The sequence below is a fragment of the Spermophilus citellus genome (genome assembly GCF_964194105.1).
Source record: "Spermophilus citellus genome assembly, chromosome: 1".
NCBI lineage: Eukaryota > Metazoa > Chordata > Mammalia > Rodentia > Sciuridae > Spermophilus > Spermophilus citellus.
In genome coordinates this window covers 143,620,948-143,681,895 of record NC_138182.1, presented here as the reverse complement: position 1 = coordinate 143,681,895, position 60,948 = coordinate 143,620,948, and the positions used below count along the sequence as shown (strand labels likewise).

The window sequence follows — 60,948 nt, the reverse complement described above, 5'->3', positions numbered from 1 at the left end:
CCTCCTGAGTCATTGGGATTACAGGAGTGTACCACCACCACTGGCCATATTCTTCTTTTAATTTGAGTTTGACTTTTTGACTTTAAACCTCCTGACACGGCATTTCTAAGCCAGTAGTGACCATCATGATGCAGTATCCAGAGATAAGGGCTGATCTCAGAGCCCTGCTAAGCCATGCCCCCTGCTAAGCCATGGCCCCTACCCATCCCCTCTTCTCCTCCCTGCCCCATGACTTCTCTTCCACCTGATTTTCCCCATCCAGTATATTTTGGATAGAAGAGGAAGATCCTTTGATTGGCCAAAAGAACCAAAGAATTCTGCTCACCACTGGGCTGACAGATTTATTTTTTTTAATTGGTTGTTCACAACATTACAAAGCTCTTGACATCATATTTCATACATTAGATTCAAGTGGGTTATGAACTCCCAATTTTACCCCAAATGCAGATTGCAGAATCACGTCGGTTACACATCCACAATTTTACATGATGCCCTATTAGTAATTGTTGTATTCTGCTACCTTTCTGACAGATTTAAACAGCAGAATTTTTCTAGTGTCGGCATCAACCTGAGAATCTGTCATTTCTGCCTTCTTGTACTTTCCTCTCTTCCGGTTGAGCCTTGCCAGATTATTCTGAAACTTTCTATTGTTGGAACACTGGGCCTTGAAATGTCATGGGTCCCACTTCTGTGCCCCTTTCTACAGGGGTCTGCCCAGTCTTACTCTTGGTTGCCTCTCCTTATCTGAGTCCACAAATGACGGAGGGTTTAAGAGTATGGGCTCAGGAATTGGGAAGCCTGGGTGTGAATCCAAGCCTTATCACAATCTGGCTGTACATTTGGACAAATTCCACAGCCTCTCTGACCTTCCTCATCCTGCTGCAGGTACTAGATAAGCTTCTCACTATGTCTTCATTTAGTCCTGGGAAGGTAGAGTTCCTGGGCTAGTTTGAAGGCTGTCATTAGCTAACCCTGTCTATGTGGTTCTTGTTGTTGTTGTTTACTGTGAGGTTGTTGATTATGATATTAGAAGATTTTTTTGTTCGTTTGGGTTATTATTTGGGAAAGGACCACATATCATTCATTTGGACTGTGTATAAAGTGTCAGGAAAAGGTCAGAAGTCATTGCCTTCTTGATTAGGGGACTTTATGTTCTCAAGGATAAATCTTTGGGAACTGTTTTAAAATTAGGCCCAGAAGAGAAAACAGCTTTCCATCCCTGCTCCTAACATGGTTCTGTCTCCTCCAGGCACCTGAAATTGATATTAGTTCCCTGCGCTAGTTTCCTCCGCCCTTTTCTTTGGGCAGACCCCACTCCCCTGTTGACAGGTAGGGCACTTCATTCTGTTGCTTTGAGTACCAATGTTTAAACCCAGCACAAGCCCCTGGAGTGGCTGAGGGAAACAAAAAGATAGAAGCTGAGTCAGCTGGTAAAACAAATGTTCCCTCAGCACCTCAGATGTGCTGCTCAGTCTTTGGGGAACTAGAAATAGAAAGGCAAAGAAAACAGTATCTATTTCCACACAGAGACCATCTTTTCCTGGAAGACATACATATGAAAAAGCACTTTTAAAATATCCAAGTAAGGGCTATAAAAGAGGTGTGTACACCCAGCTCCTGAGATCTAGGTGTGCAGCCCGAACATTCAGACAGGGCTTCTTGGAAGATCTAGGTCTAAGCTGAATTGTCCCCCTCACCTGAAGATGCACCTGAATCAAAACTCTCTCCCTGCTGTCTGACCAGGATTTGTGAGCAGGTGTCTCTATAGTTAGGATCATTTGACTGGTTTGTCTGGAAGTCTGGGAAAAAATATCCTTGGTGCTTCAGGATCAGCTTTTATTGAGAAAATCACACAGACCTTGAAAACCAAAGCCAGCTTCTTCCTGTGGGTCACCTCTGGGACTTTAGTCTGTAAATGTTCCTCACCTGTCCAGGATTAAATATTTTCTAAGAGTGGCATTCCTTTTTAGCCATCTTTTCTGACCACTTCCTATGAGAAACTTTCTTCTTCTAACAGGTACACAGGCACAAATTGGTGTTGCTCTGTGCATGCAAACTTACTTCATACATCTGCGCTTGCCACCTGGGTTCCCGTCTTACCTGCCTGTCTGCTCAAGTCCTTCCCCCCAAAGGGGCAGGTGACCGCTGTTCCGCTATGATGGGTCTCTCATTCTCACACCACATCCTTGATTATAATGGATGAGAAGGTAACTATCCTCCCCACTTTCTGGTATTGAATATCTAAGATCTGCACATTTATTTCACTTCAACTTCATGGGAATTTGAGAATAAAGCTTTGGAGCCTGACGAGACAGGAAATTGTGGAGAGATTCTTGAGCTATGTATGATGGGCAATGCCGGAGGGCCTCACAGGCACGCCATGCATGGGCTGCAAGGGTCTCTGTTGAATCAAAATCTCAAGGGTTGAGATCCCAGAATTTGTTTATTTTAGAATGTTCCAGAAGCTCTATTTTAAAAGTTTTAATTTTATTCACTTTATTTTTTTTCCCAACTTGTCAATACAAGTTGGGGTTCAGTGTAATATTTCAACACATGCAAACAGCATGCACTGATCAGATCAGGGTATTTAGCATTTCCCTGTCCTTACCATTTCTTTATGTTTGGAGTCTTTGAGCTCCTCTCTTCTAGATCTTCATAAAATATGTAACAGGGTACTCTGTAGTCATCTCTCAGTGCTGCAGAGCAACAGAACTGACTCTTTCTATCTACTGGTGCTCTGGTCCTGTTGTCCAACCTCCCTTCGTCCACTTTCCCCAATCTCCAGTAACATTCTCCTATGATCAGATGACTTTTTTTTTTGATACTGGGGATTGAACCCTGGGGTGCTTTACCATTGAGCTACATCACCAGCCCATTTTTAGTTTTGAGACAGAGTCTTGCCAAGTTCCTAGACTGCCCTCCAACTTGAGATCCTCCTGCCTCAGCCTCCCAAATCTAATTAATTAATGAATTAACCTGGTATAGCAGCTTCTATCACATGGTAGACAGTAGTGGAAAGAGAAGAAGGAAGAGGAAGGCAAGGGCTGCAGCATCACCTGGAGAACATTTCCCCTTTGCACAGCACCTCTACTTTCTTTTACTCCTTATGTTGTCAGTCTCTCAATTGAGGAGTAAAGATTCAGAAACATTGTTGTCACTTTCTTCTCTAGACTGGGACTAATTTTTTACTCTTAAAATAATTATTTAACTTTTTTTTATACTGGGGATTGAACCCAGGGACGCTTTACCATTGAGCTACATTGCCAGCCCATTTTCATTTTTATTTTGAAACAGAGTCTCGCTAAGTTCCCAGACTACCCTCAAACTTGAGATCCTCCTGCCTCAGCCTCCCAATCACTGGGATTATAGGCATGTGTCACTGCTTAATTTTTAAGTCAAATTTTTAAATAAGCAATGAGGAAAAATAAATCTCCGGATTCTTTCCTGAGATTCTTTCTCTACCCAAAACTGCATTAAATAACATGCATTAGTGGGAATGATGTTGGCCAAGTTATTTTTTTTACATTGTGTGCATGTATGAATATGGAACAACAAATTCCCATTATATAAAATCATAATGCATCAATAAAAATATGGAGAAAAATGAAATAAACATATGATGAGAAAAAAATTCTTATTATATTAAAAAGATACTATCACACTGCTTTTAAGATTTCTTCCTTCAAAGTTATAGCAAGCTTAGACCTGCACTTTTGTGGGTGATAAGCTCCAGAGAGTTTTGCCTTGGTGACTGCTTCAGAAGAGAAGGCTTTCTGACTCATTCCTATTCACTCTAGTAAACAAAGATGAATTGGGGGAGAGAAAGGGAGAGAGAAGGGAAAGCATATGGAAATGGTAGGAGACCTTCAATGATACATAAAATTATAAGAGGTTATGAGGGGCAAGGGGGAGGGAAAAAAAGGGAGAGAATTGAACAACAGCAGAGGAGGTAGAGAGGGAAGATGGGAGGGGAGGGGAGGGGAGGGGGGATAGTAGGGGATAGGAAAGGTAGCAGAATACAACAGTCACTAATATGCCATTATGTAAAAATGTGAATATGTAACAGATGTGATTCTGCAATCTGTATTTGGGGTGAAAATGGGAGTTCAAAACACAACTTGAGTCAAATGTATGAAAGATGATATATCATGAGCTATGTAATGTTTTAAATAATCAATAAAAAAAGGAAAAAAAAAGATTAGCAACATTGAAATTCTATTATACTCCTTTCCCCAATCCGAAGTTGGTACAATCTGAAGATCCTCCTCTGATCTTTTGATAACAGGATCACTCCTTGAAATAAAAGGATTGGTTTGGACCAGGAGTTTTCTTACAGGAATTTTTTGAGCCTGACTTGTTCTACTTGTTGCAACATAAGCTTATAGTTTGGAAAGTGACCCAAGTGGCTGCTTTATTGGTGCAATGGACAATAATCACAATTTGTAAATTTTATTTTTCCAAGATAAAGTAGGAAAAAATTAATTACAAACTGAGTGAATGATGTTTTAGGCTTCTTTAAATGTCACGCCAGGGTTGTGGCTCAGTGGCAGAGCGCTTGCCTAGTACATGTGAGGCACTGGGTTCAATCCTTAGCACCACATACAAAAATTTTAAAAATAAAATAAAATCTTGAAAACTGTCATGCTTTCTGAATGGTTTGGTCCTAGGTACAGATTATCCATAGCCAAAACTTGCATCTCATTTTCTCCAGCATGAACACTGTGCGAAAAGACGGGTGGTACAGATATGTGGTGCGGGTTCCCTTGTGCACTGATTAGGTGCCAAGTTCTCCCAGTCCCCCCTGCTGCAATGGATATCTGGGAGTAATTTTGTTCACCACTAACAATTACATGGACTAGAGGTAGTAGGTATAATAGGGCCAACACTAACTATAGTTCACTTTCTTTGCCTTCTGCATATGGCCTCAGTGCTGCTTGCCATATTCTTAGAACTGCTGCAGCATCTGTTATTTTTCTGTGTTATTCGTGATTCCATGGAAAGAGCAGGGCATTTGGTGCTGAAAACCAGGTTTTTGAGGTTGAGTCAGCTAGAAGCAGGAAACATATATTTGGCATATTATTTCCTTTAGGTGTTTTTGTTCCCATTGGCTCATTGATAACCTATCCCTAACTTCCAGTCTAGTTTTGTTAGTTTTTTTAACACAGTCATGTAGTGACTTGGCACTTACAATGTTCTAGATATCTGAATAGATTGCAATGACTTAACCATCAAAGTTTCTGCCTTTGTGAAGATTAAATTCCAGTGTTAGAATTGAATAATAAATAAAAATTTTAAATCAATAAATAAAATTAATGCATGTTTTGAAAGTTTTATGAAGGTATTAATTTGAATGGTATAAGGGAGAATATCTGTGATGGAGAAGAAAAAAAGAGGGAAAACCCTCTTTTAAGATAGTGACATTTGGATGATAATGAATCAACTGTGAGAAAGACCTGTTTGGGTATCCAAGGAAAGAAGAATATCAGGTGCAAAGGCTCTGAGACAAGGGAAAACTTAACCAAAAATATTTTGAAGTATGCTTTTCTATTTTAGCCACCATTCTTCCAGATTTGCAGGAATCTAATATCAGATAATCCCTGTCTCCCAACCTTTGGTTATGGGGTAGTGGTTTCAAAGTTCCAGAGAGATTTGAAAAATAACAAGAGCACTGGGGTGTGCTCATTTGTACCTGATTCATTGTTTTGTTGCCAATAGCTCACCTCTGAGGGGTCCATTCATGTGTCAGGCTTGCACTTTTGCTGGAGTAAGTGGTATGGCAGGCTGGCCCATACCTTCATCCTTAAAGAGCCCTGTTTACCATGGTCATGTGAAGTCCTGGCTAATCTACTTAACTTTAGAATTTGGCAGGGAGTTCTAAGAAACCCTGATCCCCCAATGGATCACCCAAGTGCCATATTCTTCTCTGTCTGTATTATGCAAGAGCAACACTGCCTTCTCTTGAAGGGTTGATGACCCTTGCCAGTACAGTGCCTCCTTTTATTCCTTGCCTGGTCTATTGGCATGAGGAGCTCAAAGTGACAGTGCAGCAACCGTAGCTCTGGAAACTCTCTGGAGAACCATTGGCAGAGTCAACTTTGGAAGAGTGAAGAAACAAGAGTCCTATATCCTCAGATGATCGCAGCAGCAATCAATAACCCATTCAAGAAGAATAGAGCTTGCATCCTGCTGCTTCCTTGTTCTTCCAACTTTTATTCCATCCAAGCCATCATTCTATTGGTGATTGGGATGGTGCTGCCCATGCCCATGACACATCCATAAGCTTCTTAATCCTCAGCATATCTTAATCCAATTCAAATTAACCATTACATGGTCCATAGCAGGAAAGCATCTCAAAGTAAACTGAAGCTATGATGCAAGAAATTCTGCCACTTGGGCGGTACAACCAAGAATACCCCACCAGAGTGTTGGGGGTAAGGTGTGATTGCAGAGGATGCCACGTGGAATATATGGCAATATTTGTGTCTGATTAAGGCCACAAACTCTGTAGCATCCCCATTTTAAAAACAACAACAACTATCTGCCATTCAAAAAGCAGCTCACAGCATGCTACTGGATGCTGGTAGAAAGGGAGTGTTTGACTATGGAATATCAAGCAAGTAGGATGGATAGTTCCTATGTCCACTCTCAGGTTCCCAGATCCATCAAAGTTCCCCTAATCGTGAGTTACAGTCTTTTAGATCTACCAAGTCATAAAATAAGGCAGCCCCAGCATCAGTTCTCATAAGAGGCAAGTGGCTCATCCAGGATTACACAGAGCAGGGCCAGAGAGTATAAGAAAGCTACATGTGCCAGTAGTCCCATTCCCCCATGAGATGCTCCACAGTTGTAGTGATACCCTGCACTCAGCTCACACCCATGACCACATGTGCAATCTTTTGTGACCAGCAGATAGAGAAGGAAAGTGGGGCTGGGGATGTGGCTCAAGCAGTAGCGTGCTCGCCTGGCATGCGTGCGGCCCGGGTTCGATCCTCAGCACCACATACAAACAAAGATGTTGTGTCCGCCGAGAACTAAAAAATAAATATTAAAATTCTCTCTCTCTCTCTGTCTCTCTCTCTCTCTTTAAAAAAAAAAAAAAAAAGAGAAGGAAAGTGGCCAAGCTTGATTCATGGATGGGTTAACTCAAAATAGAAAAGCAAGCTGAAAATGTACTGCTTCAGAACATAGCCTTGGAAGGTGATGCTGGAATCCCCCTAGTGGTCAGGATTCTGGGTGGCCCACATTGTATGAAAAGAAGTTTGGCCCAAGGTAAGAATAAAGACAGATTCTTGCCAATTTTACCTGTCACAAGGCATCCCCGCTTGAACCATCACCCTCAGGATCCTGAGCCAATAAAATTCTGGATCCTTGTGGAACATGTTGTACATGTACATCCTGTAACTTCTTTAATGTACAGTTTTTTTTTTCTCTTTCTCTCTCTTATCAGGTCCAGCATTTCCTCAGGAGGGTTACATTGTAACTTAACCATAGTTACTGGGATAGTGACCAGAGGAACAATCAGAGTAGATCCTCAGAGGTTTACATACAGCCTTACAATGTCGAAACCTCTGCATCATCTTTAAGAATGAGGTGAAAGGTCTCTATAATGAAAACTTCATTACTGTTTTATGCCTCAGTAATATGCTGCTGTGTGGATATGCTACATTTTGTTTCTCCATTCATCAGTTGATGGACATTTTGTTTCCAGGTTTTTCTACTGTGAATAGTGGTGGTAAGAACATTCATGTCTAAATTTTTGTGTGAACATGTTTTAAATTCTTTTGGAATATACCTTAGGAGTTGAATTACTGCTCCTGTGGTGACTAACTTTTTAAGGAAATGCTAGTTTTGTGTAATGGCTATCCCCTTTTGGATACCCATCATAATGTCTGAGTGTTCAAATGCTTACCAGCACTTAGTGTTTTCTGCTTATTATTATTATTACCACCATCTTATTGTAGATAAAGTGGTATCTCATGTGGTTTAGACTTACAATCCCCTAATGATTAATAACTCATTAATAATGAGCATCATTTTATGTGCTTATTGGTCATTGTATGTCTTTGGGGAAATGTCTTTTCAACTTTTCAACTCTTTGCTTATTTTTAAACTGTTATACAATATAAGTGGTTTCTGAATATATATTCTGGATACTAAACCTACTAGGTCCTTTTCACATATTTAATTCACATATTTCTCCCATTCTTTCCTTTCTCCTCCCACCCCATACTGGCAATGAACCTAGAACCTCACACATGCCTGCAAGTACTCACCACTGAATTACATCTCCAGGTGCACTCTGTTCACTTTCTTGATGGTGTCCTGTAACACATAAAGTTTTTTAATATTGATGAAGCCAAATTAATTTTATCTTTGATTGCTTATATTTTAACTGTCATATATTTAAGAAGCATTGTCTAATCTAATATCACAAAAATTTACACCCACATTTTTCTCTAAAAGTTTTATAGTTTTAGCTCCTCCATTTAAGTCTCTGATACATTTTCAGTCTTTTTTTTTAATGTAAGGACCTGAGCTAAGTATCTGACTTCATTTTGTTACATTTTTATGAATATCTGGGTGTCCCAGTCATATTTATTGAAAAAAAATATTTCCCTATTGAATTGTCTTGGCACCCTTGTCGAAAATCAATTGACCATAGATCTTTGAGTTTATTTCTGGAGTCAGTTTTGTTCTGTTGCTCTACGTCCACCCTTATGCTTATACTGTTTTATTTGTTTGAGTTTTTCTCTCATTTAAAACAGTTTTAAATTGACATATAGTAATTATACTTATATATGGAGTACAGAGTTATAATTCAGTCTGTCACACTGTTTTGATTAGTGTGGCTTTGTAGTAAGTTTTGACATTGACAAGGATGACACCTTCTAACTTTGTCTTTCCTTGTCATGATTTTCTTCATGACTATTTCAGGTCCCTTGCATTTCCATACGAATTTTAGGAGCAGCTTTTCTGTTTATGAAAAAAAAGGTAATTGGAAGTTCAATAGGGTTTACACTGAATTTGTAGACCAATTTGGGGAGTATTGCCACATTAATGATATTATTTTCCAAACCATTAACATGGTATGTTTTTCCAATTTATTTAGGTCTTGCAAATTGTCTTTGAGCAAAGCTTTTTCAGTGTACAAGTATTGCATCTCCTTGATTAAACTTATTCCTAAGGACCTTATTCTTTTAGTTGCTATTTTTAATAGAGTTGTTTACCTAATTTTCTTTTCACATATTCACTGCAGGTGTATCTGCACAAGCCTGAATGTTCCTGTCCCTCCAGAATCCATATGTTGGAACTTAACCCTCAAGGAGATTCCAGAGAAGGGGCTTTGGGATGTGATCAGGTCATTATGACTCTCCTGGATGGGTTTAGTGCCCTTAGAAAAGAGCTTGAAGAAGTGAGTTTACTCACATTCGCTCTTCTACTGTGCAAGTTCACAGCACCCATCACAGATGTGCCATCTCTGGAGCAGAGAATGATTCCTTACCAGGCATTGAGTCTATCAGCACTTTGTGCTTAGACTTCTCAGCCTTCAGAACTGTGAGAAATATGTTTCTGTTGTTTACAAATTTCCCAGGCTATTTTGTTACAGTAGCCCAAATAAACTAGGGAAATATCAATGTATAACACATTTTTATGCATGCTGGATTTTGATTGGGATTTTATTCTATAGATCAATGAACACAATCAGTTATTTAGGGTCTACTTTAATTTTTTTATCATAACCACTTTTGGCATAATTTTGTTACATTTATATTTAAATACAGTTGTCCCTCAGTACCACAGGAGATTGGTTTCAGGACCCCCTACAGATACCAAAATCTGTGAATGCTCAAGTCCCTTCTATAAAAGGGTGAGATATTTTCATTTAACCTACATACATCATCTTGTAAACTTTAAATCATCTCTGTATTACATATGATAACAAACATAATGCAAATACACTGTAAATAGTTGTTATACTGAATTATTTAGAGACTAATGACAAGAAAAAGTTGTTTGAACATGTCTAATACACAGTGATTTTGATTTTGAACATTGTGTGTGTGTGTGTGTGTGTGTGTGTGTGTGTGTGTGTGTGTGTGTTTTGCAGGGAATCAAACCTAGGGTCTCACACATGCTAGGAAAGCACTTTACCACTGAGTTACACCCCTGGCCCTTGAATATTTTCAGTCTGTAGTTGGTTGAATCCATAGATGGGGAACCCAAGATACAGGGGGCTGACTCGACTCTGTGTTCTGTGATATTATAAATGGTGCTGGCTTATTGTTGTCATTATTGCTGTCGTTTTTGCAATGCTGGGTAGTGGTCAAACTTCAAGCTTGACACATGTCAGGCAAGTGCTCTAAACACTGACCTATATCCCCAGACCCTAAATTATACTTTTTTAAAATTTCAATTTCCAATCATTCATTACTGATATGTAGAAAGATAATTTTCTATTTTAACTTTTTAATCTATAACCTTCCTTAACTATTTATCCTAGTAGCTGTTATAAAACCTTTAGAATTTTCCATGTAGATAAGCAGGTCTGCAATAAAGGTAATTTTTATTTCTTTGTTTCCAATTTGGTTTTTTTGTTTTTTGTGGGTTTTTTTTTTTTTTTTTTTTTTTTTGGTACTGGGGATTGAACCCAGGGGCACTTAACCACTGAGCCACATCCCCAGCCCCAGCCCTTTTGGGGTCTCACTATGTTGCTTAGGGCCTCACTCAGTTGCTATGCTAACCTCTAATTTGTGACAATCCTGCAAGTCACTGGGGTTGCAGGTATGAACCTTGTACCAGGCCCAATATGTATGTCTTTTAATTCATTTCCTTACCTTAGTGTATTGGCTAGGACTTATGGTATAATACTTGAGTAGGAATAGTGGGGGCAAATATTTTCCTCTCATCTTCAATCTTAGGGAGAAAGTATTTAGTTTTCACCATTAAGTATGATACAAGGTAAAGGTTTTATGCAGGTGACTGTTGTCTGGTTGTAGATATTCCTTTCACTTCCTAGTTTTTAGGAAATTTTATTTATCATACACAAAAGTTAATTTTGTCAAATGTTCTTTCTATATCTACTGATATTATCAAGCATATTTTTTCTTTTGTTGTCTGTTGATGTCAAAAATTACATTAATTGAGTATTAAATGTTGAATTCACCTTGTGTTCCAGGGTTAAACCCCACTTGGTCATTTAGCATATTGATAGATTCAATTTGCTAATAACATTTTGTTGCAGATTTTCACATCTGTATACTTGTGTATATTGTTTTATGGTCTTCTTTTCTTCTATTGTTTTTTCTGTGGTTTTGTTATCATAGTAATGCTGGTTTCATAACATGAGTTAAGAAGTACTCCATTCTCTTCTATTATCCATGAAAGTTTGTGTAGAATTGCCAGCATTTCTTGCTTAAGTGAATTTGCTGATAAACCCATTTGTGTTGAGATTTCTTTATTGGAATATACTTCAATAAACAAAAGATTGCCCACAGTTTTTGATAGTTGAGTGAGTTTTTGATAATTCCTCTCTTTCAAGAAATTTACCCATTTTTTTCCAAGTTGTTGAATTGATAAATGTCAACATCAGAACAGCCTTTGGTGAAAGCCCTTTTTTCATTTTTGCTTTAGATAATTTGTGTCCTCTTCCTCCACTGCCTCCTCCTCCTCTCCATCTGACTAGAAGTTCATGTTTTATCTATCCTTTGGCTTGATTAATTTTCTCTATTGTTCCTCTGTTTTGAATTTCACTGTTTTCTGCCCTTAAATTATTTCCTTCCTCCTTCTTACTTTGCATAATTTGTTCTTCTTTTTCTATACTCTTAGAATGGAAGGGTAGGCTATTGACTGGAAACTTCTATTCTGTTTTAATGAAAGCATTTAATGATAATATACATTTCCCTGTAAACACTGTTTTGGTGATATCATGCAAAATAAAATAAAAACCCTTTTGTATTGGGAAAATTTTAGGCTCATATGATAAATATAAACAGACCATACATATTTTGTGTTCATTTAAACTCTACTAAAAATGTTATCTAATTTCCCTTATGACTTCCACTTCAACTCATAAGTTATTTCAAAGAATGTTGCTTAATTGCCAAATCCTCTTATATATTTCATCCAGTTTTCCCTAATGTTAGCAATTTACATAACCATGGTACAATTTTCAAAACTAAGACTTTTTTCCCTATCTTTTCTCCCCCCTCCCTTTTTTTCCCTCCATAATTAGGGATTCCACCCAGGGACAGTCCACCACTGAACTACATTCCCTGTCCTTTTTATTTTTTTATTTTGAGACAAGGTCTCAGTAAGTTGCTCAGGCTAGCCTCAAACTTACCATTCTCCTGCCTTACCCCCTGCATAGCTGGGATTAAAAGCATGTACCAATTCATCAGGCTAGAAATTAACATTTTAGAGGAAAGGATTTTGAAAGTTCTCACTATAAAGAAATGAGAAATGTTTGAGAAGATACAGATATTCAAATGTTTGGGGCTGGGATAGAGCTCAGTTGGTAGAATGCTTGCCTCTCATGCACAAGTCCCTGGGTTCAATCCCCAGCACCATAAAAAAAAGGAGTTCAACCCGAATCAAACTTTACACAACACATACATATATTGAAATATAACATGGAACCCTATTAGTGTATACAATGTTTATATTTTTGTGTACTCAAAAGTAAATTTTAAAAAGAAAAACAAGGCATTAACATTGGCATACTATTGTTACCTTAAGACCCAAACCTTATTCCTATTTCACCAACATTGATGTCTCTTTTATGTTTAGGACATCTCAGTGTTGTGACCTTTGTTTATTCTTCCTTATAGAGAGTACTGGTCAAGAGTACTGATATTTTATGACACAGTCAACTTAGGTTTACCTCATATTTTCTTATGGTTAAAATTATGGCTTTAGGAGAAGAAGGTTCCCTTCCTATTGTACCACATCAGGGCATGTGACATAAACGTGAAGGTCACCACACAGATATTAATATGTTTTGTGTTCATTTAAACCCTATTGAAAATATTATCTAACTTCCTTTATGACTTCTACTTTGACTCATGAACTATTTCAAAATATATTGCTTAATTACCAAACATTTGGGGGGATTTTCTAGATGTCTTTGTCATTTACTTCTAATTTTATTCTGTTGTAGTCACAGAACATTCTTTGTATGATTTCAGCTCATTTAAAATTGTTGAGATTTGGGGCTGGGGATGTGGCTCAAGCGGTAGCGCGCTCGCCTGGCATGCGTGCGGCCCGGGTTCGATCCTCAGCACCACATACCAACAAAGATGTTGTGTCCGCTGAGAACTAAAAAATAAATATTAAAAATTCTCTCTCTCTCTCTCTCTCTCTCTCTCTCTCTCTCTCTCTCTCACTCTCTCTTTAAAAAAAATAAAAAATAAAAAAATAAAATTGTTGAGATTTGGTTTTTGGCCAAGAATATGGTCTGCCTTTGGGAACATTTCATGTGTGTCTGAGTGTGCTTTCTGCTGTAGTTGAATTGAGTGTTCTATGCATGTCCACAAGGGCAAGCTGTTGATGGTGCTTTTTAGGTCTTCTGTATCTTTACCTAATTTTTTCTCTGTCCTTTTGATAACCAAGGTCAGCTAAAGTCTAATAATAGTTACAGATTTGTCTATTTCTCTTTAGTTCTCTTAGTTTTTGCTTCATGTTTTTTGAAATCCTTTAAGTACATATAAAACTATTATTTTTTTTATGTCTTCTTGGTTATTTTACAATTTTTTTTGGGGGGGGTGTACCAGGGATTGAACCCAGAAGCACTTAACCACTGAGCCACATTCCTAGCTGTTTTTAATATTTTATTTTGAGATAGGGTCTGGCTAAGTTGCTTAGGGCCTCACTAAGTTGCTGAGGATAGCTTTGAACTTGAAATCTTCCTGCCTCAGCCTCCTGAGCTGCTGGGATTATAGGCATGCACCCATAGCACCTGGCATAATTTTACTCTTACACATGATCATATTTGTTATTCTGAAGTTTAATTTGTCAGATATTAATATAACCACTCCATATCTCTTTAAAAATTTTTTTGTTGTTGTAGATGGACACATACCTTTATTTTATTTATTTATTTTTATGTGGTGCTGAGGATCGAACCCAGTACCTCATACGTACGAGGCAAGTGCTCTGCAACTGAGCCACAATCCCAGCCCTCCAGCTCTCTTTTTTTTGTGTATATTTAATGGTATAAAATACATCATTTTGCTTTTACTAAATTAATAGACTTTATTTTTGGTGCTGAGAATTGCACCCAGGTCCTCGCACATGCTAAATATGCATTCTACCACTGAACTATTCCCCTGGCCTTTAAACTTTATTTTTTAGAGAAGTTTTAGGTTATAGAAAAACTAAGAAGAAAGTACAGAGTGTTCCTATTTGTCCTTTTTCCTCCCCCACAGTTTCCCCTCTTACTAATGTCTTGCATTAATGTGGTATATTTGTTATGATTGATGATACATATTGATGCATTATTATAACCAAAGTTCATATTTTATGTTATGTTCACCTTTGTGTTATCCAGTTTTATGGGTTTTGGCAAGTATTAAATGCTGTGCATCTATCATTACAGTATCATTGCCCTGAGAATTCTATGCTCTATTCACTCACCACCCCAGCCCCAAACTCCCGGTAACCACTGACTTTTTTTTTTAACAGTCTCTATAGTTTTACCATTTCTAAAATGTCATGTCTTCCATTATGTAGGTTTTTCAGATTGGCTTCTTTCACTTAGCAATATGCATTTAAGACCCCTCCTTTGTTAAGTACTGTGGAATAGTATTTCATTATGTAGATGTACTATAGTTTGCTTATCTATCTGCATACTGGAGGACATTTAATTGCAAGCAGGTTTTAGAGATTATGAATTAGCTGCTGTAAACATCTGTGTTAAGGTTTTTCTGTGGATCTAGGTTTGCAACTCATTTGGGTAAATACTGAGGAGAGCAATTCTTGGATTGTTAGAGAATATGCTAGCTTTGTAAGACAACAACAACAACAAAAAGAAAACTGCCAAACTACCTTCCAAAATACTTGCATTATATTTCATTCTTACTAGCAATGAATGAGCGTTCATGTCCTCACTAGAATTTAGTATTTTACCTGTTTTTGATTTTCATTATTCTAATAGATACATATCTCATTGTTGTCTTAATTTGCAATTCCTTAATGACATATGATGTTTAGCATTGTTTCATATGCTTAATTATCATCTCTATATCTTATTTGATGAGGTGTCTGTTTACATATTTTGCCCATTTTTAATTGAGTTGTTGTCTCATTGTTGAGCTTTAAGAGTTTGGAAAACAGTTCTTTTTAAAATCACATTTGTATTTTACAAATATGTTTCCCAGTCTAGCTTGTCTTTTCATTCTCTTGGCATTATTTTATTTTTAACTTATGTTTTTGTGCTTAGAACGATTTTCTTTTAGATAGCATATAATTGTGTTTTGGCTTTTCATCTAATATGACAATACTGAATTATCTTTTTCAGTGCTAAGAATGAAACTCAGGCCTTGGGCATCTCATGGGGCAAGTGCTGTACCACTGAGCTCTAATGGTCTTGATTTTAATTTTTATGTTTCAGACCATTTATATTTAATGTAATTATTGATGTAATTGTATTTAAATCTGTCATTTCTCCAGTTTTCTCCTATCCTTTGTCCCTCCTGCACGTTTGTATTGACTATTTTTTAAGATTACATTTTACCTCTATTATTGTTTTATTATTTATACCTCTTTTAAAAAAAATTTTAGTGGTTGTTCTAGTTTACAGGGTGTACCTTTAATTAGTTACAATCAATCTTCAAATGATATACTAGATAGTTTAAGACTTTATAATATTTCTAATTCTTCCCAATATTGTGCTATAGTTGCTGTATGTCTTATTTTATCATATGCTATAACCTCAAAATATTTTCCTATTATTTTTGCCCTTTAGAGAATTATCTTTTAGATGATTAAAATAAGAAAAAAAATAATGTTTGTCTTAATTTATCAAGATACCTTGATTTCTTTGTATAGATCCAAGTTTTTGTAGGGTAAGTCTGTGACCAAAAAATTAGCTTTTGTCTGAAAAGATACTTAGGACTTCTGGTCTCTAGTCTAATATAAGTCCATTAGAACTTAGAGGCCATTAGAACTCCAGCCTCACTACAAATAAAAAAATACTGAACAAATGGAGGGGGGGGGGAACAGGTCAGTCAGAGAAGTGAGGTCACAGGGAAATGTCTACCTCCTAAATTGGAGCGACAAATAGGCAAATACAGAAATCACAACTTCCCAGAGCAGAAAGCCACCTCCTCAGAACCACTACCAGAGTAGTGAAATCAGAGCTGTGGTTCTGTGGTTGGCAAGCTGCGGGAGGTTCTCAGTGGACAAGCCTGAGACAGAATCCCAAGGTCCCGGTCATCAAGGGGATCCTCATGTTACCCCCAAGATAAATCTTCCAGATTCTCATCATCAACATTAAAGAAAAACCCACTCATACTTCTAACAGAGGGAAGAGAAAGAAATCATTTTGGAATGCCAGAGCATTCTTTTCTTCTAAATAAGGTCTTTCCTTAGGAGAAACTCTTTACCAGAGCCTAACCTGCTGGGCTTTCATGAGAGCCTGACGGACATAGGAAGTTAGGGTTTGGATATTAAGCGTGCTGCTAAAACCCATAAGTTGAATATTGGGGATGCAGCACTATTCCCAGGTAATCTGAGATGAACTGGTGAAGTTCACATTCCAAAGGCACAGGCTCACCAATTGCTCTAATCATAAGACTACAGAACACTTCCTCTCATCCCGCTAAAGGCCGTTTACTATAATTCCTCTCAACCAGTATATCATGTATGCCTTTCTATTAAATATTACAACACAAACTGAAAGGCAAAAATTGAATTTTAAAGAGATCAGAATCAGAACAAGACCCAGATATGGCCAGGAATTATCAGACCATGAATCTAAAACAACAATGACATCATGTACAACCACAAGAATGGGATCCTAATTAGAATAAGTTATATAATATACAACTACATATTATGTATGTATAATATACAATGTATATATAATATGTGAGAGTACACTCTACTGTCACGTATATCTAAAAGAAAAAATTTAAAATATTAACACAAAGAAAACCAATAACCCAATCAATCAATAAATGAGCAAAAGAGTGAACAAACACTTCCCAATAGAAGAAATATAGTCAACAAATATATGAAAAAAATGTTCATTCTCTCTAGCAATTAGAGAAATGCAAATTAAAACTACACTGAGATTTCATCTCACTCCAGTCAGAATGACAATCATCAAGAATACAAGTAACAATAAATGTTGGCAAGGATGTGGGGAAAAAGATACATTATTGGTGGGAATGCAAATAATTAGAATAAGATGTATTCTATGCTTGTATAATTATATCAAAATGGACTCTACTGTCATATACAACTAAAAAGACCCAATAAAATAATTAAAAATTTTAAAATGAAAACAAACCAACTATGATTAATATGTTAAGACACCTAACAGAGAAAGCAGGCAACATGCAAAAACAAATGGATAATGTAAGCAGACAGATGGAAAATCAAAAGGCAATGCTGGAAATAAAAATACTTGTTTGCTTTTTGATACTGAGAATTGAACCCAGAGGCACTTTACATCCCCAGTCTGTTTTTGTAATATTTTATTTAGAGACAGAGTCTTGCTGAGTTTCTTAGGGCCTTACTAAGTTGCTGAAGCAGGATTTGAACTTGAGATCTTCCTGCCTCAGCCTCCTGAGCTGCTGGAATTACAGGTGTGTGCTTCTGTACGCAGCCTGGAAATAAAAATATTGAAATAGAAGTGAAGAATGCCTTTGATGACCTCATCATTATACTGAGTCAGATAAGAAAAGAAACAGCTTGAAGATATGTCAACAAAAAAATTCCTGAAAAAAAAAAGAAAAGAGAAAAAAGAAAAGAAATGTGGAACAACTACAAAAAATCTAACCTATACATAATGGGAATGCAAGTAACACAGAAGAAACTGAAACAACATTTGAAGTATCAATGACAGAATTAAACTTCATATTCAAACTACAAAAAAAATCAAAGATAAAGAATAAAATTATGAAATAAATCAGTCAGGGGCTTATTTCCTCCTCATAAAGGAGCAAAGATTAAAAATTGTATCCACCATCTCTTCAGAAACCATGCAAGCAAGAGTAGAGTGAAAAATTTAAACTGTTGAAGAGAAACAAAACAACAAAATTTAAAAAGCCTCACTGTCGGGCTGGGGATGTGGCTCAAGCGGTAGCGCGCTCGCCTGGCATGTGTGCGGCCCGGGTTCAATCCTCAGCACCACATACAAACAAAGATGCTGTGTCCACCGAAAAAACTAAAAAACAACAACAACAACAAAAAAAAAAAAAACATTAAAACACACACACACTCTCTCTCTCTCTCTCTCAAAAAAAATAATAAAATTTTTTTAAAAAGCCTCACTGTCTAGAATTCTATACCCTATGAAATTATCCTTTGAAAGTGAAAAGCAATAAAGGTTTTCTCAAGCAAAAATTGATGAAATGTGATGCACTAGACCTGCCTTTCAAGAAACGTTAAAAGATGTTCTTTAGAGAGGAGAAAAATGAGAGCGGTCATGTAATTTGGATCTACATAAAGGAATAGTTTTGGAAAAGGAGAAAGTGTAGAAAAACAATTTTAAAATTCTTAATAATTCTTAATTAATGTTAACAGATAACAGTTGTTCAAAATAATAACAGCACAATATATTCAGGGGTGTATGTGTGTGTCTGTGTCTGTGTGAGTATGAGTGTGAGTGTGCATGATCATGTGTGGGTGAATTGAATGACAGCAATTACCCAATTGGAAGCAGGAATTAGAAATTTTTTGTTATTATAAGGTACTTGTATTAAACATGAAGTTGTATAGTATTGCTTGAAATTAGTTGTGTTTGTGTATGTGAAATTCTAGGACAACCACTTAGGAAAGTTTTAAAAAGTAAGTATAACTGCTATGCTCAGAAAGGAGAAAAAATGGAAAGATTAAGTTCTTGAGTAAAATCACAGAAAGCATATAGAGAGGGGAAAACAAAATAGAAAAAAAGAACAAGATCAAGAAATAAAAAAACAGTAACAAATATGATAGCTATTAACTGAACTTTGCTAGTAATCATGTTAGGGTCACTTTAGAAGGCAGTTTGGTTGCTTCTCACATACTTTCACTGTAATCATAATCTTTGGTATCTACACAAATGAGTTGAAAGCTTTATGTCAACACGAAACCCTACATTCTGTGTTTATGTCAGTTTTATTCATGATTTTCAAAACCTAACACCTATAATGACAGCTACTCAGGAGGCCAAGGCAGAGGATTGCAAGTTTGAGGCCAGCCTGGGAAACTCAGTGAGACCCTGAAAGTAAAAGATAGAAAAGAGCTAAGCATGTAGCTCAGTGTTAGAGCAGCCCTGGGTTTAATCCCCAGTACATAAAACAAACTAACAAAAATGATCATTTCTAAAACCTGCTTTCAACTAAGACATTCTCTAATGGGTGAATGAATAAACAAACTGTGCTACTTCGATATGATCAAATACTATTCAGCAATATAAAGAAATGAACTAACAAGCCACAAAAAAGATGTGGAGGGACCTTAAAAGCATATGGTAAAGTGAAAGAAATCAATCAGAAAAGGCTCCATAAGGTATGACCTTAATTGCATGAACATTCTGGAAAAGGTAAAACTATAGAGAGAATTTTTAAAATTGATAATTACCAAGCATTAGCAGGAAAGGAAGGATAAATGGGCAGAGATTCTTATTGAAATGAAACTATCCTATATAAAACTACGAAGGTGGGTACTTGCCATCATGTTTGTCAATGCCCATACAATGCCCAATGCCAAGAGTGAACCCCAATGTAAACTATAGACTTTGATAATTATGAGTCAACATACTCATAATGTCTGAGTCAATCCTCTCACTGTGGTGAGAGAATTTAATAGTGGGAGGGTTTGTGTATGTGCAGAGACAGGGTAGTATGGGAACTTTGCATTTTCTACTCATTTTTTAAATCTATTTTTTAGTTATAGGTGGACACAATGTCTTTATATTACTTCACATGGTGCTGAAGATCAAACCCAGTGCCTCACACATGCTAGGCGAATGCTCTGCCTCTGAGCCACAACCCCAGCCCTTTCTACTCATTTTTATTGTGAACTAAAACTGCTCTAAAATATAAACTTTATTTTTTTTCCTCTTTAGTTTTAAAGATGGTTTTCCTAGGTACATAATTCTGAGCTGAACCCAGGTTCCAATCTCCAGCATTAAAAAAATTTTTAAAAGAATTCTGGTTTAATTCCTCCTCCTCCTCCTCCTCCTCCTCCTCCTCCTCCTCCTCCTCCTCCTCCTCCTCCTCCTCCTCCTTCTTCCTCCTCCTTCTTTCTCTCTTGTCTTCTAGGTTAAATATGCTTGTCCCTCAGTATTCACAGAGGGTTTGTTGTAGGAATACTTCAGGTACCATAATCTGAGGATGCTCAGTCTCTTCTATAAAATGGCATAGTATTTGCATATAACCTATGTACATCATCCCATATACTTTAAATCATCTCTAGATTACTTATGATTCATAATATGAATACTATCTTGCATTGTTTAGGGAACAACGACAAAGAAAAACTCTGTAGGTGTTCAGTACAGATGCAACTATTTGTAGATCTAAGTTCACATTTTACAAGTGAATGAAATGTGAGGCAAGGAATGCTCCAACAGCAAATGCTGGAGAGACTGAAACGTTGGGAGGCTACAGAGAGTGTGCCTACATGTCACTTCTTCCATGTTGATTCAGCATAGTGCTTGATACGTGGCAAATTCAAGTTTTGCTTTTTGAAACTTTCTGGTAACTTTTTGTTTCTCAAATATTTTCAATCTCTGGTTGATTTAATCCACAGATGTGGAGCCTATAGCTTATCTGCTGTAATTCTTATCTTTTTTCTCTGTGTATAACATTGCCATTTCTGCCATTAAGATTTTCTCTTTGTCTTTGGTTTTGCATATGATGTTATCTAGGCATGATTTCCAGTAGGGAGAATATTTATTCTGTTCATGGTCTCTGAGTTTCTTGGGTCTATATTCTATGCCTTTCATTATTTTCTAAAAATTTTTGCCAAATGTCTCCATGGCTTTTGTCATATTTTCTTTGTGTTGCTGTAACAAAATACCTGAGACTGTGTCATTTATAAGTAATAGAAATTTGTTTCTCACAGTCTGGAGGCTGGAAGTCCATGACTAAGGTGCTAAGGCTCTGTCTCTGCTTGCTAGATGGCATCTTGAACACCGAGTCTTCATATGGGAGAAGAGATAGAAGAGGGTGGGGAGAACTCCTTCGTTCTCTCTAATACCTTTATAAGGTCACTAATCCGGGGCTGGGGATATGGCTCAAGCGGTGGCGCGCTCGCCTGGCATGCGTGCGGCCCGGGTTCGATCCTCAGCACCACATACCAACAAAGATGTTGTGTCCGCCGAGAACTAAAAAAAAATAAATATTAAAAATTCTCTCTCTCTCACTCTCTCTCCTCTCTCACTCTCTCTTTAAAAAAAAAAAATAAGGTCACTAATCCCTAATACCTTTATAAGGTCACTAATCCCATTCATGAGAATTCCACCCTCATGACTTAATAGTATCAAATTGGGCCTTAGCTTCCAACATATATATTTTGGGAGACAGATTCAGATCATATAGCTGTGTAATCTATGGTAAGCCTGTCAAAGACACTCTTTAGCCCATTTACTTTATTTTTTTATCTCCAATATCTCCATTTGAATCTTTCTTATGATTTCCATATTTCTGCTGAAATTCCCCATTTATATATATCTCATCCATTTTTTACTTAAGAATTTACCTTATTAATTATAGCTGTGGTAAGCTACCAGTTGGATAGTTCTACTATGTGGGTCATACGTGAAATAAGTCTTTTATATCTAAACAGTGTATTATTTTATTGTTTCTCTCAGAATGTTTATTATATGCTGATATTATAATATAGTATGTAAGATAATGAGGTTTACCATTTATAGTTTAAATAGTAAAAATATTTATAGTAGTTTAAACATTCTATAAATATTTATAGTATTTTTATAGTATTTTTCCCCTGGAAATGTACCTAGTTCCTCTAAGACCTCAATGTGAGCAATGTGGTCAGTTTAGTTAAGATGTGAACATGGCTGGGGATCTCTTTTTATTGTTATGGTTGCCTTCATGGTACCTCCAGCTTCCAAACATCGTGCTTAGGGTAGGCACTCAGTTTCCAGAATTGTTTTGTTTTCCAATGTTCCTGCCCCATCTGCTGCTTTTAGATTTCCCTGTGGAGCTGTGCTTCAGAGGAATGTTCCTAATGTGCTCTTCCCCTTCCACAAGCAATGATCTTCTGTTGCTTGTTACTCACACTTGCCAGCCCAGTGGTGGGGACCAGTGAGGGCTCTCTGTGATCCTGGTCCAGCCTCAGTCTTACACAGGCTGCAAACAGGCTGAAGGATTAGGAGATTACCTGGCACCAGGCAATTAAAAATGTTTTACCTCTGTGTATAGGGGGAGAAGACTCTCTCTGTCCTACCAAACACACCAAAGATATAAGGAAGATTTTGTGCATGATAAAGAGGAGCATCAGGATCACTGACAAATCCCCAGGGACAGAGAGCCAGTCTTTCTCGTGAGCACTCAATGAAGGTCTGTGGTAGAGAGCGTAAGAACGGTGTGAATTTCCCTTGTGTCTATAACTACCAGGCATTCCATACTCTCACATTAGCTTATCCTTTGCCTTGAGCGGTATGTTTAAATGGCTTATGGAGATAAATCTTTATCTGCCCCTGTAGCCAATGTTTCTTCCATTATGTTCTGCCACAGGTATACCAGTGTTTCTGTCCTATCTCTCATGGGTGACACCTATCTTTCCTTGGATGTTACACTTCTTGATTGCCCTGGGACCTCAGTTCTCTGACGATTCAGGAAGAGTTAAGATTTTGCAATTATCCGGCTATTGTTGTTGGTGATGTTAGGGTGTGAGCAATGAGCTTCCCAACTGTCTACATCCTGGAATTCTTCTTTGTATTTTAGAAAAAATTTTCATAATCCATCCCAAATGGTTTTAATATGTAAATGTTATGAGTGTTTGCTTTTATTTATTGGAACTTGTTATTTCCTCCAGGACACAAAGTTATTTAGACAGTAATTTTTAAAAAAATTTTCTCAAGGTAGTTGAATTTTTTATTTGACCTTTTGTTACTTCTATTGTTATGACATTATGGACAAAGAATGCGGGCAATAAAATTTTCTACTTTGGCAATTTGTTGAGGTTGCCTTTATGACTTTTTAAGCAGAATATATATTTAATATTTATGGGATAGTGTGTTTAACATTGTTAATAAGGCAAAGCTGATTAATAAATAATAAGTTAAATTCTGTATATCCTTATTTGTTTTTCTTTCTGATCTATTAGAGATTAAAAGAAGTATATTAAAAGTGTTCATTGTGATCATGATTTGTTTTTAAATATTTATTTTTTAATTGGACACAATACCTTAATTTAATTTATTTATTTTTACGTGGTGCTGAGGATTGAACCTCACATGTGCTAGGTGAGCGCTCTACCGCTGAGCCACAACCCCAGCCCGTGATCATGATTTTCTTATCAACTTTTTACTCAGTTCTTTTCCTTCTTTCCCTCTCTCTTTGTCCTTTTTTTTTCTTCTTGTTTTAGTTATTCTGAAGGCTATTATTCAGCCCAGAAATACTTATGAATGTTTATCTTCATTTTGGGTTATCATAAAACAAAGTCGTCCTCTGACTTCATTTAGTCATTTTTTTCTGTTACTACTTGTGATTTCTTCTTGTTTCATCTATCTTTCTCTCTCTCTCTCTCTCTCTCTCTCTCTATATATATATATATATATATATATATATATATATATATGGACAAAATGCCTTTATTCACTTTTATGTGGTGCTGAGGATGGAACCCAGCGTTTCACACGTGCTAGGCGAGTCTCCCCACTGAGCTACAACCTCAGCCCTATCTTTGTCCTTTTAATGCATCTTTTTCTGGTGTCTGAATCTACTGCAAAGACACAAGTCCAAGCTTACTGTCATCCCTTGTCTAGACTCTGCTGAAATAGTCTCTAACTGGTCTCCTGCCTCGACTTTTACTTTATTACAGTCACTCTCCACTCACTAGACAAAGTGGCATTGTCTAGCTGAAAGTTCCCCTGTGCCTTCCCTTGCGCTTCACATCAGGCCTATATGATATAATCTTTCCGGCCCACCTGTCCGGCCTCATCTCTGACAAGTGCCCCTTTGCTCACTCTTAGTCACACTGACCTCCCTTCTTTAACCACAGTGTTTACCTCAGGGCCTTTGCACTAACTAGTCCCCTCCCTCACAGGCTTCTTCTCAGGACTAAAGCCATCTTTTCATTCAGGAAAAGTGTACCTATCATAGAATTCTTCCCTTGCTACCCAATCTACAGTAGAACATTCTGTCCCCATGTCACTCTAGCATGTGATTTTTTTTTCTTTAAAACTTTTACTCATATCTGAAATATTCTTGATTATTTGTTCACTCAGTGAGAGTGAGCACCTTGTGTGAGTTGTTGACTCTGCATCCCTAGCCTCTGTAACCCTTTATATCTCAGGGAAGTTTTCTTCAGTCATTAGGTCATCGAATCAGTTCTCCCCTTCTAAAATGTATTTTAGACTCATCTTGTCTGGAATTTTCTCCTAGGTCTCATAATTTTTTTGAGGGGGGAGATTGAACTCAGGGCCACACAAGCACTGAGCCACATCCCCAGACCTATTTTGAATTTTATTTAGAGACAGTCTCTCACTGAGTTGCTTAGGACCTCGCCGTTGCTGAGGCTGGCTTTGAACTCGTGATCCTCCTGCCTCAGCCTCCTGACAGCCACGCACCACTGTACCTGACAATTTTTTTCTTTATATTATTTTCCTTCAATCTGTCAGAGAATTTCTCTCAGTTGCTAATTCACTGATTTTGTTTTGTTATGTATGTAGTTTGCTGTTCACTGCTTATACTGAGATTTTAAAACTACAATATTTCAATGTGATCCTGCAATCTGTACACGTGGTAAAAATAAGAATTCATACCCCACTTGAATCAAATGTATGAAATATGATATGTCAAGATCATTGTAATGTTTTGAGCAACCAATAAAAAAAAAGAATTTCTTTCTTCCAAACTTTTTTTCCCCCTGATTGTATCATTCTTTATGATGCAACATCCTTTCAAAGCGCATTGGAAAACTTATTCCTCATCCTTTTGGACTGCTGAGTTTTCTATTTGCTTCTATTCCAGAGTTGAGGCCTGGGTTTGCCCAGAACTAGGAGTTGAGCTGGAGTGGATTTGTGGTGAAGGGAAGGGTTGGGTCTGATCCAGGGAATGGTCTGTTTCATCAAAGGGAGGTTTTCCAGTCTTGGAGAGTCAGAGGAACAGAGGACGGGTTTGGCTGTGTCTGAAGGTGGAATCAATATACTAACAAACCACAGCTGCCCCTCAATTATCTGTATGACCCTTGGCAGGCACACTTAATGTGACTCCTGATAAAGAAGAGTTGACTCTTGGTACACATTTGGTGGGATGAACCAAAGGACACTGCTGTGTGCCTGGCTTAGTCCTGGATACTTGGGGAAATTCAGAGACATTAGACATTCACATTCCTGTGGGGGGGGGGGGCTGCATCTAGTAGGGGATTAGTCATTTGAAGAATTAAGCACCAAAGGGAGACATTTCCCCAAAATTTTAGGTGTGATACAAAAAGAGAGAACTCCCTCTGAACTGGACAGTTGGGAGGACTTCCGGATTAGCTGGGTTTTAAAGAAGTGGTTGGTTAAAGGAAAGATGTGGTCAGGGTGGAATAGGTCGTAGGAGTAACTGATAAAGATGATGTAGCAGTCCTAATCAGCATGATGCTTGTGGAAAAAAGTAAAAATATCCGTTTGTCTGGGACAGGAAGGGCATGCAGAGCATGGAGTAGGTGAACCCTGGCCCAGTGAGCATGGGTCTTGGTTGCTAAACTTGAATCTTGGCCTTCACCTTGCGGCTGCAGGAAGGTATTTGAACCAGGAAACACCACTCACTGTACATTTCCACTGGAATGAGATGCCTCTTCTTGTCTTTTCCCCTTAACCCCTAGTTCTTGTATTTCTTCCCTTCCATAAATATGGATCAGCCTCCTGGTATAGTCCATGGAGTAGCTTTTGATTTCCACCATCCCCAAAGCAATGACAAGGTCAGCATCAGACAGTTTGCTTGCTATAGCTACTATAATCAGAGCTTTGGCTAGTACACCAGATAAGAGAGACATCAGAGTTTCCCAAAGGGGGATCGTGTGTCCTGGACTCTGGGAGCCTACCAGATGGATGTGGAGGACAAAATTCTTGCTGTATGGTTTATGGAAATTGGCCTTAAGAAAATTAAACAAATGGAAGGAATATTATACTGTCACCTCATACCTTGGGGATGGATGGGAGAGGGAGGAGTATCAAACTCACTAATTATCTAAGCTCCTGAAATTTTTTTCCGTCATCTGGAGAAACACTTTGCCTACAGAGCCCAGGAGCTATTTGCATGGTCTAATGGTTAGAAAGTCAAGGCTTCCCTCAACCCATCACAACCTTCCTGACAGGAAAGTCAGATCCCAGGGCTATGAACTGTGTCCCCACCTAGTGCTTCCTTTGGCCACTTGCCAAGGAATGAAGATGAACATTCTGCCTACATACCAGCAGGATTACACTGCTCTGAGTTTCCTATGCCTGTTCCATATCACCCATTTTTCTTGGGCTTTTCTGAAAACATCTCTTATACAAGATTTTTGTGTGTACAGCAAATGCTTGAGAAGATTTGAGGTGCCAAAGGTTGTATGTTGCCATAGTGCTGCGCCTACTGTCATCTGTCACAAGGGCTTTGCTTCTCATGGCTGTCTGCAACCAACTTCCACTCTGCATCTCCTCCAACCCTTTGGCAAATGAACAGAAGAGGTTCAATCTAGACATGTGTTGTCTAATACAGTCCTATGTGGCTATTAAGTATAACTTAAAATAAAACTAATTCAATTAATTAAATTTTTAAAAATTACTAAATAAAAAAAAAACCTTCTGATATCCTAACCATATTTCAAGTGTTTTTTAACCATATGGGGCTAATGCTTCTTGTATTGGACAAAGAAACAACATTTCCATCATTACAGAGAGTTCTGTTGATGGATGCTGATCTAGAACACATTCTAGGTAGTAACCAAATTCCAGCAGGTTGTCCAAGTAAAAGTAGGTGCCCCAAGGCACATTCCACTCAAGTTCTCTGTGGCCACTATGTTAAGTTGGTATACTTCTTCATTATTCTAGTTGTCCGTTTGGTAATCATTAGATTACAGACACACACAGAGTCACCTATTAATTCTTCAAACTGGATATTGTAAACTTATAAGGAGAAAAAAAAAAGCATCTTCCTAATTGCTCTAGAAAGTGTTCTACCCATCACAAAGTTAAATACCTCACATTATTACATATTAAAGTCCTCCACTTTTAAATTGCTCTCCAGAGTTCTGTTATAAATAAGAAAACAAACCCACTTATGAGCCTCTCTTATTTAATGGTAGATCACTCTGCTTTAACAAGACGCAGTAAGGGGCTGGAGTTGTGGCTCAGTGGAAAGAGCTTGCCTCCCCCATGTTCAATCCTCATCACCACATAAAAATAAATAAATAAAGATATTGTGTTCACCTACAACTAAAAGATATTAAAAAAAAAGACGCAGTGAAAGCTTTTCTTCTCTGTTCCTTTGAAGAGCTCAACCAAGTCTTCACCTTCTCCCCAGCACTGGAAAGGCTTTCCTGTGTGCTACGGTATTTGTCATTTCACACCTTAACCTCAAAGAAAGTCCTTCTTTTTCTGGGATGGAGCACTTTAGTTCCTACTCCTCTTCTCTGAAGTCATTGTGGAGTGGGTGGAGAGAGGTAAGGGTCTGAACTTTCTTGGTAAACTGACAAATGGATCTATCAAAACCAGAGGGTTTTTTTCTTAACCACACCACCCCCAAGATTCCATTTCCTGCAACTGTGGCAGCACCTCTAGCCATCTCCGTCAGGCCTTGGGACCATGCCTTGGGACGACTCGGCCCTCACCTTGAGTTCCTTTGGTACCTCTCCAGCAGAGATAAATGACTTTTTTGCCCTGGGTTAGTAGTCAAGCTCTGCTCTTATTTGGCTAACTGAAGTGGGAATTTGGTGTACTGCTCCTGTGGGTAAAAGCATTTCACTCCCCATTGGAGAAAGAGAGGCAGTCATTTCACCTGCCACTACTGCCCATGGATGTGAACAGGACCTCTGCTCCTGTGCAGACCTCTGGTTCTCAACCAGCTCCTATTCTGTTTGTACTTCTAGTCACTCCTTCTTCTGGCCCTGATGCTGTCCCAGATCATTCTTCTGTTCCTAACCCTGCCCTTGTTATATCCACTGCTTCTAAATAGTCCCAAGGATAGTCTCTCAAAGTCTGGGCAAAGAGCCTTGGCAGTGCGGTGCTGCTGAGAGGAGAGGAAGGGGCATGGGGCGCGGCAGACATAACCTCCTTTCTGTCTCTGAACTTCTTTGAACAGAGGAACGCTGATCATCAATGCTCCCCTCTGCCTCCCGCTATCCAGCACCTGTGTCTGCATCCTGTTCCTTATTTGTGGCCATTCAGCTTGCTGTGGGAGAGAACTGACCCATTCCCCACCTTCAGGAGCCAGGAAGGCCCATGTGCATGGCAAAAATATGGCAGGAGAGCGGAGGCATTTGGATCAGGCCAGTTCCCTGCAGAGGGTGCAGACTCCTTTGGCTTTTCCTTGGCTGACTCCTAATGGTTTTTGTAAGAATTAGTCTTATTTTTTAATTACTCAAATGATTCTATTCTTGTGAAGAAAATTATTAACCTTAAGATTGTAAAGTTGTAAAGTTAAATGAAGTGCCCTTTGCTGCCATACCTGATCCCAATCCCCTTCCCCAGTTCCTACAGGTAACCATATTTCTCAGTTTAGTGAGTATCCTTCCAGATCTTTTTCTATACATTTAATAGCTGTCCTTCTATAACTATAGAAAATGAGTCAGATTGTTTTATTGTTTCAAGCCTCCCTTTCTTTCTTTCTTTCTTTATAGTAATGTTCTCTACATATCACTGTGCAGCCATTAGCTAGTGACATTTCTTACAGATCTCTTAATATTGGTTCAAATAGATCATGTGCATTTTTAAAAGTTGCTGCTCAGTGTTCTCTAGCACAAACATGCTTCGGTTTATTTATTCATTCCCTCACTGATGGACATTTATGTTTTCCCAATTCTCACTATTTTAAACAAGTTGCAATTAACATTCTTGCATATGCCTTATTATATGCAACTACCTTTCTTGGGTAGACACAAGAACTCATAAGATAGATAGATAGATAGATAGATAGATAGATATACACACACACACAGTACAGCTGGCCAACATGATCTCCAAAAGAGGAGTTGGACCTACAAACAACCATTAACGTGACATCCCACTAATATCTTGTTGTGACCATTGTCTTAATATTATCAAATATTTCACATAGCATTTATTATTGTTGTGTTTCCCTAGTTTTTTAGTGATGCCAAATATCTTTTTATATATTTATTGGGCATTTTTGTTTCTTTATCTGTTAGTTCTCTGTTCATATCCTTTTGAAAATTAAGAAGTTAAGATTTAAAGCCAGATTCAGTGGCACATACCTGTAATTCTAGCAACTTGGGAGGCTGAGGCAGAAGATCAGAAGTTGGAGGCTAGCCTCAGTAACTTAGTGAAACTCTGTCTCAAAATTTAAAAAAAAATTTTTTTTAAAGGCCTGGGGTTGGAATGTAGCCGAGTGGGTTCAATCCCCAGTACCATGGGGGTGGGAAGGGGGAGATGTTAAGGTTTTGTTGTCTTTTTAATATTTCATATTACTCTGGATATTAATTCTTTAACTATTAAAAGTGTGACAGATGTTTTCCCACAGTTTCTCACTTTTAATTTACTTTATAGTATCTTTTTTATTATATCAAAGTGTTTCATTTTGATGGAATCAAATTATCATGTTTCAGATGGCTTTGATGTGTGTGTGTTTGTGTGTGTGCGTGTGTGTGTGTGTGTGTGTGTGTGGTGTGTCTTATTTTAAAATGCTTCCCCTCCCTTGAGTTTATGAACACATCTTTTATACTTTTAAAGTATATTTATTCTTTATATTTAGGGCTTTAACATATCTGAATTTATTTTTGCAAATGGTATAAGGATGGGTCTAACTTCTTTTTTTCCTCTGAAGTACAACTCTGGAAACTGTTGATATCTTCCTGATACCTATTCTTGCACTCCTTCTTTGAATTTCCCAGTTGTAAGGTCTGTGTGGGATGTAGCCCACCCTCAACTCTTATAGTGGATCCTAACTGGCCTAAGCCCACCAATGTGTCTCATACTTCTGTCTTCAAGCAGTGCAGGTGCTGAAGGGTGAATGACCCTTTTGAGGCTGATGATGCAGGAAACGATGTTTCCTGGGAGTTTCTGAGAAAGTAGTTTTCTTTTCACTACAAAGTCAGTTGCTCAGTTGCCACTGACAATCATCTTACTCCTACAGAGGAAGCTAATCTTAGGATGACCGCATAGTGGAAGGCAGTGAAGAGGAAGGAAAAGAATCCAGGTCGCCATCACTGATCTGCAGGGTTGATTTTGTTGTGAAGTCTCCACTACTTCTGGACATTTCTTTTACGTAAGCCACTATATTTCCTTTATCACTTTGGTCCATTTGAGTTGAGTTTTCTCATACTTAAAACTGAAAGTATTCCTACCCAATTTAACTAACAGCTGTCTCCACCATTTACAGAAAGGTTCAACTATTTCACATTGATACGAAATACCCCTTGTGGTAGACCCTGGCCAGGCCTGCTTACTGAAAGACCTAGAGCAAACATGAACAGAAGACTCTGAGGCTTTACAACCACATAAGGATAGATTGCCCCAAATACTGGCAAGAAAATTGTCCAGGCCCAGAATTCACATCTTAGTCCTGTGTGAGGAGGCCTACTGAAGAGCAGCGTTATTGCTTCACTTGGTGGTGTAAGCTATTTCTGGTGCTGACCTGGGCAGGGTTGTAAAAGGCAATGACTGCCCAAATCTGAGATTTTATGACCCAATGAACACTCATTTCTAGGCAGGCTGTCCAAATCCTTGAACTTGGGATATACCTTTGTGAAAAAAAAAAACAGAGAAGCAAGGGAAGATGTAGCCCCCATATGCATCCTCACTCACAAATACCTTTGGGATCTTCATTGTTAACCATCTTGGGAGTAAACCAAAATAAAAGCCACCTTGAATAGAGTCCAGGTCAGCATTCTCACCCATCCCCAGACCTAGACTTTCTCTCTCTCCATAAATCCTGTAAATATGTGGGTGTCTTTCTGGATTCTTCCTTCTGGCTTGTTGATTTATTTGTTAATCTCTGTACCAGCACCACACTGTTTTAATTCCTCTTCTTTTATATTTGATATAATATAGGGAAAATCTTCTATCAATCATTCTTGTATGAATTTTAGAATCAATCAGTCAGGCTCCATGAGAAATTCTATAGAGATTTTGATTTGGATAGACTTGGGATAGGATTTATAGGTAGATTTATTTTTATTTTGTTTATCTTACATCTGGCCACATCACTCTACTGCTGGGTTTTCTGTTTATTTTCATGCATCAAATCTATGATTAATGACACAGACTCTAGCAGAGCATGGTGGAGCACACCTGTAATCCCAGCAACATGAAAGACTGAGGCAGAAGAATCCTAAGTTCAAGGCCAGCCTCAGCAACATAGCAAGGCCCTAAGCAACTTAGTGAGACCCTGTTTCAAAATGATAAAAAATTAAAAGACAGGGATTATGGATCAGTGGTAAAGCATCCCTGGATTCAGTACTTAAAAAAAGAAAAAAAAAAGGAACAAACTCTGGAGTCAGATTGCATGGGTTTAAAGTCTGGCTCTACTATTTACTAGTCAAGTACCTCACCAGGTTTAATAGTTTTCTAATCTGTAAAAATGACATATATTACCCTATGTACATAGATGATCACATGAACAGTGTGATTCTATATCATGTACAATCAGAAGAATGAGAAGTTATACTCCATTTATGTATGATATGTCAAAACACATTCTACTGTCATGCATAACTAATTAGAAAAGTTTCATAGGTGGTTATGAGGGGACTAAGGGGACTAAATAAGTTAAGATAAACAAAGTGTTTAACATACAGTGAGCTGTAGTAATAATTATTGTCTTCACAATTTATTTTAAAATGACAAGTTTATCTGGTTTTCTTTCGATTCTTATACCTATTTTTCTTACCTTAACACACTGGCTGAGACTTCAATAGTGATTTGAATAGCAGCACTGATAATAGGGATTGTTGTCTTGTTCCTGATTTTGATGAAATTTCTTCTAATGATCATTATTAAATATATTTAGATAGGTTTGTGGTGTAATCCTTGATCTTATTCAGAGAGTTTTTCTCATGAACAGGTATTTCTGTTGAGATTCATAATCTTTTAATTAATCCATTATTGTTGAAAACCACATCAGTAGATCTTCCATAATCAAATTTCTCTGAATTTCTGGGGTACACCCTGCTCAATTGTTCTCTTAATTCAATTTGGTGTTATTCTATCTCTACTGAGTTTCCAGTAAGTTTCCACCAAAACTGTACCTAAGGCTGGGGATACAGCTCAGTTGGTAGTTTAAAGTCTGGCTCTGCCATTACTAGCCAAGTTTACTGCCATTTACTAGGCAAGTGCTTTCCTTGCATGCACAAGGCCCTGGGTTCAATCCCCAGTACCACCAAAAAAAAAAAAACTCTACCTAGTCTCCAAACTGGACCCCATGTTTCTTCTCTATGCACCCATAGCATCCTGTCTTCTCCTACTAGCTCTCTGATTTAGTACTTACTCTGATATTATGGACCTGTATTCTTCAGTGGAACATGCAATAGTTGAAGGACAGAATTTTATCTTCTTCCCAATCGTAAACCCAGTGCCCGGATAAGGCCTGGATTAAAGAAAGAATTTTGAAACTATGTCTGTTCTGGATAAAAGTATGTAACATTCACCTGACAGTTTAACTTTGTAGGAGAAGCGTTGGCCATGTTGGCCCAGCTGATCATCCAGACAAGACCCGTGCCAATACTGGTGGCCTCATTTGCTGCTGGGGCTTGAGAAGCCAGGAACCCTGGCATTTATACCTGAGTAGCCTAGGAGGAGCTCTGAATTCTGCATGGCCCTCCACATCTTCAAGTGGAGGGTTGACCATCATTTCTAACACAGCGTGCTCAGACAAGGAATCAGGACAAATCATTAGCACCTGTTCTGGGGCCTTGTTACTGTTCAACAGGACTTCTCTTTCTGGGAGCCTAAGATGCTCCCTAAGTATATTAGCAGTGGCTAATGAAGATGAGAATGGCGACTGGGGTGCTTCAGTCTATTAGGAAGCAATAAGAGGAACACAATAAATACATTATAGAGAGAGCCCTGTTTGAAGCCAATCATTTATCTCTCTGAAGATGTCTTTACTGAGGTCAGTCATTGTACCCAGGAGAAGAAACTCCTACCACCAAGGCCATCCAATGACAGAGCAGTTGGATCATTCCTCCTGGGGTATGCAAGCACCTACTGTCCCAGCAGCCCTATGGCAGAAGCACCACTCAAGAATGCATGGCTCTTGTGACCAGGTAGGGAGCTGGTTTGTGAAGACTAAGAGATCCCAAGTACCCTGAGATTCAGTGACTTAGACAGGACATCGACATAGCATTCTTCTGGGGCTGACCAACATTCCTTGCTTATCAATGCTAGACTGCTCATCAGTAGAATCTTCCATTTCCATTTTATTACCTACCAGGTATTTACTGAGAACCTTCTGTATTCTGGGTGCTATCTTTTGAGGGTGCTGGGAAAGTAGCAACAAACTTATTTTTTAAAAAATCCATGCTCTCCTGGAACTTATAGTGAAGTAAACTACCTGAGTTCCAGATATACTCCCAGTTTATCTCATGGTTTGGATGGCACTTTTTTGGGACTCACCAGGTTTGTGACAGATGACCAGTGTTTTCCTTCTCCTGCTATGGCTGCTCCTGCTGATCTGCACACAGCTACTGGCATCCCCTTCAGTCCAGATCTGGAGCTGGGAGTCAGGGCTCAGCCTGAGGCAAATAGAGAGATCTCTTTGGCTGGTTCAGAGTTCACATGGTTCTCTCAACTTCAGCTCCTGATGTGCCAGGATGGCCTATGACTTGCTGCACATCACCAGTCCAGCCCCATCTGTTTTCCTCACACAAAAAAAACACTTGGCAGTGGTGGCTGAAATAATGATTTTGGGGGTCAAGGGCTAAGCACAGAGCTAACCTGTTAGGCATACTATGCCCAGGGCTACAAGGGGAATGGAGAGAGATGCAGGTGCTTCAAGCAGGCCACGTGATCCTGTGCTCAGATGGGGAACAGCGGAGGTACACTTACACTGTCAATGTGGTCACCTCTCTGTAGCAATAGAGAAAGCTCCAGCTGTGTGTACAAATGTGCATGCAGGGGTATGTGCTCGTGCATGCACATGCATGCTCATGCTGGTCCTGATGCCTACAGCAGCAGACTCGTGGGACTCTGCTTAGCTGTCCTTTCTGCAATGGGAAAAGGGGCTCCTGGCTGCCGTCTCTCTTTTGGGTTGTCACAGTTTTCTGTGTGCAGCACCCCTACATCACCAGGCCCCCATCCCCGATTGGCAGGCAGAGTGATGACTGAAGTGTCAGGCCTGTGGTTTCTGTAACAGGAAGTGATTTAGATCCCCAAAGCTAATTTTAGATGCGTTGATATGGGGTTTTCAAAGAATATTTCAGGGGTGGTTTCAGGCTCAAAACTCAGCCCCCTATTCTTGATTATTAGGGATGGGCAGTTTCCCATTGTCCTTGTCACTGTCTGGCTGGGTGAGCTCATGCCCAGCTGGGCAGAGCCTTTGGGTGAAAATTAGAGCTGGTTTTCCCTGGATTCCAGGCTGCCTGAGTCATGGTTTTTGGCCTTGAACTCGGGCACTCTGTGAGTCAGCAGAGACCTGGCTCTAGGCCAGGCAGACACAGAACCTCTTCTCCCTGACTGAGGACTGCCCAGAGGATCCCAAGGGTCCTGTCAGGACAAGGCCATCCATCCCTACCCAGATTGTGACCTTGGTCAGAGATCATATGAGGCTATTGGGCCAAAAGAAGTGTCATTGTGGATGGAAGGCACTTATGTCAACCCTATCCTAAGCCTCTTAGAAGGGAGAGCCCTTAGATCCAGGATGGCCAAGCTGGAAGATGCCATTCCTGCTTCAGTCCAAAAGGTTGGGACTCCTACGGAAAGCAGCAGATACAAATGAATTATAGGCAGACCTGTCCTCCCAGCGCTGAAAACCCCCTGGTTGGAGACCTCAGAATCAAATGATTTCTGTCTCTGCCAAGCCTGAGCACAAGCTAAGACAGCTGAGGCTCACTGCTCACTCCTCCACAAGTGTCCTCAAAGCCAGTTTCATTTCCTGGGGATTTCAAAGCAACCCCTACAGCAGAGAATGCTATACTCTTTATCAGAGGAGAAGCCAAGTCTCAGAGAAGATGTTAAAAAGAAATAGCCCAGGGTTACATAGCTCCTGGAGGCATCAGAGCCAAGCCGCGTGCTGACCTAGTACCATCCTATCAATGGAATGTCCAGCATTCAGGGAAAGAACTCTTCATATCTGATTCAGGAAGCAGCCAACTCTGAGCCCCAGCCACAGACCTAGGGCCTCTGGAAAGGCATAATTCAAGTACCTGCCAATTCCTAAGTCTACTCCTTGCCCTGCTTTTGAATAAAGTATAGCCTATAGGTCTTGGCTGAGAGCAGATGAAGCTTCAAGGACAAAGGAAGTGCCATCTTGAATAGCAGGAATTTTGATCAGCCCCGTCCTGAGCGTCTTGGGAGAGACCTTTACAAGAGGAAACAACTTCTGCCCCAGAGAGACCGTCAACAGACATTTCCAGGGACAAACAGAAGGCAGCCTTTGTGGCCTCCATGACCAATCATTCTCTTGAGGAGGATCAAGCAGGGCAGGACCGATGACTGACCCAGAGCCAAGACTGAGCTCAGACCACAGAAGAGGACAGCATTCTCAAAAAGCTTCTGTGTTGACACTAATATGGCATTATGTAAAAATGTGAATATGTAACAGATGTGATTCTGCAATCTATATTTGGGGTGAAAATGGGAGTTCAAAACACAATTTGAGTCTAATGTATGAAAGATGATATATCATGAGCTATGTAATGCTTTAAATAATCAATAAAAAATTAAAAAAAAAAAAAAAAAAAAAAGCTTCTGTGTTTGCACTTTAGTGACATAGAAGGTGCATGGTGTAAGCTAAGCCCTGCTTTGAGGGCTCCATAGAAGATGTCTTTGACCTATTTTCAAGCGCTGTGGTGGCAGGAGGAATTTCTGGCCACATCATAAAGAGTTTTGTGGCCACCTCTGATAGACCAACTCAGGAAGTTGTAATTTTCCATGATTAGGTCATTAGTCACAAAAGTGATCCCTGCCCCCGGTCCCCAGCTCCTGTACTGCAGGAGACTGACAGAAATACGGAGTGGTCAGTGGGGAGCCTTGTCTCCTCAGTCACAGGCCAGGAGACAGTGAGGCCCGAGCACTGTTGTTGAGCCCTCTATATGCCTGCCTTGTTCGCGGAGCCTCTCGGCCCTATTCCAACTTCTTTAGCACTTGGTTCTTCCCAAAAAATTTAGCTGGGGCAAGAAATCCCTTAAGATCTTCATAAAGGGACATGGGTAATGTGACTCCCAGAAAATCGACTCCAAAGAGAATCCATGTCCTTTGAGATATCAATAACTATGAGGGCCCCATCTGTAACCTTTCTAGGGCATTTCATTTTAAGAGAGGAAATCTTAAGACAAAGGAATTAAGGGTTTCAGTTCATGAAGCACTTTCAGGAAACCACATGTTCTGAGAACCACTTGCCCATTAGACAGATAGAGCTGTGAGCCTGTGTGTTGATCAGGCCAGGATTCCCCAGGGGGCTTCCCTGAGGGAGAAGAATTAGGTGGAGCCCTAATTAGTCTGTTCTTCCAAACTCCTGAAGGGTCTTACCCCAGTTCATGGACTCCATCAGTTGTCTTTAAGGAGCATTCCTGCAAAGCAGTCCCTCTTTCTCCTGAGGCCTGGATACTGCCTTGATTCTAAGGGCTAGCGACTGGCCTAATGTTTGGACTAATGTTTGGGGGTGTCCAAGAGACCTTCATGCCTATGAAGTGATGCAGGCCACCCACCCACCCTCCCCACACACATGGTGCTGATGTGGATCAGAGGAGGGAGCAACTTGGCCTCAAAGCCCTGGACTGTCTCTCAGGTCATAGTTTTCTCAGGGTAGGGCATTCAGGAAGAGGATGGCTTGCCACCCATGGGGAAGCAGGAATGGCACTGCATCCATGGCCAGTTCAGAGGGGGCCTGGTCAGGTGTGTAATGCACACAGCACAGATGAAAAGTCGAGAGAACAGTGGGTATCTCCACCCTGACCCTGAGAAAAGCAGGAATCTGCATTCGTGTGGAAGTGACGCTTATACAACACAGCTGGGCAAGCCCCAGACATTACTGAAACCTTCTTTGGTAGGCATACTTTTCAGTTTCTCACGAGTCCCCACCTCAATCAACAGGGCTGACCACAAACAATGCCTTTCTTGGTGACTCAAAGCCACAGCTCAGGCGGGCCATTGTTTGTTGAATCTAGCTGAGGATGCAGGTGCAACTGGAGGTGGAACCAACCCGAATGGGCACCAACCCCAAAAGATCCCCTGACTGTTATTTAGGCAAAAGTCCCACAAGTCAACTTGCTTTTAGATATTTTCCTCATTCTTTCTGGAAGGCATTGGGTAGAAATGACCTGATCTATTGAGTTCAAGAGATCTGACTCCAGTTCCTGATTCTGCTACCTATTAGGTGTGGGGCCTTGGATAGTTTTCTAGCTCCTACTTTGCCCCTGTCAAATTCATTCATTCATTCATTCAACACATGTTGCTTGAGCATCTTCTTTGTGCCAGGTACTATTATGAACACTTGGGAGTTATCAGAAGGAGATAAAATAAGTAGTCTTGCTTTTGGAAGTACATATTATAAAAATTAAATATGAAAAAAGAAGTACATATTATAAAATGGAAGATACAAAATAAAAATAAACAACAAACCTAATAACATCTTATAAGGTGGCAAGTGCTATAGAAAAATATTGAACAAGATAAAGTGGGGGCCGGGAGCCTGGTGTGCTTTGGAGTTGTGGTAGAAGAGGTTGCAATCCTAAATAGGGTAGACAGGGAAGAGGTCTTTGAGAAAATAACATCCTAGCAAAGATTCAAAGGTGGTGAAGGAATTTGTCCTTTGAAGGAAGAGGGAAAGACAGTGCAAAGGCCCTGATACTGGTGTGGAAAGATGAAGGGGATGTTGTAGGCCACCGTGGGAACTATAGCTTTTACATAGTTAAAACACAGAGCCATTGGGGAGTTCTGAACAGAGTGGCATGATCAGACCTGGATTGTAACAGTATCGCTCTGGCTGCTGAGTTGACAGTGGGCCATAGAACATAGCACAGATGGAATCAGAAAAATTGACTAGCAACCACTGCAGCACATCTAAGCAGAAGAGGCTTACAGCACTATGTGTGCAGTGAGGGGTTGGGAGGAGAAATGTTGAATTCCAAATATGTTTTGAAAAGTGAGCCATCAGGAGTGGCTGATGGATTTAACATGGAATACAAGAGCGAGCTGAGCCAAGGGTTTTGCTCTAAGTAGCTGGAAGGACACTTGACATTAGCTGAGCCAAGGAAGCTAGGGACGGGCTGGCTCAAGGGAAGTTCGGGAGCTCACTTTAGAGCATGTCAAAAGGGATTCTGCTCCTCACTTCACAGGCTGTGGTGAGGACTAAAGAAGAGCAGAAATGAAAGTGCTCAGCACTAGGGCACAGCTTGCTCTCAGAAAATGTCACTTTCCCTTTCCACCCACCTCTCACACAGAGAAGGGTGAAGCATGAGCAACTGGGGGTCCCTGAGCCAATTTGACTAATAGCCTTTCTGAAGAAATAATAAGCCTCTCCCAGTGGTTTTGACACCTGTCAGAAAACTTTCACTGTTGCTGGAAGGGTCTTCAGAGTCTTCAAAAACTTTCTTGGTGATGCTGACACACGAGTGTGATAATGAGCTTCTGCATCAGGGGCCTGTGGGGCCCAGGCAGCCCCCCATCCATGCACTCACTCTTTCCTTGTCATCACACTGTGGGTGTCAAGTGAACATCATCGGTACAGCAGAACAAAGACTGGCTCTGTGTCAGACACCCAAACTCACATCCCTCCTTGGCCACACCAATTGCCCATGGGATTATTGACAAATTACTTCCCTGGGGTTAAGTACTATTTTAGCAAAGAACAAAGGCTCAGAGAAGCTTTTTATGTGACCTTCGTGGTTTAGCATGTGTACACGTGCTTAGCAGCCCCGTGCCTGGCATTAAATAAGCACTTGATAAATGTTAACCATTGTCACTATCCTCATCAATAGTTCCAGAAGATGTGCTCCTGTGAGTTGGAAAGGGAAGGAGTTTTTCTAGAAGTTACACTTTTTTTATTATCAAAAAGCTTGTATCAAGACGGATTCTGCTGTCATTTATAACTAAGAAGAACCAATTTTTTTAAAAAAAGATAATTAGCCCCATAAGACTTTAAGCTACAACTTTCTCTGACCTCTTTTGGCTCTGACTGTCTTGACACTGACATTGGCACCTTCCAGTTGTCAAATGGACAAAACAAACAAAACAAAAAAAGATCATGGACTACAATAGAAGCATTTCCATAAATGGAATGAGTACACTTGACTCTCTGGGTAGGGAAAGGGAGGTGCCTGCGGGTGCTGTCTCTAGATATGAGATGCTATTTACTTTTTGTGTTTGCATGTTTAAAAATAACTTAGATCACTTGAAGTAGGTGACTTTTTAAGATGCCTTGGAGATGTGCTAGCTGTTTTCAGTGGTTACTTTGCTTCATCTGAGTGATAGCCTGACCCTGCTCTAACTGTGATACAAGATGGGCATTCAAGATAGCAACCCTTAGGAAAATAGACAACCTCTGCTTTAGTTTGCCTTTTTGCCACTGTGACCAAAAGACCAGATAAGAACAATTTTAAAGGAGGATAAGTTTATTTGGGATTCAAAATTTTAGCCGTCTCAGTCCATAGATGGCCAACTCCATTACTCTGGGCCCAAGGTGAGACAGAACATCACAGTGGAGGGTGTGACAGAGGAAAGCAGCTCAGGACTCACACCAGGAAGCAGAGAGAGAGAGAGAGAGCTCTGCTCAACGAAGAGTAAATATGTACCCCAAATGCATGGCCCCAGTGACTTACTCCAGCCACACTCTACCTGCCTACAGTTACCACCCAGTTAATTCATACCAATGGATTAAATCATTGATGAGGTCACAGCCCTCATAACCCCTGAACGTTCTTGCATGGTCGCACACAGGAGCTCTTAGGGAACACCTCACTTCTAAATCATAACAACTTCACTGAGAAGTGCTCAAACTTCTCTCTTCCCCTGAGGTGGTTGGTGACTGCTGGATCTGAGCAGGGCTCACTTTTACTCACCTGATCACTACTTTGAGGTACATATTTTGTCCTTGTGGAGCAGAGCTAGCTCTCTCTCTCTCTCTCTCTCTCTCTCTCTCTCTCTCTCTCTCTCTCTCTCCTTCCTGGTGTGAGTCCTGAGCTGATTTCCTCTGTCACACTCTCCACCACGATGTTCTGCCTCACCTCGGGCCCAGTGCAGTGGAGTTGGCCATCTACAGATGGAGACCTCTAAAATTGTGAGTCCCAAATAAACTGGAAGTGAGAACCTTCACTCCCAGCAGAAAACTATGAACAACTTAGGATTTTATTATCCCTCTGTGCACTGCTGGATAGTGTGAGGCTTCAGGCAAAGGTCATTGATAGCTCCAAGGCAACAACAAAATTGTGTCCAAAAGTTCTACTTGAGGGCCTCCTGCAGAGCTGGCATATATGAGAACAGGAATCTTATCCTTATTTTGTTTAAATTCTGGAAATTTGGTTCATGGGCACCTGGCAGTGTGGCCATTAGCAACTAAATCCCAAATATACAGGTTTTATTGGCCAAGAAAATAGATGAAGAGTCAGGCCAAGTTCCTAAGTTCCTCAAGAAAGCTACAAAGTTGTGCAGCAGAATATTCGAGTACTTGCCTTTGAGTTTTGGTGTCCTCTAGATTGAAAAGCCTGGTGTTGTCCTAATCCAACACAGTTCCTTTGACTTCCTGTAGAGTCCAGAGATGCACAGTTCTTATAAATGGCACAATTCACATATTATCTGACCTTTCAGTTTCCATTGCAGGGTGTCAAACCAGCCACTGTGACCTAAAGACCAGATAAGAACAATTTTAAAGGAGGATAAGTTTATTTGGGACTCATAATTTTAGAGGTCTCAGTCTATAGATGGCCAACTCCATCGCTCCGGGCCCAAGGGGAATATAACTGGATGGGTCACATGTGCAATTCCCAAGCCACTGAGGTTTGCAAGTGGATCATTTCTGCCCCAACACTAAATACTCACACCAGGCCTCTGCCTATTCCCTGATACTGCCAATTATGCTGAAATGTCCTGGGCACCCCAGCCGGTCTGCCTTGTTGCCCTTGGGGCTTGGAGGCTGGGTGGAGAGGACAGCTCTCTTTGGTGGTGAGTGAGGGTGTGAGCAGGTGGATAGCAGTGAGCTTCTGCTGACAGCTCTGTGTTGCTAACCTCTGTGGAACACTCCTCTCTGCTCTTCCCATAGCTGGAACTCAGAGGCTGCTCCAGATGGGGAGGTGCCAGTTTGGACACCTGATAACCCACATACTGTAGCTTCAGTGGGCATCTCCCTGAGTGCCGGCCTGGATCACGGCCAGGCCAGGATGTGGAGTGGCACACAGTCAAGGGGCTAATGCATTTGCCCCTCCAAATTCTAAGAGTTCAAAGCACAAAAGCACCAGGCAGAAGGGTGCTTGCTGCATTTCAAGTCCAATTCCACACTCCCTGAGAGCAAGGACAAGGGCTCCAGTGCTCCCTTGCCATCTGTTCCCATTTCCTCATGGGTATTTCTGGCACTGTCCAGGAGCATTTGACAGCCTTCAAGATCTTGAGCACAGAGCCCACCTTCCTCCTCTGCTCCAGGTTCTGTCCTCTCTTCCCCCTTGATCCCTTTCCTGACCACTTCTCCCTCTCTGTACCCTACGCTCCAGTTCAGGCCATCACTAGCAGGGAAATTACAATTGCTCCTCACTGACTCCTGCTGACTTTGGGTCAGCACACTAGCCTAAGTGGTCCTTTAAAAATGCAAGTCCAATTCTTCCTTGCCAGTCAGGTGTCAGCCAAGGGTCACCTCCTCAGAAAGGCTCCTGTTGACCACTTTAAAGTCTCCAAGCCATCACCCATTTTAATATCTCCGTGGTTTTTAGCTGATGTTATCTTGGAAATTCATTTGTTGATTCCTTTACTGTGCATCTCCCTCACAAGAATATAAACACCAACAGGGTAAAAAATTCATCTTGTTTTCCACTCAACCCAGTGCTCAGGACAGTGCCTAGTGCACAGTACATAGGTGTTCAGTAAGTATTGAATGAAGAATGAATGAATGAATGAATGAATGAATGAGCCCTTCATAAAAAGAGCCACACTGCCAGCTGCTGGGCCATCATCAGGTGTTCTGGGTGCGGGTGGAGAGGGGAACCTCTCCATGGTGGTGAGCAAGGCATGAGCCTGCCATAGCCCCAACAGCTCTGGGGCAAGGGCCTCTTGGCCTGATGGAAGCCAACCAGTAGGCCATGTGACTTTTTAAAAGCAGCAGGAAGCCAGGCTCTGGAGATAAGAAGTGTGGAAAGAGAGCCAGAAGGTGGAGGGGTGCTCCCTGGGGATGCCCAAACCCCTGTGGCTGGCCAGCAGCACCACATGCTTCCTGTGGAGATGAAGGAGAGGAGATCCCCTCTGCAGGCCCTGGACCTGGGGCTGCCCCCAGGAACCTTACCCTGGTCCTCTCTGAAGTGGCCAAGACATGGAGCTGCTCTCTCTCTAATCTGCCATTCAGAGACATGGAAGGGGCTGCCCTTGGGTGGGTGTCAAATCCATGTGCATTCTGGCCCTGGATCCCTGTGCTCCTCTGTGTTTTAGTCTCTCCACTGGAAAACTGGACTGCACCACACTTGTGGTTGTGAGGAGGGTGAGACATCTGGGAAGTGAAATAAAGACCTGGCATCCCTGCCTGCTTTATGTCAAGTAGGAGGAAGGGAAATGAAAGAGCATCTGAGAGTTCAGGTCTCACCTCTGCCAGTCTCTGGCTGTGTGACCTTGGATAAGTCATTTCTCTGCTCACAACTTCAGTTATATCATTTGTGGAAGAGGGGTCATGATATCTCTCACATGATCATGGTGAGCTTTAAAGAAATAACATAAGTCATTCCAGCAACCAAGGGCTTCAGCTCGCCTTGCCTACCCAGGGTCATCTCCTAGGGCACAAACTAAGGAAGCCAGAAAACCACTCTCCTGACTCAGTGACTTGCTCCACCCTGGCCTCTGGCCCAGATTCTGGAGGGCTTAGTCAAGGGGTGGGGGTCTATTTGTCCAGGGCTGGGGTTTCCCTATAGGAAACAGTGTAGCCTGTTGGAAAACCCTCAAAACAGATCCGATGTAGCCCTACCTAAGGAAAGCTCAAAGCTGCCAGAATGGATGGGTAGACTAGTCAGACTTTCCCCCTTGGGAAAACCCAGGCATGAGCTATCACCTGAACCTGAGTACGGTTCCTGTGCATCCCACTCTAGCCAGGCCCTGGGAAAAAATCTCAGAATCAGAACCTGAGGTGATCTACAGACCTGAGGCTGCTGTCCTCTGAATCCTGCTCAATATCCAGCCTGCTCAAAGATCCCAGCCTTGACCTTCCTGAACTATCCAGGTCTCTTCCACTCATATCATCTCCCCATGTCCCCCACCTGCCCAAGGTTCCTGCCACCAGATGCCACCTCACCCCCACACTGACCTGCTCCCTCCAGAATCAAGGGTGCTTCATGGAAGGCTCTCCTCTTCTATGGTGCCCCCATTCCTGGTTTACATCCTTCTCTATGACACACACTCCTTGGTCTCTTCTGGACTTCCCCGTCCTCTTCCCATCTAGGTTTGCAAATTCTTTAGGGGGTGGACCTTTCTCTCCTTGGCTACTCTAGAGGTCTCAGAGTTATGGTCTCAAAGGCCAAATCAGGGCCACCCCACAAACAGCATCTTAGGCTAGTTGGCACTCCCAGCCATGCTTCTGCAATGCCCTGCTTTGGAAGAAACTCCATCATTAAGGAGCCACCTGGTGAGCTACTGCATCCAGAATTCTCTGATCTGACGTTAGCCTCTCCCTGCCGTGCCTCTCGCTGGGCCACCTGGCTTGGGTGGAAGGCTCTCTCTAAGGCCTGCATCACAGGCATGTTCACCACTCCTTGCCACCTGCTGAATAACTCGTCTTCCTTCACAGACCACTCTGGAGCTACCTTCCCAAGGAACTGTCCCTGATTCTGCACCCCAACCCCAACAGGGCTGAATCTGCTCTTGCTAGTAGGACAATGACTGTGACTGTGTCCATGGTACCTGGTAGCTGAGGCACAGTGAGTACTAAATATTAGGAAGGAAGAGGGACCCTGAAGACATTTTCCTTGAGGAATTAAGTATCAGAAAATGGCAGAATGAGGACATTCCTCTAAAGGAAAGAGGCTGACACTGACGACACTGAAACAAAGGAATCTTTTTTTCTTTTTGGTACCAGAGATTGAACCCAGGGGCACTTTACCACTGAGCCACATCTCCAGCCATTTTAATATTTTATTTACAGGGCTGAGCTATTTTATTTATAGCTCAGTTGGTAGAGTGCTTGCCTTGCATGCACAAGGCTCTGGATTCAATCCCCAGCACCAAAAAATTAAAAAAAAAAATTTACAAACAGGGTCTTACTGAATTGCTTAGGGCCTGGCTAAGTTGCTGAGGCTGGCTTTAAATTTGCGATCCTCCTTCCTTAGCCTCCTGAGCCCCTGGGATTACAGTCATGTGCCACCATGTTTGTCCAAAACAATGGAATCGTGATGGAGGGATGGTTCTAAGCACCAGTCTTCTGGGTCAGATTTGTGCATGGCATTTTAATATAGTCTTGTGGAATCCAGACCCCAGTTTGTGAATGAAAGATTTATTCTACCAGTTTCTGGGAAGTCTGCCAGAAGGTAACCTCAGTTTTCTTTGGGGTCATCCTCTTCTAAATTAAAAAAAAAAATGTCTTGTGTAAGTCACACCTGCTTCAAGGTGAGGCCTGCGCCCCTGACTGACAAATATGAAATATAAAATTCTGGTTTCCTCCTTGTCTTAGAAAAACTCTAAAGGACCATCCCAAGGAGACTTAGTTTTCTCTTTTCTACTTGTTGATCCCCAAAGCCTTTCATCTCCCTTCCTCTCTCTTCTTTATTTTTCTTATAGTGCTAGAGATTGAACCCAGGAGTGCTCTGGTAATGCACTAACCCCCCCCCCCGCCCATTCCTTTTTATTTTTATTTTGAGACAGGGTCTCACTAAGTTGCTCAAGCTGGCCTTGAATTTGTGATCCTCCTGCCTCCGTTTCCCAAATAGCTGGGATTACAAGTGTGCACCACTGCACCCACCACCAGGAGTTTTTCTGAGTCTGCTTCTTGAGCATCTATTCTATGGCATCTGGTTCCAGGAGTGATTTTTTAAAAATGAGATGCTAAAGTGGAGTTTTGAGCTGGATCACCAACTGTTTGCCAGTGAAGACCCCATTACAGGTGGCAAGTAAAGCAGCCTCTAGCACACAGCATTAATGAAACTGTTAAAAATTTCACCTGTGTTGGAAGAGAATGCACTTGATGATGTAGTGCATTAGGTATTTGAAAAATACGTTACTAGAAAGATAATGGATTGGCTAAGCTTGGCTGAGTCTCAATAAAAGATCATGAAGAGCTTAACATGATTAATTTGCAACATAAAACTCAATGTGAAAGCCAAAGGCCTCTTTGATGTGTATAAAGAGTTCTTATCTGTTATAATGGAAGAGAAAAAAAAAACCTGAGAACAAGGTCCATGACTTATTTGTCAGATTAGTTGCTATGGACTCATGTTAAAAGCTTGGTCCTTGGTGTGGCATTGTTGGGAGGTGGTGAAACCATTAAGATGCAGGGATTAGTGCAAGGTAATTAGGTCATGGTGGGAGGCAGGTGTTGATTTTAGAAAAGATTGATACATCTCATGGAGTGAGTCATTTGCTTTGATAAAAGGGAGGGTTATTTAAAAAAAAAAAAAGCAAGCTTGACACATGAATCTCTTGGGCTTGATATTTGATCTCTCCCTGTTGCACATGCTCTAGCCAAGATGCCAGTGCCGTGGTGTTCAAACACTGTGTGCTAAATAAACTTCTTCGTAGAGTAGCAAGCCTCAGGCATTTTGTTATAGTAATGGAAAATGAATTAATACAGTATGTCAACTTCAAAAGTTGTATTCCTAATCAAGGCAGGTCCCCTATGCCAAAGGAAACCCTCATTGGGAGAGAATGAGACTCTGACACATGAAATAGGAACCTCTGTTTCACCTGAAAATCTTGAATCCTCAGACATTCCTAAATATTCTGGGGCTTCAAAGCCTATTTATCGCCGGGCACAGTGGCATGTGCCTGTAATCCCAGCCACTCAGGAGGCTAAGGTAGGAGCATCATGAGTTCAAACCAGCCCCTGCAATTTAGCGAAGCACTAAGCAACTCAGTGAAACCCTGTCTTTAAATAAAATACAAAATATGGCTGGGGATGTGGCTCAGTGCTTGAGTGCCCCTGAGTTTAATCCCAGATACCAACTCCCAAAAGAAGCCTATTCATCTTTGTTAAGAATTATAGATGGGCTGGGGATGTGGCTCAAGCGGTAGCGCACTCCCCTGGCATGCATGCGGCCCTGGGTTCGATCCTCAGCACCACATACAAACAAAGATGTTGTGCCCGCCGCAAACTAAAAAATAAATATTAAAAAATTCTCTCTCTCTCTCTTTCTCTCTCACTCTCTCTTTATAAACAACAACAACAACAAAAAAAAAAGAATTATAGATTCCTAGGTGCAATGGTGCATGCTTCTTGGGAGGCTGAGGCAGGAGGATCATGAGTTCAAAGATGCCTCAATGATTTAGTGAGGCCTTAAGCAACTAGTAAGACCTTGTCTCAAAATAAAATATAAAAAGGGTTGGGAATGTGGCTCAGTGGTCAAATCCCTCCTGAGTTTAATTCCTGGTACCAAAAAAACAAAACAAACAAACAAAAAAACCCAGAGAGCTAAAGATTGCCTCTTACTTTAAAAAGATGGCCAGGAGTGGTTGGCACACATCTATAAACTCAGTGACTTGTGAGGTGGAGGCAGGAAGATCACAAGTTTGAGGGCAACCTCAGCAACTTAGCAAGGTCCTAGGCAACTTAGTGAGATCCTATCTCAAAATAAAAAATAAAAAAGACTGGGAATGTAGCTTAGTGGTAAAGCACCCCTGAGTTCAATCCATGGCATAAATAAATAAAGGTAATGTACAGGCTTCTGCCCTGCATGACATGTTCTCTCATTCTCTCAAGATCTGCTCTCACCATGCTTCTTGGCCACTAAACCAAAAACTAGGGTTAGGTACAGCATAATCTTGTCAGATGTGTTGAATCTACAAATGAGAAAAGGATTAACCTCAAAGGAAATGCAGGACCCAGATAGAAAATACTAGCAGGAGCTGGTAGAGTATGCATGGGACTGGGTTCTGGACCTGTGGGGTAAAGCAGAAATTTTGATGAAAAAAAAATTTGTGAATATGGGAGCAGTCTCCTAGGATAGAGCATTTAAAACTATGGCAAGGGATTCCAGAAGATGTGCAAACACACTTTTCGAATGGCTCCTAAAATCATGGGAAAAAGGATGGCCCACACTAAGAGACAGGATTGGTGTGGAGGAAGCAGGTGTGCAGGAGTGGATAAGCTAAGCAAGGCTGGAAAACACCTGAGGGCCCAGAATATACCAAAACAATAAGGAATATGCTAGAAAGAAGAGCATCAATATCACTAAGAAGTAAAGTCCTCTCTATGCCAGGACATGTGTTCACAGAGCTGGACTTGCCGTTAGCAATGGTGGTGCTATCACCACTGAAGTAATAGAGGCCAGATGGTAGTATTTAACTCTCACTCACCTGATGGGCTCAATTATCATGAATGGCAAGGAGAGAGTGGCAGCTAAGGGAGCCTGACTTACCGAGGATTGTGGAAATGGTCAATAGAACACAGCATCCCTAGGGTCAAAACAGATTGAAAGTCAACAAAGATACTGCTCATCTTTGCAATCAAAAGATATCAATCATGGACAAGTCTAGTCACCCCCATAAAAAAATCCCCTGCCAATCCCCCACATGGTGAAAAAAAAAAGTCCCTTGCCAAATTTCCAGTTTAATGATTCCAAATCTATTGATTGAAGAAGCAGTCATATCTCTCAGAAGGTAGGCACCTTCTATACCACCCAGCAAGTGTGCATGGTAATAACTTACCAGCCCTTCCCCACGGGGACCTGTGGTCATTTACTTAAGTAAGTGTACCTGCCAAGAAAAAGAAAACCTATTTTTTAATTAATTAATTAATTTTTATTTGTTCTGTTTAGATATTCATAACAGTAAAGTATATTTTGACATATTATACATACATAAAGTATAACTTATTCTAATTAGGATCCCATTCTTGTGGTTGTTCATGATGTGGAGTTACACTGGTCGTATATTCATAAATGAACAAAGGAAAGTTATGTCCAATTCATTCTACTGTCTTTCCTATTCCCATTCCCACTCTCTTCCCTTCATTCCCCTTTGTATAACCTACTGAACTTCTATCCTTCCTCCCCGTACCTGGTTGTGTATTAGCATCTGCCTATCAGAGAAAACATTCAACCTTTGTTTTTGTGATACCCAAAATTTTTAAAAAATTTTTAAATATTTTATATTTTAGTTACAGTTGGACACAATACCTTTATTTTATTTACTATAATTATGTGGTGCTGAGGTTCAAACCCAGGGTTTCACACATGCTAAGCAAGTGCTCTACTGCTGAGCCACAACCCCAGCCCCTTTTTAAAATTTTTTAATTTGTCCTAATTAGTTATACGTGACCGCAGAATGCATTTTGATTCATTGTACACAAATGGAGCACAGCTTTTTATTTCTCTGGTTGTACACAATGTAGAGTCACACCATTCATGCAATCATATATGTACAAAGATACTGCTCATCTTTGCAATCAAAAGATATCAATCATGGACATGTCTAGTCACCCCTATAAAAAAAAATCCCCTGCTGTTGATACCCAAACATTTTGAGGACTGTTGAACACAGGTTTTAAATTGATATTGTTCCTGGAGACCTGCAGGAGCACCAAGACCAGCTTGTTAGAGCAGAGCCAGGAGCATGTAGGGGCCATGTCACAGATTCCTGGCCTGATTTCTGCTCATAGAAGGCCCTGTGGACCTTCTCAGTGACATTATTGGATAAACACACATGATAGCACAACTCCTACATTGGGACTTCAGCCTGTGCAGTAAAAGCTTTCATAGTAAAGAAAGCCAGCTGGGTGTGGTGATGCATACCTGTAATCCCAGCTGCTTGGGAGGTTCAAGCAGGAGGATCACTAGTTCAAGGCCAGCCTCAGAAAAAGTGAGGCACTAAGGAACTCAGCAAGACCGTCTCTAAATAATATATTAAGAAAGGCTAGGGATGTAGTTCAGTGGTTAAGCTCTCCTGGGTTCAATCTCCTGGTACCAAAAAAAAAAAAAAAAAAAGAAAGCCACCAAAACTTCTCCCCGCTCCAGCCAAAGTAATAAATAAAAAACAGTACCATGTTCTAGGGTAGAAATTTGTGCAGCCTTGAAGAACTTAAAGGAATCCAATATATCTTCATTTGATTTACCAGCAAAACCCAGATAGATCCTGGGAAATGACATTGGGCTGCTACCAATTCAACAAATCTTAGCCCCAGTTGCCTTCCACATTTGGTGTCTTTGCCACAGTAGATTAACCTGGCCTTAGGCACAAGGTGTGTGGTCACTGATCTGAGGAATCCATTCTTTTCTATCCACATCAGAAATAGTTTTAATTCACTTGGGACAAACAATAGTTTAAATTTATAGGGCAAGGATAATTCTGCCCTCTGTCATAATATAATCCCAAGATATTCTGGACATCCCACTAGTCTACCCTATCATAATGTTATGTCAAACATAAAGGGTAACCATGTCAAGACATATGCATTCTAGAAAATAAGCCCTGTGGATATTCAGAGCATGCCAGGAAAGTTTTAGATCCAGAGCATGGTCAGGAAATTTCCTCTGAAGCATATAGAAAATGCAATATCTTGTGCTTTCCACCATGAAGAAGGAAGCACAATTTTGGCGGGCCTCCGAGGGTTCTGGATGTAACCTGTTGCACACGTGGGACTCTTACTCTGACCCACATACCTGCCAGTAACAAAAAAGCCTGCCATCTTTGACTAGGGCCCCAGGCAGGAAAGAGCTCTGTGGTAGTTTCAGGATGCAAGACAAGTAGCCCTGCCATGTGAGCCATATGAATCACCAGATTCTGTGGTTTTTAAAAGTATCGATAGTGGGAAAATACACTCTTGTCTGTAGGGTCCTGAAACAAGGCCATACCATCAGCATTGGAGAATTATACACCTTTTTGGAAACAGTTTCTGCCTTACTTCTGAGCCCGGGTAGACCTGAAGGGCCTGATGAAGTGGCCATTCAGCAAGAACTACCCATGATAAGTTTTTTCCCCCCCAAACCTACTAAACTATAAGTTCAGGTGAGCCCAGGGACAATTCATCATAAGATGTAAGTGGCACATTGGAATCAAGCTTGAGAAGGATTAGAGGGCACAAGTGAGCTATACAAACAGGTAACTCAGTGTTATCCACTTCCATGGCACCAAAACTTTTCCTCCAGTTCATACCTATGGTTTCATAGGTGACCCCTTATGACCAATTGGTAGAGGACATAAATGCTCAAGCTTGATTCACAAATAGGTCCAGATACATTATTGTGCTCTAAGGATATCCACAGGACCCTTGGTTGTGAGTTGACTGACTTCATCTTCTTATACCTTGGAAGGACCAATGAGTCATTTTTACCAGAATAGATACATACTTCATGTATGAGTTTGTCTTTTCTTTCTACAGGATCTCAACTAACATCACTTTCAAGGGGCTTTCAGAGTTTTTGATGTATCATCATGGGAAGGCCATCTATCATCATGTCTCACCAAGGGGTCTGCTCTATAGCAAAGAAGGGAAAGCATAGGTCCATGACCACAGGATTTGCTGGTCACAGCCCATGCTATACCACCCAGGTGCTGTCAGTCTGATCGAGTGTTGGGCAACAGCCTATGGAAGACATAGTTGAAGCACCAACTCAGGAGTGGTATTTTACAGGATAATGAGCTATCCTCTAAAAAACACAGTTCTCATTATAAATCAAAGACCCTTTTATAGAAATGTGTCCCAATAGGTATAATACAAATATTTTGGCACCAAGAGATAGAAGCAGGATGAGTGTCCCCTTTTGCAATCATTCCCAGTGACCCATTGGGAAAATTTGTGCTTCCCTTTCTTGCAACTCAGAGTGCTGTGGGCTTAGGAGTTCCAGTTCCTCAGGAAAAAAATTCTCCCTGGGTTGAAGTCTTTTAGGCCTCAGGTTTCCAGGTTCAGGAGGTAAGATGGCTGGCAGGGCACTTTGATCACCTTGCAACCAGGGACCAGCATAAAAGGAATCACTATCTCTACAGGAAGACCTAGACCTGAGCATCAGGAAGAGATAAGGTTACACAATGGTGTCCACCCAGGATGTCATCCAGGTGACATTCATGGGTGCTTCTATGGTACTCCCTTCCCCTATTTGACAGTACGTGGACAAGTGTGGCAGTCTCATCTTGAGACAGAATTAGACTCTGAAGATGCTAGCAGGTAAGCCAGCAGGATGAGCTCAAGTGCTGAGATCGAGGGGAAATCTAGAATAGATAGTAGAAGAGGACATGAGGAGTATCAATGGTGGCCCTGAGATCAGCTGCAATAGCAGGGCCTCTAGTTAATTAATAACCCTCCCTTTCTAAGTTTCCCCCAGGAAGAGAAGCCCACCGGAATCATTGGTGTGCTATGTGCTAGAGCTGGCTGTTTGCTTATGAGACTCCATTACTAATTTGTGTGTGTGTGTGTGTGTGTGTGTGTGTGTGTGTGTGTTACTAGGGATTGAACCCAGAGCCTTACACATGTCAGGCAAGTGCTCTACCACTGAGCTTCACCCCCAGTCCTCATTGCTAAATTTTTGACCCCCTATTTTTAAACTACTGGTAGCTTGAAACCAGTGATGTTCGGAATATTTGAACCATGACAATTTGAAAATGTTACAGGTTGGGATTTAACCCAGTGTTGACAGCACAGCACTGGAAACCCAGAGGAGCTGTTCCCAAATCTAAGGGGAAGTGGTCCTATGAAGAAGTGGATCCAAACAGCTCAAGGGGTGGACTGTGGTGGACACTGGGATGAGTTGCCCAGGACACCCTCAGGAGTCAAGGATTATTGCCTCCGCTTACAAGTGCTGCTGGAAGACAGCTCTTAACAGTGAACCCTCTTTGGGAATTTCCTGGTCAGAAGAAAACTGTCACATCTAAGGTCACATCTCCTTCCAGAGGCAGCTGACATCCAATTACCAATTATCATGAAGACATAAAGCCTTGATCTCCTTATCCAATTTAGAAAACTTTTAAGGCTCTCCTAGTTCTAGAACACTCCTTTGGATCAGCTGAGACTTTTGTCATGACTATTGCAGACAAGGCTCTCTTTCTCTTCACTCTCGCTTCCTTTCTTTCCTTTTCTGTATACATGCTAATCTCAGTCTCAGAGTCTAGTTTCCAGGGAATCCAGACTGAGGAAGATACAGCCTGATTCTGGTTTCAGCACAGAGGTCTTCTCCATGTAAGAAGGTCTCACTTCTTCCCAGGGGTTCTTGGACCCTGTAGATTCAGAATGGAATGTATCCAAATCAGCCTCTGTCTTTCCACCTATGGAAGGAGATAACCACCTCATCCTCACCTGCCTTAAGTCTCTCCCTGGGCTGAAGTCTTTCAGGCCTCAGGTTTCCAGGTTCCGGATGATATAGTAGGGGTAGGGAAGAGCACAGCTGACCAGGTGGACCCAAGCATCCTCTGGTAACCTTCTGGATGCCAGATTGCTGGCACTGTCCACGGTGCACACAAAGCCTAGACTCATACGGGTCCTCGCCTTTTCCAGGACCCCTGTGCTATGAGTAGGTGGGCCCAGGAGTAATGGGGAAGACTTTCTCTGCCTCCCAAGGCTAGTGAGGGGAAGGCTTACCTGAGGAAGAAATGGGAAATTGGACTGATCCCTGAGTCTGACTCCAGGGACAGTGAGAGACACAACCTTCCTGGAACTCACGGGGCTGGGAACATTGTAACCCTGGACAGAGAGGTCCTCAAAGTCCTTCAAAGTCTCTCATCACAGTGGCGGGAATCTCCAAGAACATCTCCGCATGTAGAGTCTGAGACTGAGCTCAGAGATGGAACTGCCACTTAGTATCCGACCACAGCCTGCAGCTGTGTCTCTGTCTTCCCTGCCAGGGACTCTGACTAAATCTGTCCATGTGCCTCTATGTCATTCAATACAGTCACTGCCAGTGTCCCCAGCTGGTCTCTCCATCTGTCCCTTCCAAGCTCTGGCTGAGTCTGTCTTGTCTTTCTATCTGTTTCTGCCAGAGTCTCAAGTGTCTGTTTATCACAGTCATGGGCCTGCTATGTCCATCTGTCTGTCTCCCCATGACTGTTGGGCCTTAAGCCTGCCAAACTCTAAGGGGAAATGCTCCTTCCTACCACAGAGATTCATTGTAACCATAAGACATAGGCCCAAAACCTGTTTTGTTTGGTTACAGAGCTCCAGGCTGTCTCCTTCTCTATGAGCCCCACAGACACAGAAACCTTTGGTGTGACCATGACCCAGGGTGTGGCCTGAGGCTCTTTAGCTTCTTATTTCTTTCTAGGTTCCAACACTGGTTGGTGTGCACCTCCAGGGTGGGATTGGATCCATGGGAGGGGGTCTCAGGTTCTATGCAATCCACAGCCCTGTCCCTAGCCCTGGTGAGGGATACAGCTTCTATTTCAGTTGAAGACCTGAAAGAGACCCACAGGAACTGTCCAAGAGAGGTCCTCTAAGTAGGAGAAAGAACCTGAAAGCTATAAAGGTCAGCCAAGGAGAGGTTCTTGGGGGTGTGGGGGCAAAGGGGAGATTATGAGTTAGCCTGTGGGTATGTCATTTCTGACTTGGAGCTGTGGCTACAGGAGCAACGTCTGCTTCCGTCGCCTCTCCTCCCAGCACATGAGCTCACTCTTGTCCAGGCTGCCTGGAGGAAAAGGCCTGGGCAAGAGCCAAGATCTCCACCAGGAGAGCTCGGGGCTGCCCCAGCCTCTGAGCTAGAGGAAGTGTGACACATTGCCAGAGCTGGGCTTCCCTCCCTCCTGCTGCTTCCTTTGAGATGGTTCCCAAATCCATTAAGTGAGGAAAAGAGCAGGCAGCTGTCCTGGTGTTGGGTTCCTAGCTCCCCTGGCTGGGGTCAAGGGCACCCTCTTGGCTCAACTTGCAGATACTGTTGTTGATGAGGATGATAACAACTCCCTGGCGGTGCACTGAGTACCGTGTTATAACCTGCCATCGGTCTTTGTCCCAAAGAGCATTTTCTGTACTTTGGAAGATCCAGTTGCTTTTCCAACCTGACTTCTGTAAAACCTGTGAGCATTGCTTTTAATCAGAGGTGAAAAGAGGCTCACTTTCATCAGACCCTGGAACATAGCCACAGTTGGCACCTTATGCAATGAGGGGGCCTTCTCCAGATCCCATAGTCCCCTGAGGAGCAGAGGACAGCACACTACATGGTCCAGGAGATAGGCATGCAAGCCCAGAGTAGATGCTGAGAAAGATGGTGTCCATTGGAGGACTTCCCCACCTCCCACTGGACTTTAGTCTACCTGTTAAGGGGACAGATGTCAGCTAGTTGACTGGGTGGGATGCATTCCAGGAGGAGTTTGGGAAAGAAAGTAGGAGAGCTGAGGCTGGTTTGTATACCTGGGGCCCAGGGTGATGTGATGGAGCCAGGGTAGTAGGCAGTAAGGGAAGGCAGTCTGCAGGGGTCACAGTGGGAGGGTAAAGTCTTAGGCCAGGCCAAAGGACTGAGAACTCACTCTGAACTGGCAGGCAGCTCATATGGGACACAGCCAGACTAATCCCTTGAAATGTGAGCACCTCCAGGGTTGGGATTCCTGCAGAGGTTGGCGCGGTTCCTGGCTCCTTAGGCAGTCAACAAATACTTGTGAAATGAATTAGTGGGTGGTTACCTGGGGAGGGGAGCTGGAGGGGTCTGTCTGGAGATTGGGCCTGGGAGGAGCATTGGAAGTGGTTATTTGCATGTGCAAAGTGGGTCAGGGCAAGGCTATGGGGATGGAGAGGAATGGGCAGATTTGAAAGGAGCAAGAAAATAAACACACCAGTACATGGTAGGGAGCTGACAGGGAGCTGCAGTCCCTAAGAGGAACCCAGGACAGTACCCAGGGTTCCATCCCTCAGCCTGATCTTTCCACACGGGACAGTAGCATGTCACAGTTGCTTCTGTGAAGGCAAAAACCTCCCACAGGCTCTGAGGCCAAAGTCTTGTACCACAAGTGCACAGGCAATCAGGTCCATGTCAGAAGGGCCCTCTGAGCCCTTTGTAACTCCCTCAAAAAGAGACGCTGGAAAGGCAGATAGCCCCTCCCCAGCCAGGACAGCATGAGAGACTGTCCAGTGATGAAAGGACTAATTTCTCCTGTTGGCCATGCTTACATCTCACTGCAACCCATAAGCCTGGCTACCCAGGGGCGGGCCCCATGGCCCTATGAACAAGGTCTGATCTCAACCCGGGACTTGGTTAGATTTGGATTTTGTTTCCCAATGCTTGGCTTGTCAGAATGTTGATGGCTGGGCAAGAGTGAACAATGTAGAGAATTTCCAATAACAATAAGGGCCTTTGGAAAGTAGTCTCAGATCACATGAAGGGAGAGAAGAGATCCATTGTGTGGTGGCTCAGCAGTGCCTACACAAGGCAGGAAAGCCAGCCACACTGTTGTTTGTAAAAGTCTTCCTTGGAAAAATGTTTGGTGGTACCTATTAAAGTTTATGTGTGTGTGTGTGTGTGTGTGTGTGTGTGTATCTCCCATGACCCGCCATTCTCAACATTTCCTACAGAAATGCAAACATTGCCTGGCACAGTGGCGTGTCCCTGTAATCCCAGAGGCTCAGGAGTGTGAGGCAGGAGGATTGTGAGTTCAAAGTCAGCCTCAGCAACTTAGCAAATCCCTAGGCAACTTACTAAGACCCTGTCTCAAAATAAAAAATAAAAAGGACTGGGGGTGTGGCTAAGTGGTTAAGTACCCAGTACCAAAAAAAAAAAAAAGAGAAAGAAAGAAAGAAAGAAATGCAAACTTTGCTGACCAAAACCCAATACAGAAAGTTCAAAGTTCAAATCAGTTTTCTTTCTTTCTTTTTTTTTTTTTTTTTTTTTTTTTTGGTACTGGGGATTGGACCCAGGAATGCTTAACTACTGAACTGTATCCCAAGCCCTTTTTATTTTTTTTTTATTTTGAGACATGGTCTTTTTTTTCTAGTCTGATCACCTTTTAATTTTTATTGGTTCTTCTTAGTTATACATGACAGTAGAATCCATTTTGATAAAACTATAAAAGCATGAATATATCTTATTCTAATTAGCAGCCCATTCTTGTGGTGGGGCCAATGGTAGGACTTGCTTAGGTATTTTCATATGTATACATGGGAAAATTATGTTAGATTTATTCTACTATCTTTCCTATTTCTATCACCCCTCTCTTCCCTTTGTTACCCTTTGTCTAATCTACTGAACTTCTCCTCTTCCCCTCCCTCCCTTATTGTGGTTTAGCTTCCACACATCAGTGAAAACATTTGACCTTTGTTTTGGGGGGATTGGCTTATTTCACTTAGCATGATAGTCTCCAGATCCATCCATTTACTGGAAAATGTCATAAAGTCATTCTTCTTTATGGCTGGGTAATAATCCACTGTGTAGGGTCTTTTGAAGTTGCTTAGGGCCTCACTAAGTTACTGAGGTTGGCTTTGAACTTGCAATCCTCCTGCCTCAGTCTCCCAAGCTGTTGGGATTACAGGAATGCTTCATTGCACCTGGCTAGCTTTCTTAATATTAGCCAAAATGTGGAGATAGCCTAATTGTTCATCAGCAGTATACTGATGAAATAAACCGTGGAATATTCAAGCCATGGAATACTACATGGCAATGGAAAAGAGACTAGAAATGCATGCAACAACTAGGAAGAAGTGCACTGACACATGCTGAATGAAAAAATTCGAACATCCAAGAAACTGTTGTATATGCTTCTGCTTTACATGAAGTTTGAGTATAGGCAAAACTAATTTAGGGTAATAGAGGTTGGAACTGTGGCTGTACCTGGAGTAGGAAGCACAAGAAGCCTTTAGGGATATTGGAAAATGTTCTGCCTTTCTCTGGCTGCTGGTTTTATGGATATAAATATCTATGCAAATGCTCTCAACTGTACACTTAAGATTTGCCACTTTATTGTACAATAATAGAAATTTTAAGAACAATTTTTAAAGAGACCTTTCCCCACTCCTAGAAGAACACAGTTTTCCAGGGTGAGATTCAGGTGGTATTGCCTGCACAGCCCGGGAAGTTTGTGCAGATTTCCCTCTTGAAGTTGAGAAGAAGAAAAGGGAGAGAGGTTTTCAATTTGTCATCTGTCAGGTTGAAGAGCAGGTCTGGGCTAGAGATAACATCGATGGCAGCAACATGAAACTGTTTCTCTGCTCTTATCTCAAACCACAGTGAAAAATAACCATGAGGCTGTATCTTTCCTGGTAGGTGGTCAGGGTCTTCTCACAAGAGGGAACTCAGTCAGCCCTTTCTAAGGGTGAAGTTTATGCCCAGGAGCCTTTCTGAGGGACCAGAAAGGGGGCTTCCGCGAGGCCAGACCTGAGGATTCTGTCTAGCACACCTCCTGTGTGGTCCTGAGGAAGTCCCCGCCCTCTCTGGGCCTTGATGGGTAGGGAGCACCGACAGCCAACCAGATGTCTCCTCACCCCAGTGCCTGTCTGGAGGACTGCCTGCTCACACTGGCTCTGTAGACCTGCAGGCCACGAACATGTGGCCTTTCTGTGCCTCCCAGCCACAGGGCCAGGATTAGGATTCTGAGCCAGGGCAGGTTTTCTCAACTCTGCATCTGCCTGGACCTCCTTCTGGGCAGGCTGGTCTGGGCTGTGACTACTCCATTCCTGCCACACCCAACTTCACAGATAAGAAAATAGAGGCTTAGGAGAGAAATAAGTGCCAGATTTGTTAACTGTGAAGTTCATGTAATAACATGGGAGGGTCCAGAGAAGGAGCTGCTGGACTTGGAAAAGCCAGCCATGTACCCTAAACGCAAACCAGCCTAGGATGGTATAGTACGTGTCTGATCCCTGTAGCCCCTGCCCTCTACTTTAATCATGCATACCTGAATCACTAAGCACACGCATGCACAGGTAGCCAGGAAACTAAAGCAGTAGGGTGCAGGAATACAGCATACCTGATTTCCAGTCTTGGGTGTGGCACAGGCCAGATGGGTAGCCTGGTAGCCACACCCACCTATGCCTCTGTGCCCCGGACATTAACATATGAGGCTGAGGATACCTGGATAGCCCCTTGCATTCTCCAGGCCCAATTCAAGAGTTGCCCTGTCTTTCAGGGGGAAGCAGACATACCCCTTTCCGCTACATATGCTGAAAGAGGCAGCCTGGCTCTTGCCAGTCTCACGCACACCTGCTGTCCTGGTCGTGACAATAAGGTAATAAGGACCTACGTGCAAGTTCCCAACCCTCTACTGTCTCAAGTCTCATCGGGAGCTCAAGGTCAGGGGGTCCTCATGCCAGCTAATGGGAGGCTAGGACTGTGATGGGGTGGCTCTACCTGCCAGAGTATCCCGGTACCTTGTCCAGCTGTTCAGCCTGCCCATTCCACGGTCAGTCACAAAGGAGTGGCCTTAGAAATCCTGAGCATCCATGTCGTACATCTGGAGGCAGGAGCCCCATAGCCTTTGGTGACTAGGCCCTGTGCTTTATCTAGGCTGAAACTACTGTTGGCCCCTGGCCCTGTACCAGCCCCAGAACCACAGGGCTCCCTGATGTGTTCAGAGGAAATCAGGCAACTTTGCTCAGTCACGCTTGCTAGGCTCCAGCCTGATGCGATCTCTCAAGGTAGAGATGAGCTGGGCTGGCTTGGGGATCCTAGAGCAAGACTGGGGTGGGTGGATCTGTGGTTGACCTGCGTGCTTTCTGCAGGCACAGTTCAAAGCTTTACAGTCAGGAAGGATCTGTCAATGGGCAGACATTGCAGACTCCCTGCAGGTCTGGCCTGAACCAAATTGTGGTAACAACAGGATACCTAATTATATTCCATAGTAAATTGATCTTCGTCTGTCCTGGTTTTTTGAAGAAGCTCATCATCTGAGAATTTAGAATGGTATAATAAAGGTGTTTGGATTGTGGGATCATCTCAAGCACTCCCAATAAACTATTCAAACGATTAGAGTTAGGGTTAGAATTGATGGTGGGGATCAGAACTTGGGCCTTCTCTGGCAGCACTTAGGACATGAGCAACTAGTGGATTTGCCCCAGGTGGGGCCCAGTGCTCTGGAGGAATGAAAGTGTTACTCATCAGGAAAGGGCTGTCATGCCACAGAGACCCCAGAAGTTGTTGGAAGGGGCTCTGGAGGACAGGTGAGTGGGTTTACTTGAGATTAGATGTCTCCTTGCCAAATGGATCTGGGGTTTGGGGCCCCCACTGGCCCTGGAGATGCATGGAGGGAAAGATGAGGCGGGGTTCCTCCTGCTCTATCGAGGGCCAGAGGGCGTCCAAGTCACGAACTGGTGACAGGGCTACTCCCAGTCCCTTCTAGTCCAGGGGCTGAACAAGGCTGGCCTCTGTCATGACTCTCACTCTCTAGCATTTCCACACCCAGGCTTTATTGAAGCAGCAGGCGCTAACTAATGCATCAGTTACAGACATGTGTCCCCAGGAGCCCCCCCCCCCATCATCCACCCACAGACTTGTCTGCCAGCCCAGGGCCAGCAGATTCCCTCCCCACCTCTATAGTAAATTATTTCCATTATTTCCTCCAGTCCTGTTCCTACAGCTCTAACCCCAGGAGAAGACGAAGTGCCAAAGGTCTCCATCAGTCCTCTGACACGATTTCCATCCTTCTATGGATATGATAACACTCTCTAAGGCTTCCTTGAACTGGGAGAAATCACTTTGCTCAATAGTACAGTCCTTGGGTGTGTCTGTTGGCTAAATAAGAAACACATGTTTAAGTCATCTTCTTAGCAGAACAACAACAACGAAGAATAAAATAAAAGTGAATTTCTGTCCTCCCAGCCATGAGGGTCTTGTGAGCCCCCAACACCTACAGGGTAACTTAGGCATACACTCCCTGTCTGTCTGAGGGAGGACAGGGGTGGGGGCTGCCTGCCTGGTGATGGCAGAGCCTAAGGACCATTTGCAGTCGTGGGAAAAGAGACAACAAGGTGACAGCTATTGTGTCATGGCTATCCAGGACAAGGTCATGAAGACAAGCAGGATGGGAGT

General features: G+C 41.7%; 2 long non-coding RNA genes across 2 annotated transcripts; one reads left to right on the top strand and one right to left on the bottom strand.

Annotated features, from left to right (window-relative positions):
• Nucleotides 1–1,505: 1,505 nt before the first annotated feature.
• LOC308653001 lies at nt 1,506–9,554 on the top strand. Its single transcript, XR_014022964.1, has 3 exons — nt 1,506–2,207; nt 7,448–7,732; nt 9,257–9,554. It is a non-coding gene; the product is annotated as an uncharacterized lncRNA (long non-coding RNA).
• Nucleotides 8,273–44,853, bottom strand: LOC308652996. Its single transcript, XR_014022962.1, has 6 exons — nt 44,184–44,853; nt 43,473–43,584; nt 41,365–41,535; nt 34,154–34,272; nt 33,027–33,125; nt 8,273–8,322 (listed from the first exon to the last, which is right to left on the bottom strand). It is a non-coding gene; the product is annotated as an uncharacterized lncRNA (long non-coding RNA).
• Between the last annotated feature and the right edge of the window lie 16,095 nt (nt 44,854–60,948).